Source organism: Hyposmocoma kahamanoa, unplaced genomic scaffold, assembly GCF_003589595.1.
Source record: "Hyposmocoma kahamanoa isolate Upper Pololo Valley unplaced genomic scaffold, ASM358959v1 263, whole genome shotgun sequence".
In the NCBI taxonomy this organism is placed as follows: Eukaryota; Metazoa; Arthropoda; class Insecta; order Lepidoptera; family Cosmopterigidae; genus Hyposmocoma; species Hyposmocoma kahamanoa.
The window spans coordinates 714,537-786,625 of record NW_020653766.1 but is presented as its reverse complement, the minus strand read 5'-3'; the positions used below and the strand labels follow the sequence as shown (position 1 = coordinate 786,625).

The 72,089-nt window shown below is 37.0% G+C and overlaps 3 protein-coding genes across 3 annotated transcripts in view; all 3 read right to left on the bottom strand.

The window, feature by feature from the left end:
* LOC113228978 (WSCD family member AAEL009094-like) overlaps positions 1–3,399 on the bottom strand; it is a 6,117-nt gene extending 2,718 nt beyond the window's left edge. Inside the window, exons 1-3 of the mRNA XM_026462442.1 lie at positions 3,175–3,399; positions 1,600–1,781; positions 182–303 (exon numbers count right to left, since the gene is read on the bottom strand). Coding sequence (XP_026318227.1) covers positions 182–303; positions 1,600–1,781; positions 3,175–3,373 — 503 coding nt within the window. The 5' untranslated portion in view covers positions 3,374–3,399. The remainder of the gene's footprint in view (positions 1–181; positions 304–1,599; positions 1,782–3,174) is intronic.
* Positions 3,400–12,327: 8,928 nt separating this feature from the next.
* On the bottom strand, positions 12,328–22,732 carry LOC113228943 (WSCD family member CG9164-like). Its single transcript, XM_026462386.1, has 5 exons — positions 22,504–22,732; positions 16,231–16,412; positions 14,756–14,865; positions 12,867–13,047; positions 12,328–12,477 (listed from the first exon to the last, which is right to left on the bottom strand). The coding sequence occupies exons 2-5, from the start codon at positions 16,369–16,371 to the stop codon at positions 12,328–12,330; spliced, it is 582 nt and encodes a 193-aa protein (XP_026318171.1). The 5' UTR covers positions 16,372–16,412; positions 22,504–22,732.
* A 14,365-nt stretch (positions 22,733–37,097) lies between these two features.
* LOC113228988 (WSCD family member CG9164-like) lies at positions 37,098–39,881 on the bottom strand. Its single transcript, XM_026462454.1, has 5 exons — positions 39,815–39,881; positions 39,357–39,538; positions 38,563–38,675; positions 37,625–37,805; positions 37,098–37,407 (listed from the first exon to the last, which is right to left on the bottom strand). The coding sequence occupies exons 2-5, from the start codon at positions 39,519–39,521 to the stop codon at positions 37,258–37,260; spliced, it is 609 nt and encodes a 202-aa protein (XP_026318239.1). The 5' UTR covers positions 39,522–39,538; positions 39,815–39,881; the 3' UTR covers positions 37,098–37,257.
* Positions 39,882–72,089: the final 32,208 nt, after the last annotated feature.

Sequence of the window (72,089 nt, the reverse complement as noted above, 5' to 3'; positions counted from 1 at the left end):
GGAGCAAATAAAGGACAAGATCAAAGTGAGCAGCCATAAAGAGGTCAATGAACTGGCTATGAACCGTGAGGAATGGAGGAGGCTACACAGACATGAGCCTGGATAGGATGATTAAAATAATATGGTTTTAATGTTGTGATTTCATTATCGTATCATAAAATATAATACGTATAGTACTTACTCTCCGAAGATTGAAGGTGGCGCAACAATATCATGAATATTATGCATATTATGGAATATTACGTCTTCAGTTACATTTTCTTTTAATTTTAAATGTAATCCATACATTACATTAAAGGCAGCCTGCGGTAAATAATAAAGTTTTAGACATAGGAGCGCTTTTTTTGTTTAAAGCGTGGAACTAATTTATATATGAGGAGTGAATTGGAAATTACGTGGAATTTTTGATTTTCTAAAAATAATTTTTATTTTACTTATTGCAATGTTGCCCCCTTTAAAGTGTTTTCCCTCAGATACAATTAATATATTTGTGTGAACGCTATATCCAATCCTGGAAGTATTTCTCGATAACCGTCTTTGTCTCATCAATATTAAAAAAGCGTCATCCTTTTATTGTTTTTCCAGTTTTGAAAATAGGAAGCAACTACAGGGAGGTATGTGTGGTGAAAGTAGCAGCAGAGGCTTCATAACAGTATCGTTTCTGATCTGGAAAAAATTTGGGACAATGGTTGTTTTTGTTGTTTTTTCAAACCCAAAATATCCGTAAAAATTGTTTCGCTAGAGCTAAATGGCATTCCAAGCTCATCAGGTCTCCTCTAACCTTTCTAATAGTGATTGCCCCTAACTATTTTCTTTACATTTTTGGTGTTATAATCGGTTGTTCATGTGCTAGGACATCCAGGAAGACGAGCCTTCTGTCATTGTCTTAACTACCCTGTTTAAAATGTTTGTACCATTTCTAAATTTATTCACTGAACATTCCCCCAATGCAACATTTAACATTTTTAATGTGATGCTGTACTTTAATTCATTTCTAAGGCAGAATTTTAGGCCAATTCTTTATTCCATTGTTATTACAAATATAAAACGATGACTGGTTAATCACATGTAACCATTTCGATTGCCAGCAACAAAGTAAATTAATATATGTGCTCTTGCCATCGTATGTTAGGGACATGTGCACAAATACAATATAGCAAAAAAATTGTGACGAATGTATTTATACAGTTCAAGATCAAAAAATCCGCTTATTTTTTTATTACGCCTCGAGTCTACCCGTTTATTACTTACCCGACTTGCTATAAAACTTTCATAGGTTGTTTTGCCTACGCCTGCTAAAGTTTCAAAATCAGAACCATTTTAAAATATAAGGTGCCAGTTGCTTTAAAAAAATGTGTCTACAGTCGATAAGCTGGTTCTTCTGCAGACGCACTTTCAAAAAATAGTTTTTGGAAAATCTTTCAGTAGCATTGCAAAGCATTCAGAGTTTAGCTAGCTGACTGTCTTCATGCGTATCCATGCCTCTAAGGTGTAGAAGACCTTTTAAAGGAAACCTGTATGTTGAAGAAAGGGGGCTTTAGAGACTGCTGTCATGTTTGATGGACTATATCCTAAACTTCATAAACCAAGCAGTGATACCAGTATAGAATCTTTTGGATTCCGAATGAGCAGTACGACGGAGTCGAATTGGACCAAGTTTGAGGTGAAATCCATAGGCCCATGGCTCTTCACAAGCAGCACGGAACCATCTTTGCGGGATTCACCCGGGAACCCTTGCATTAGTAGAGATTCATCCTTGTACACTGACCCTGTTATTATACCTGGAGAATGGTTATATTAGTTAGATCTTTTTTATGATGACCAAACAGCTGAAATAAAATTTAAACATTTTTATGACATTTCTAAATGTTTAGCATATTTTTTTTAAAGTCACGGAACAAAATTATGCTAATAATATAATCCTGCTAGGTTATTAGGATTGTATGTACAAATAACCCGGTACATTTGTATACTGTGACGTTTTCTAAAATGTATAAAAATAAGAAAAATAATAGACAAATTTAAGCTGACTTGATCTGTAACTCAGTGAGAGAGGTAGATCCCGAACGATCATGTACAGCTTTGTGCGTAGATATTTAAATGCATCGTCAATTAGACGTCGTTGTAGTTAAACTATATGAGCTAACCTGGTAGGGTGATTGATGACTGCTAGAACTTAACGAGTATTATATTGCCACTTTAGACATTGCAACAACGGCAAATTAACACCAAGATACAGCAGCAGGTTAAATTAAAATGGCTTTATTGCCTGTACTGAAGGGTGTATGAAGGTCGCTATCTACTTTGTCTACCTCAAATACGCAGTAGTACTTGCAAGTGATTCTTAGTGAAATAAGGTTTCGTGAATCACTCTTTCGCAGTTCATTAACGTTGTTGCCACGGCTGTATAACTTAAGCAAAAATATTGCATTTGCTTTTTCATAAAATTGCTGATACAGGGTATGTGAACAGTGAGTATAGAGTACAATGTACAGTTATACATAGTTTCTTTGTGTTATTTGATCTTTGTATCAATAATAATTATAAACGGGTAGAGTATTTTCACAAAAAATATACGAATATCTTGTTAGTAAAAACTATTATGATATTCAATCATTAAAATATTTCCTGAGTCGTATATAGTATTTAGTTTGATAGATGGATCGATGGATGATGGTATCTTGGACAGCTTTTGTGAAAAAAATGGAAATATATTTTACGCATTGCTTGTATTGTATCATGTATATGGTATAGAAATAACAGGTTCCTTCACGATCACGTAGAAAAACGCAATATTTTACGTATTGCCTGTGCTGAACCTCAGATCACCTAATAGTTACTACGTAATACATACACTCTTATACAAAATCGAAAATATCTACGCTATAATAGCCTACTAAATCTGACTAATGTAAATAACATTGCCCGCGGTGTGCATTCAAGCGGAACCGAATGTTCATAAATGAGTCTTGTATGAGCGCTTGCGTCGACGTCGGCGCACTCAGTGGTAGGCACTTATCGTGTAACCTTGAGCGAGTGACGGAGCCCTGGCTAGACTACGTAGGTATATGGAATTAGTTTTGATGTATTCGGTGGTTTTCACGAATGGTTTAAAGACACCGCTATAGTTTAATAGTAGAATAATAAACTCGAATAAATGCACTTTGTGTTTACCAGTAGCTTGTTGCAAAAGGTATCGAAGCCAAGTGTTGCCACTTCCAGGCCCCGAGATCAAACACACTGGATTACGAGGTTCTGATATGTTTCTTAGCTCCTTACACCATTCGACTGTTGGAATATCTTGCAGTGGCAACCTGAAGTACCTTTCATCTAGACTTGTAATAAAAACGTATGATGTGAATAACATAGACATGAGCAATACAGATGCGATGATTTGACGGGGTTTTGTCCTTTGCTTTGATATTACAAAATGTTTAATTGAACTGATTATAAAAGGAAGCAACATTTTATTGAATTGCCTTAATTATATTTAAAAATTGTAAGTTATATGACTAGTAACTGATAATAAAAATTAGAAAAATACAGTAGAAAATGAAGATGTAAACAAACATCAAAACAAATCTTTTTTTTTCGAGTTTTCACCCATTTATTTAGGTAGGCAAAAGTTTTACCGTACAGCCTCTTCATGAAATGCCAAGTATTTGGAAAAAACATTATGTTAAGAAGACTGCATGCTTTGTCGTTTATGTATCCTAGCAACTACATATTTTCCTAACATCTCTGTCAATTGTGTACCTTTCGTAATAAATACTTTAAAAAATATCGTTTGCAATATAGATTCACGTTATTACGTTAATATGGTAGCAAAGCGTTAAAGACCCTTATAAAGAAAGGAATGTCGGGAGTTCACCCTTGATAATTAAGTAGCAAAAATGGACAAATCGTTTTTGAAGTGACCGAAATGCAAGTTGGTCTGCTCGACGATAGGAATTGGACGACATGGACGTACAAATTAATTATAGCTCAGAGAGGATTAGGGGACTAGATATTGTGGAAGGTAATGTTAGCAGACCTATATTAGCATCGAATGCTACCTCAAATGAGAGAGCTGATTACGAGAAGCAACTGCAGACCTATCAAAAGGGAGACTGTATAGCGTTGCTAGTAATAACTACAAATCTGTCAGATGGTAACCTTCAGGAAGCTATGCGATATTCTAATTCTAGAGAGGTATGGTTAGAACTGCACCGCTTGTATGATGGAATGTCAGAAGATCGAGCTTATGACCTCTGCTTGGAATTCTTTGGCTATAAGAAATTAACTTAAGGTGACATAGTTAACCACTTGTCAAAAATAAAGAATATGTGGTTTTCGCTAACGCAAGAATTACTAAAGTCAAAACAAGGTGATTTATCAGAAACGTTCCTCATTTGTAAAATTTTGGACACACTGCCTGAAGAACTGCCAGTTCGCATTTAAATCCAGCTGGTTGTTAATGTCATAGTCTAATCGAACAATAGATAACAAGCCAACTGCTCACGAGAAAGCACTATCTTCTAAGAATGAAGACAATATGGAAGCTCTTTACGTGTAAGGAACAAAGTCTAAACTAAAGAAGAATAAGAAACCATGTAATAAAAGAGATAAAGAAAAATGTCAGTATTGCGGTGAGATCGACCCTAGAGTCAAAGGATGCTCTAAGTGGATTACCGATAGACGTCCGCCCAAACAGAAACCATCAAGTTCTAAGGGTGATCCACGCACGAACGTAAACATGAGTCATGGCTTTTGACAACAAAAGTTCAAACGTAGATTATGATAATTGGTTTGTTGACAACGGAGCTACGAGCCATGTTACTTATAGGCGTGATCTTTTTGAAACATTTGAAGATTTTGAAGGTACATACGCGGTAACAACTGCGAATGAGAGACAGTTCAAGCAATTGGTAAAGGCAAATTGTCGGTACTGACCGACGTTGCAAACAACAAGCAAGTAATTACCCTAAATGATATCGAGTTCTTAGGTTTTCGCGATTATTACACATAGGAAATGACACTATTTTTCCGGATTTAAATCGCGTATATTTGTTTTTTCAAACAAACCGACGTTTCGGGCCCTTTACAGGTCCCATGGTCACGGTTGACTGAGGTGGTACAGTCTTCAACCAGTTATGTCTAATATTGATGCAAACCCTATTTTTTCACTATAGTTACAATGGTTATTAATTATATACCTAATTTTTAATTTTACAAAGTACGTAGAATGCTAAGGGAACATAATGTATCCATTGAATATGCAGAATAATTAGAACACTGCCTAACATCAGGCTATCTATTGTGGAATAATGAATTCTACCTACAAATTGACGGTATAGCGATGGGCTCCCCGGTGTCTACCGTTGTTGCCGATATTTTCATGGAAGACTTCGAGGAGCGAGTTTTACCCGTGGCCCCAGCTAGGCCGAAGATTTTCAAACGGTACGTTGAGGATACTTTCACAATATTACCTAAAGATAGCATACTTTCTTTCTTGGACCATCTTAATTCTTTTAGTAAAGAAAGTTTTGGAAAGAGAGTTAGGAATAAAGTTGAAGCAGGACAGTGCGTTATGTGAAGGTTGTATATATGGAAAGTCACACAAAATGAAATTTGGAACTAGAAGAAAAGCTACTGAAGTCGGAGAGCTCATACATGCAGATGTTTGTGGCCCCTTCAGATTTTAGATTTCCGAATTTAGGTATTTTGTTCTCTTTAAGGATATATTTTCGAAATTTCGTTATGTGCACCTGATGAGACAAAAATCAGAAGTAAGCCAGAAGTTGAAACTGATGTTAGCTGAAATAAAAGCAACAGGACACAAAGTACAGGAGTTACTGTCTGATAACAGTGGAGAGTTTGATAATCAGACCATAAAGAAAATACTGGAAGACAATGGTATTCGTCAAAGAATGACAATATATACGCCGCAATAAAACGGTTCTGTATAAAGAGAAAACAGAATCATTGTCGAAGCTGCGAGAGCTATGATGCATGCGAAAGACTTGCCCCAAGGGCTTTGGACAGAGTTAGTCAACGCTGCAATTTATATTCTTAACAGGACGGGTTCAACAATAATGGATAAAAGTCCATATCGTCGCCTTACTTTCTCAAACTCATATCTTAAAGCACAAAGTTACTGAAACGCAAAACATGGATTGCATATACAAATTTTGCAGGCTGATTTCACATCACATTTCCTTCATATTCACACACTGGCTTTTACCTATTCTTAAATTAATGCATCCAAATTGACCCCCTTGATAAGAAATTTAAAATACTCAGAAAGTTTTACCACCTCCAGAATAATCGGGCCGCCTCCTGGAAGGAATTAGAGTTGTCCTGAGTATACCTACAAACTTGAAATAGTAAAAATAATAATAATAAAATAATAAAAACCTCGAAGTGAATTATTTTAATAAAAGAATATCGATAATATTATGTACGCTTTCAAGAACAACACTATCCCAAAATAAGCGTTAACAACAATCATCAAAATATACAAACAAACAGGCAATCTGAAGAAACCAAAGCAAAATTTGGCAAAATTTATGAATAAACTACATAAATATGTCTAATTACATGAGATATTTCGGCTTTTCTGTGATTTATAGTCAGAAAAATAACACGTGACTGTATAATGTTACATTCGGTCGATCTTCGCTTTTTCAAATGCCACATCCCGTAATGCTGCAGCAACGAATTCTCATTAATACTTAATTGTTGTCACTGTCAATACTTTTGTCCATTTTATTACAATAGATGCGAATAATTCAATAAAATACTTGGAAAAACATTTGTTTTCACATTTGATGTACTTCCCTTTGACAACCGTAACATGTACCTCATGTACTGCGAAATGGACATAGTTGGCATTTAAGATGACGTTACGTATTTTCGATTCCCGTGTTTGACACAGACCAATGTAATGCTATCTCTTTTGGCTTAAGACGGCACGCAATAGTTAAACAAAGACAATAACATGTTTTTTTTTCCGATATCGAAATGCATCATGTACATATAACGTCTGATTTATATATCTCAACATAAGATTTCCTTTAGTTTCCATAGTCTAAGACCTTTTGTAATAAATACTTTATAACACATCATTTGCAATATTTTATACACGTTATTAAGTTAATAACTATAACCCTTTTTTTTCCATCCTCTAAGACTATAACCATGAACTTTAAAACCATAGACGATTTTGAGGAGCTTCTAATTGTTGTTTATCTGTCTAGATTTCAGTGTTAACCATAGAGGATAGAAAAAAATATAGGAAGTGACAAGTTACAAGTAAAGGAAATCTACTTTACATTAGGATTATTAGTACCTACATTGCTTATAGGATGGAAAAACATTGCATACTAAATCTATGCGTATTACGGACGGTAAATAAGATATCACTAAGGAGGGCCTATTAAAAGCCCGAAGCCTAAGGCTGAGGACTATAAAAAACTCGAGTTTTGTTTCTTTTATCGTCTGTTTTCATCGTTTATTACTTGTACATGAATACTCAACTCAATATTTGCAAACGGCGGTTCTTTTTTCATCAACAGATGGTCAGCTAGCTATTGTTCTATAGATATTACAACTCGAACAAAAATGGTGCTTAGCCATGATAGATTGTAAAAAAATTGCTAAATTTTGTACAGGAAACAATTAAAATCAATTCTTACTATTAAATATATAGGTAGTATGTGGCTGACTTGCAATTAAATTTCTGTTTAGATAACATTTTAAACGAATGTTTAAATTTTGAACCTAAGTAACCTCCTTGCCTGAACCTGACCTATGTAAGGAAGAATGTCGTGCTACAAATTAAAAGAAAAGTCATTACCGCTCATGGCTGTGATGGCAAAAAAATCCCGAGGGATTTATTTGGGGCACTAAAGTGATGAGAAACAAAATAAAGGCTTCATGCTTTAACATCCGCCCCTGTGTTTGATGCCCGCAAGTTACAGTGACGTTTTGACAAAACCGCAACCATTTTTTGTTGTCAGACTATGATGTTTTTCTGAGTGAATGCTATAGCGATGAGCTGAAATGCATTAATAAACTCATTCTCATTTGCAAGTATTGTTAGCGCCCTGTTACACGAGATAAAGTTATGTACATTAACGGCGAATATGCGTTTGTTTATGTCAGTATGCGTGCGTTTTGTGTGATTTAGAGCGTTAAGATTCTGTGGTTTGTGTTTGTAAAGTTCTGAAATTTTCTGATATTAGAAATGTTTGCAGTCACGTGTTTTGTTTGAAGTCTTCAACAGCGAGAAAATTCTACATAACAGCAAACAAATTTTTACGGAAAAGAGAAAAGTCATTTTGCTGACAAACTTTAGCTGAGTAAGTATTTTGAAAAGTAGTACTATTTGTAGGTAGTTAAAATTGTCTGGTGCAATACAATAAAATGTTGGTTTTTCGGTTACCGCCACTGCAATGTTTGTAAACATTATTACTTTGAAAATTCTATTTGCACGAAATTAGAATTCAATTTTCCACCGCACTGAAACATGTTCAACGGTTTTCTCTTTCGGTCACTGCAATACAATTCCATTTCTTCTAGATATTTTCTTTACCTTTCCGGGCAAAGCACAAGCTGGTGTAGTATAAGCCTCTGGCAAGGATTGAACCTGTGATTTTGTTTTGGAATGGCAAGTGCCGTGTTTAAGTCACGTTACACACGGCGATGTTCAGCATGCGGTCGCTAATCGCAAGTGTAGCGGTGCAAACATGCGTTTGTATTGATGCAGTCGCGCGCTCGCATCTCGTTTGCATCGATGCTAAAAGTCGCCTCGTGTAACGTGACATTTTAAGACCAAATTAGGACAAAATGGCGGGCTTTTGAAGTTCCGAGTACAGTTTTTACAAAGATTAATTTTATTTTATTCCTTATTTTAAACCAAAATCCTGAAAATTCCATTAATTACGAATTCAAAGTTTTTGTTCAAAGTGATAGAAGATAGGATATACCCAAGACTTCTCCTAGAGCGCCTCCAAAGTCACTTGTGCTAAATTCGCTTTTCTGCGTACCTCTGGCCTCTTCGATTTTTTGGCGGAATTCATATCTCGTACGTGCGAGTAATAGCTTCCATAAATTGTCCAAGATTGACCTTTTTAACACTAGTGTTGCAACGGTGAAGCGTCTTATTAGTAGTTTTTTGGCGAGTAGGTAATTAGTAAATGTCGCGAAAATGTATATAGTATAGTTAGTAGTTATATAGTTATAATTGAATGCTCGTCCATTTAATGTGTGTCTGTAGGTGAAGACCCAAAATTGGCTCTCGATTATTATTTCAGTTTTTACTCTGTAAGATTGGTCTTCCAATAAGTTAAAATAAAATAATGTGATTTAAGTGAAAGTTTTTCACTTTCACACTTTTATAATTATTAACTCCCGCCGCTTAAGACTATTTAACAAACCCAAATAAGTGAACTAAGTTTACTATTTAAGAGAAAGTGAAAACATAATGTATTAGAATCGCAATGGAAAATATTACTGAGGATTCCGATAATTAAACAAAGACATGGCTCAAAGGACTTGTATCCAAGCCAAAACTTAATAAAAAACAGACCAAGATATGTAATAAGTAAGTCCGACTTAAGCATAAAAAAGTCTCAAGCGCGACTTAAGTCAATAATTGGTATTTAAGAATGATTTTTATGTCTAAGCTCAACCTTAACTCGGTCTCAGGTTCGAGTTAAGTAGCACTTGTATAAAATCGATCTTTAGCTGTTTTAAGTCTGACTTGGAAATATTTTAACATTTTTATCACTGGTTATTTGCGTTTTCTCTTGAGTTGCTCCGACATTTTTTATTTTACGTGTTTACCTACTTTTTTGTTTTGGTTTATAAATTTGAATTAAAATACTTTTAAAATGAACGACTTTGATGCCTTCATGCATTGACCTACCAATAAATGGACGTCGGGTTCGCACTAAAAAGTGTACGCACCTGTAAGGCGTTAAAATTGCATACAGAGCGTCAATCGCGCAATAGTCTTCGTTTGTTCGAGTGACAGCGCGGTTGTCAATCATGCAGTACTAATATATGCAGTACAAATAATAACTTGTAAAAATTACTGCAATAAAGTGTGAAAACAGGATTTTGTATCATATTTTCACTAAACACATATATATTGTGTTATCATAGTTGTCATTTAAAAGTGTTATTTTGTACAGTTTCATAGATATAATTTATATATAACTGAATCGTAAATATAAATTACAAAAGCACACGAAATAATGAAATAGCTAACTGTCCTTTTTCTACTCATTACATGCGCAGAAGATGGAAAGAGACCCATGACGCCAGTTTCAAGAAGCTTATATAAACTTGGTCATTTTCAATTGTTCGAACCACAAGCGATTTAAATACTTAGAACAAAGAAACTGTAGAGTTGTTTTGATTTTAATCCTATTTTTAAAATGATTTTTTTATTAAACGTTAGCAATAACTAACAAAATATTGTTGTACTCGTTTTACGGCTTGGGATTACCTATCACAAGTCAGAAAATACATTTGCCCGAAATAACATTAGCTCGAATTTTCATAATGTGTTTTTACGAAGATTACAAAACAAAAGCTAATTTTGTCTATGTAAAAAGCATCAAAATTACTCGAAATAGTAACGGTTTTGTTATAAATCGGAATTACGGATATTTGAGTTTACGTTTAGTTAGAGTATCGGTACATTTCTTATAGTACACGCATATTTTCATATTTGTAGTAATAATTGTATGCATGTATCTGCCCAACTCTTTATTATACCTTTGAGTGAATTTGTACAAAATTCGACATATATATAAAAAAAAATATTAATATTTACGAGAAAGGCTATTCCATTACTCTTGTGTTCAAGTAATTTTCAGTCGAAGCTGAATATGGTGTTTTTGGGGCCCCTGAATTGTTGTAAGCAAATTTAAGCAGTACTGCAATGACGTTACAATTTAAATTAAATGTTTTAGTTTTTTATATTTCGTTACATGTAACTACGCTTGTATGAGTTAACTTCGGACTTTTTTTTTCGTGGTTTTTGTATTAGACCCGATGTCCATTTGTTGGTAGGTCAATGCCTTCATGGCTAATTATATGGAGAACGAAGATGATTACCGTGGTGTAAGAGCACCTTTAAGATATCTGAGAGATCCTGGCAATATCTTAGATGTACTGGATGACGAACAGTTTTTCAGCCGATACAGGAATGAAAATGTGATGTGTACCTATTCTTCTCATTAAGTAGGAAAGTAATATAAAGTACGAACTATATGATATTTATGAATATTATAAAAGATTCAAGTACCACTATGGCGTAAACTGCACCACGGGGCCAATCCTCTTGGTACTGTTTCTAAATAGTTGACAATGTCAAAATACTTATAAATCATTGTATCAATAACGAAAAAATAAATATTAAAGTTATAGGTTTATAAGAACCCATTATGTACCTAGATACAAAGGAACATCTCCAGTAAGAGAAACACCAGTTTTGTTTACTGCTATCGACTTGTTTTGGTTTCTCATTTCACATGGAACATACCTATTCTGTTCCTGAATTTACTAGGTGTGTACCCAAGAAGTTTCACACTTCAGTTATTTCAACAAACAGTTCAACACATTGTAATATATAGAAATAATTCATATCCCTACAGCGAGTGATACAATAAAACAGAGAGAGATAACTCTAATCTTCATTGGTTTTCATGTTCATGTTCCAGATTTTCCAAAAAAATAATTGTGAACACCATTTTGCCGCCAGTGCAAGTTCAGTCATAATAATTAATTAATATATGTTAAAATGGAATATAAAAAATCAATATTAATTTATATTGATAATAGTTTGATTAATTTTTTATATTCTTTCCGCTGAAGAAAAGGCAAAGGTAATTGTTTGCTAACTGCCAGAAACAAAAGTCCACAGACTACAAAACAGTTTTCAAAAATACCAGCTTTTAATTTTTGAAAAAACAAAGTGAATGGCTTCAAAGTAAAACTTGAGACTGACCTTGGATAAGACCGAGCGAAAAAATGTTCATAAATGTCAAACAACACCAAGTCGCACTTTAAAATCGATCTTATTGAAGAATTTTCTTAAGTGCAACTTGTTTTGTTCATAAATATGGGTGTTAGACTTCAAATAAACACGTTCTATTTTTGAAATCCATTACAATTCTGTGCACAGAACTACAATGATTTTCAAAATTTTTCAGTTGCGAGTACAATAGACTAGTATCTTGGTTCAGAACGAAAAAGAGCGCCTTTGTGATAAGGTTCATAAAATAATAATTGACAGATTAAACCACAGGAGACGAAAAAATACATTATTGTTTACTATTTGATAAGGTCATAGACTCTATTTTGGGCCAACTCCAATTTCTTATACATGTCTTTTGTGATAGGATTGAAATATTTATATTTCTTAACATGTCGGAACAGGTTATCCAAGTCATTCTTTCTGTCGATTGCACAAGTGATGTCCCACTGCAAAAAAAGTACAGAACATAATTATAAGCCACATAGTAGTCCAAATCTAATTATCTCTCCATGGTACATATGTATAAGATTGATCATGCTGACCGGATGATACAATCGCTATTTGATCGTGATAAAAGCACGTCAAGGTTAAAGTGGCGGCTGACCAATAATCTTATTATCGTAACGTAACATTCGCGGCGAGCATGTTAGGTTACGGCATTAGCAGACTAACGCAAGGTTTTGTTCTAGGGAAAGTAACATGAACGTAACCATGGCTTGTAGCCATAGTGACCGCCCACTTCACACTTCTACTAGTTGTTTATTCCGGGCAGTGAGCATAAGTATAATACCATTGATTCCGGGCCTTATGTCTTAAAATTATGTTCAAAGTATACCAATGAAACAGTGACATTCAAAAAGTCGAGTATCGCTTGCAGCTCGTTTCTAGTATCTTCGATCAAATTCTCATAGAACACGACGTGCATTGGGCGGTGGTATTTGGTAAGCCAGTCCGTGTACAATTTTGTCCATTCTTTTAGAAGTAAGGTAACTAGGTGTGACCAATCGTCGCCGAATCTGAAAATTTCGGTGGAAATAACTAAAATTTTCTTTCTTCCTAAACCCCTTTCAAATTTGATAGCTTCTCAATCCATTTTATTTGTTCTATTTGCTTCACCAGATTTCAAATGGTTCCAATCTCTCCCTGTCTTTCTTAGTGATTAGTCGTGTCTCGTAATTGTACAGAGCGGTACTTCAGATATAGGTTTTGACGAATCTTTTGAATACAATAGACAATGGAATGGAAAAATGTTTGGACGTTCGTTACGTAATGACGGATTTGTGAGAATGATAATTGAGGGGAAGATAGAAGGGAAAAGAAAGAGAGGAAGACTAAAATGGCGTATAATGAACAAATAAAAAAGAAGATAACCGATACAAACAAAAAATTACTGAATTTCAGTGATTTTTTTTGTGTATTGCAAGGATAAAGAGTTTCAATGTTGTATTTTTTCCAAATTCACATTTATTTATAATTTCTATTTTATACATGGCAACTCATGTGCTATGTTGAGAGGATTGTACTTTGCTTTTTTTGTTTATTTTTGTTCCTTACTTGTTAGTCTGATGTCATAATTAAGAATGCTGCGTTTCCCTGTTAATGGGACATATACATTAACATAGATATTAAATATTGTATTGAATATTGTATATATTCTGTTGGGCAACCAAATAAATAAAGATCAAAGCGAACAGCTATAAGGAGGTCAAGGACCTGGCTATAAACCGTAAGGAATGAAGGAGGTTACACAAACATGAGTCTGGTTCTTAACCGCTCACGCGATGCGCTCATCCTACCGCAAAATGGCGGCTATTTGGTTTCGCAAATTAGAAAAGGATTTAGTTTAAATACAAGTTTTTAAAAATAAAAATTAATATTCTGCATTACTAAATAAATACCCTCCGTACTACAACAAAAACATCTCAAATAAAATGCAGCAATACATCGCAAATCCTGCACTTAAAAAGCACTAATGAAATTTTTGGTGTACTTGGGTAAATATGATAATATTCCGTTTGAGTGGTTCTAATGTTTACCATGAAATTACTCCTTAAAGTATAGTTTATAAACATTTATATTCAGGGTTAACTTAAAAAACGCAACTTACGGTATGTTTTCAATAAATAAACACCGACATCACCAGCCCAAACAATAACACACACGATTGTCGTGACGTATTTTTGAAGTTGTTTATTTTTTAAATGACACACCCAGACATTAAAAACTTTATGGTTTGCTAGAGTAGTTAACGAAATAGCAATTAGTATTAGTTCTTTTACCTGTTATAACTTCGATATCCGATAAATCGGTATAAAATCATTACCGGCACCTCCAGGTGTGGTATGCTTCCAGAGACGCATGAATCGCGTGAGCGGTTAAATATGATTAAAATAATAATTTTTAATGTTGCGCTTTCTTGACGTAAAGTTTTAACAAGTCATGCGCCTGATGGTAAGCCACACACCTGTCCATAACAGTTGCAGTGCCACTCAGCTCTTTAAATTGCAAAGAGCTGAGGCGTACTGTCACTGCACCCGTCACCCTGAGACATAAGTTGACAAGTCCCATGTGCCTGTAATTTCACCAGCACCCTTACCCTTCAAACCTGGAGTACAGTAATGCTGACATTGCTGCTTGGCGGCAGAAATAGGTAAGGTGGCAGTACTTCCCTGGACGAACCTTTCACAAGGAGCTATACTGATGCGATAATAATATAGTACTTACTCTTCGAACATTGAAGGTGGCGCAACAGCATCATGAATATTATTGAAAACTTCTTCACTTACATTTCTTTCTGATTCTAAGTTTAACGCATATATAATGTTAACGGTAGCCTGCGATAAAAAACAGGTTTTAAAAATAGAGTAAGAGAGCTTTTTTATCGTGTGAGGAGTAATTTATAAAAGACGTGTGAATAAAACATACGCGGAATTTTTTACTTTCTAAAAACAATTTTTATTCTATTCATTGATTGCAATGTTGACTCCTGCAAAGTATTCTCCCTCAGATATAATACATTTGTGCCAGCGCTTTTTCCAATCCCCGAAGAATTTCTGGTTTACAAGTTTTCGTTATGGTGCATGGTGTTAAGTTGTTTCGGCGATTATATCTTTACGCTCCTCAACATTGCCAAAGCGTCGTTCTGTAATGCATTTTTTTTCCAGAAACAGTACAGTTCGTAACGGAATCATGTTTGGCCAAAACTCACGAGCAAGCCGTGGCGCGTGAAGATTTTTGGGACAACTTTTGCTGTTAACTATTTCACATCCAAACTATACGTGAAAAATATTTTGACATGAGTCAAATGATATTCTAAGTTCATTAGCAATCTTGCCATTGCAAATAATCTGTGTACTGCGATTGCCTATTACCCTGTTCTTCACCTTTCTGATGTTGTCATCGGTTGTCGATATGCTAGGACATCCAGAAAGCTTGTCTTCTTCAGTGTCATAGCCATCCTCTTTAAAATGTGTGTGCTACTTGTAAATTTAAATTTAAATTGTTTTATTCACTGAATATTCGTCCAAAGCGACATCTATATTATTATATTTTCAATGTGATGTAGCACTTTAATTCAATTCTAACGCCAAATTTTAGGGAAATACTTTATATTATATTAGTGATTGGCCAAGTAACGCTTATATTTTAACCAATCAGGGGGCAACAGAGCGTTTGAGCAGCGACATATTTTATATTGTTTTTAAATAGTCTTTTTTACCACATAGACACGCCTTTATACCTGTTATGTGACATTTTGAGATATTGTTCATAAATTAATTGGAATTTTAAAAATTTCACAAATATGGTGACGTTATTCTGTACAAGAACGCATTAACGCATTTAAGGAGACTCTTTTAATTAGCAAAAGTATGATGTTTCTTCCTAAACCTCATTATAGTTCAATGTACACAACTGTAATGAAATTGGTTCAGAACTAAAAAGAGCGCCTTTGTGATATGGGTTATGAAATTATAATTGATAGATAGATAAAATACAGGAGTAGAAAAATTAGTCTTTTATGCCAGTGGCATTGCAAAGCATTCCGAGTTTAGCTAGCTGGCTGTCTTCGTGCATTTTCATGCTTTTAAGGTGTAGAAAAACTTTGAAAGGAAAACTGTATATTGGAGAATGGGTTTGACCCTTCTTTAAACCAAATTGTGCCCAATTGTGTGTGTGTACTCAAACTAAGCAGTGGATACCAGTATAGAATCTCTTGGGTTCCGAATGAGCAGTACGACGGAGTCGAATTGGACAAAGTTTGAGGTCAACTCCATAAGCAAGTGGCTCTTCACAAGCAACACGGAACCATCTTTGCGAAATTCACCAGGGAATCCTTGCATTTGTAGATATGTATCGTTGTACACTGACCCTGTTATTATACCTGGAGAATAGTTATATAGTTAGATCATTTTTAATTGAAAGAACTGAAATAAAATCTAAACCTTTTTATGTCGTTTCTAAATGTGTGGCATTTCAGTACTCGTATAATTGTCTAAAATAAATAGACTGAAATGTTTCGAATAAATATAGACGAAATCTGCATACTGGAGAAGGAGACGTGTAAAGTTTTTGTGGTGAACAAGAACTAAGCACTGGCACGTATTATTGTTGATACAAAGTCTTCAATTCATTTTAAGGGGCAAGCTTCTATAGTAAGGTTCAGTTTGATATTTAAAATTTGTCATTTACGAGTATTAAAAGTATAGTGATACAAAGGTTATTTATTAAACAGCTTCTGCGTACTTGATGACAAAAATCCGTGGTCTAAGATGTTTCTAGAGTACTCGCGCGGGCTACATATGTAGCCCAGAGTGCTTTGATTGCTATTATTTCGTGAACTTTTAACCGTATTATTGCTATCTCATGTATTCCTCACTCAATTGTCTGCGCTCCTGTCAGTAGCCTGATCCCGGTGGCACACGGACGCCTGATCCCGGTGGCACACGGACGCCTGAGCAAATTGACTGTGAAATTATTATAATATAATAATAATAATAATACATTTATTTCAGATTTACATCCATATGTGTTAGTAACAATGACCTTATGTGCTATGTTAGTGATTTCACATGTTTAATTCAGAAAATAAAATTAAATTACAATTAATATACAAAAATAAAAATAAAATAAAAATTCACATGAGAAATGGGGGAAAATTACCAGATTCTCCCTCACTTCTCACACCTAATCTGCGACTCATGCGACTTCGTCCAATGACTGAGTATAGGGCTGTCATTTGTATTGGCCACCGCGCTCAGAAGGCTGTTGGCGCTGCCGCGCACGCGCATCATCAGGGACGCGACTCGCTTGCGCATGACGGCATGAAAGTCATCCGTGTGCGCCTCCGCAAACATCCCTGACGCACTACAGTAACGCGGCAGCCCCATCAACATCCTGAACGCATTGTTGTATAGGACACGTAGTGCGCTATAAGCTTTCTTAGTACAATTGATCCACAGGCTGCAGGTGTAGAAAGTTTGACAATAAGCTCTGAACAAGGTAGTTTTAACACTTGTTGTGCATTTTGCAAACCTGCGGACCAACATATTACTTCTTACCGATAACGCTCTACGCTCCCGCTCCACGTCTAGGTCGTCAGACTGCGACGCGGAGACCCAGTGCCCCAGATACTTAAATTTGGAAACAATTTTCAAAGTGACACCTCCTAACTCGACTGGTGGTATTATATTATATGTTTTTGTGCCGGCTCTAAATAACAAAAGTTCACTTTTACTAGCGTTATATCTGAGGCCATGAGTCTCCGCGTACATTTCACACGTGTCTAACAGCTTCCTAAGGGCACATACCGATGGGCTCAGCAAAACCATATCGTCAGCGTAGCTAATGTTATTAAAACACTGGCCTCCGACTGAGCATCCTGCTCGGGTGTTACTTAGCTCATCGATCAGCTGATTCATATAAAGACAGAAAAGCCTTGGTGATGTCAACCCTCCCTGTCTCACTCCGCACTGCAGCCTGAACGGGCCAGACATCGAGCCAGCCCACCTAATTCTGTTAGTCTGGTTGCCATACCAATATTTGAACATCTCAATCAGTGCACCGGGTACTGACAGGTCATATAGCTTTTTCCATAACAGATCGTAGGACACCAGATCGAACGCCCTGGACAGGTCCAGAAAGCATGCATATAAGCATGCATATTGGGCTGTGCGAGCATTTTTTCGGTACTTTATTTTTAGCAAAAACAGTTCATTGTTTGAGGTAAATACAAGTTATTTATAGTTTTTTACAGAGTAAAATATATTTTATCTGTTTTTGATGGATTTGTAGATTAAGGGTATTTTTTCTAGATAATTGTCAAACTACCTTAATTTTTTTAGATTAGCTTGGCGTCAAACGCTGATGAATTACGTATTCAAAGTGTGTGTGCCCAGAATGCGTGGATTCAATTTAGAGAACTAGTGTTTTGATATTTTTATTTATATAACCAATTTTAAAATGTTACAAAAACTTAATTAGCTCATAGATTTCACTTGCCAAATAAAAGATAAGAATAATTGATCTCATGCCGTCCAAATTTAAGTCAAATAGTTGAACTTTAAGATTACGTGTATATTAAAGAATATAAAGACTATTTGTTGTTATTTTGCTATGTAAATGTAAGAAAAATAAATGTTATTGCTAATTACAAACAGTGTTTTATTAATGTTTCATAATTTTAAGTCAAAGTCAAAGATCATTTGAACAGACACTTGAAAGCGTCACATTTAATCAATAGTATGGTTTCAAAATAGGCTTTATAATTACCCCGCGCGAGCATTGCTGGAATATTTTGGGCGCGTAGGTACTCTAGTGTTAAATTTAATATTGTAGTGATAAGTATATATTCAAATGTATATTTACAAATAGAATCCCCTAGAGTTTCTTAATCATTCTTCTCAGGCGAATCTGCCTTACGCATAAGCAGTAGAGTTTAAATCAGTATGATGACATAAAACAAAGATTTTTTCACTTTGGAAGATCGAAAACACACGAAGTATAATTCCTTCGATTTGACTGGACTCGTTCGTAACCCAATGCAATGATCTGTAACAATAGCATGTAGAGAAATTCGCTTAAAAAAATTACAATACCGTCTTTAAGGTAGTTTATTGCTTAATGCCAAGAAGACAAAATGTGTTAAATTTGGATTACCTAACGTAAAACCGACTAGTCCAAGCACAGAAATAAACGCAGACTTAGACCTTGTTGATAAAGCAGTTTTCTTGGGAGTGACCTTAGATAGTAAACTTCAATGGTTTCCACATATATCTTCCCTGGCCCGCAGATTAAGCTCCGCTGCATACGCAGTTCGCAGAATACGTGAGCTTACCGATGTTAGTTCTGCTAGACTAGTTTACTTTAGTTACTTCTATAGTGTAATATCCTACGGGATTCTCATGTGGGGTAAAGAGGCAGATATTCAAACCATATTTGTGTTTAAAAAACGAGCGATTCGTAATGTGGCTAGTATCATGACTGTGGCATCACAGTACATTTACTCAAATATTTTATATTTCTGTAAAAATATACATAATTTCAATAAGAAAGAAGATATCCATAATATTAACCTCAGAGCTACGTCCAAACTCATGGTACCACGATTTCGTTTAACCAAGGTAAACAACCCTTTTACGGGGAACTGTATACGTTTTTAAAATAAGATTAAAAACTACATTAAAAATATTTTGATCGAAAAGTCATTATACAAAATTGAAGACTACGTGCTAGATAAAGATGTATGTAAAGACGACATGGCTCCAGAATCCACACAAATTTGATTCAAAGTGTATTCCATAGCATTTAAGTTTATTTGAAAAGAGCAATCCCTAGAGTTTCTTGCTCGTTCTTCTCAGGGCTACGATGATTGCCCTGAGAAGCTGAGTGAACGAGCAGTAGCTTAAATGTGACGTTTTCAAGTGTAAATTTATTTTAACTATGGAATAAATGATCTTTGACTTTGACTTCGCCACCTGCCGATTCAGTCTGTAGCGCAGTTAGTTCGAGTCCAGTTAGATTGAAGGTATTGTTCTTTGTTATTTATTTATTTATTTAATCAATATTGCGAGTGGGCTCACAGAGCGTATCCAAAACACTCACAAGCTTAGGCAACATTACAAATTATTGATAAAGAATTGCGATACAATTAAAATAAAATAAAATTATAGATACAATTTAGCTTACAAATGTCAAAACCTTAACCTACTTAGTATCTAATTTCCTACACGTAAAAAGTCATTATTTAAAAATATGTTCGCGTTCCTAAGAATTTGTCCAAAGGAATCAGCAAATAAGTCCATGTCATAGTGGTCAGCGAGCATATCTCCGATGAGCGTGAGTGCCCGCGCGGAGGGCGCATGCGCAGCGCGAACGGTGCGCACTGCCGGCCGCTGCAGCAAGCGCAGCCGCCGACGTGGCGTCACTATCCCAGCCTCATCCCAACTAATGCGAGAGGGCACCTGAATGCTAAATTTCTCGAGAATATCTGGACTATCGATTTTATTATGAATGATTGATAGGTAGTGTAGTACTAGCATCCATTTTCGCCTAAATGCAAGTGTTTCTAAATCGACCATAGCAGTTACAAATAAGGAGGGGTAGAGAAACGGATAGTACCCATAAGTTCTCTTATATAACCATCGAGCAAATTTACGTTGAAGCCTTTCCACCATAAGGTTATATTTATTTTCATGAGGATCCCAAATGATAGCGCCGTATTCGAGTTTACTGCGTACATACGCATTATACAAAACCTTTGCTACTGTACTGTTCTGGAATTGTGAAGCAATTCTGATAATAAAACCCAAGGTTTTGCTAGCTTTCTTGCACATTTCAGGCACGTGAGTATGAAAATCCAGTTTGTCATCTAATATTAAACCTAGGTCGCGAATGTTATTAACTCTATCCATAGGAGCGTCATTTAAACTATATCTAGTAAACAGGGGTGATCGTTTACGCGTAAAAGTTACCACTTTGCACTTATTTTCATTTAGTGGCAATCTATTGACTCGACTCCATTCGGATACGGCGTCAATATCACATTGGAGTGCCTCAGCATCTGTCGCCTTACTAACCCTCGTGAAGAGCTTTAAATCGTCCGCGAATAGAAGACATTTGGCGGATCGGACATAGTGTGGTAGTTCATTAATCATGAGTAAAAATAGCGTTGGCCCCAGGGTACTTCCTTATTATTCCTCCTCCTATTTCCATCCTACTTATTCGATCTTTGTATCAATAATAATTACGAACTAGTGAATAGTCCAGTATTTTCACAAAAATAAACGAACATCATGTTAGTAAAAATATTATGATGTTCATTAAATAAAATACTGCCTGGGATGTATGTTTAGGATGATAGATGGATGGATCAATGGATAATCGTCGAGTGATGGCGTCTGGTACAGCTTTTGTGAAAATAATCGCTATAAATATTTGATGCATTGCTTGCATAGTATAATATATATGGTATATATAATGTATATAGTATCGAAATAAATGGTTCCTTCACAATCTTATGGAAAAATGCCATAGACTGCATATACATGGGTGTAGTTTTGATCATGTTTTGATGTATCTTGTGGTTTTCAATGATGGTTTAAAGATGGTTGCCGAATAAGGCTCAATTTACATAGTCGTGGAACGGAATTGAACGGAAACGTCAATTTCGCCTCGATTCAATTTTTTTTTTGTAGTATATCGTCGACTTTTAACGTCACACTGCGCCTGCCAGTGCCTACACGCCACTTCCTGCGGATTCGTCAGGCGTCTCCGGATGACACGCGACTCGTTATTTGCCTCGCATCTAGTTTGTATATTAAATAATTGACGTAATGCAAATTTTGTAAACTACAATTTTGTTATAAAAATTCGCTTCCATTCCGCCGTAACGCAAATTGAGTCTCAGGGCGCGTTCTAATTAGACGCTGCATTCGCGTGGCTGTTGCGCTGCAGAAGTGCAACCAAATCTTTAGTGATGATTTATTTTTCGAATCAGTTACGCGATGGATTCTGACGAAGGAACATTACTTTTACTTATTTTGTTAAAACTGAAGAAGAATAAATGAAAAAGAATACCATTAGAGTATTAGAATCCGTTTGTTACCTTTATTTTGTCAAAATAATTTTGACCTAAATTTTCCCCATGCCTTTTTTTTAACCGGTCGACTGGAATAATTGGCGCTGCTTTCCCATATTGCTGGGTGTTGTTTCTGCTTTCCCATATTGCTGGGTGTTGTTTTACATTCTCAATAATTTCTCCAATTCGATTTTCGTCCACCGTGGTTAATTTGAAAAATTAATGTGTCTGCATCCGAGGGTGATTGCAGCACGATTGTCGCGCGGCCGCTGCGCAGTTGCAGCGCTTTTAGAAATTGTATAAAAAGTGGTGGAACAGCGGCTAATTTGAACGTACCCTAAGAGTGAGCCAAAAAGTACATGGGATGTTCAACCTGAATAAATGCACTCTGTTTTACCAGTAGCTTGTTGCAAAAGGTATCGAAGCCAAGTGTTACCGCATCCAGAGGCCGAGATCAAACCCACTGGATTACGAGGTTCTGATATGTTTCTTAGCCCCTTGCACCATTCAAATGTTGGGATATCTTGAAGTGGCAACCTGAAGTAGCTTTCGTCGTCAACACTTGTTATAAATACGTATGATGTGAACACCACAGAAATGAACAACACAGATGCGATGATTTGACGGGGTTTTTTCCTTTGTTTTAATGTTACAAAATGTTTTATTGAAGTAATTGTAAACGGAACTAACATTTTATTTATTGTAGTGTGTAATACTAAGTAATGACAATCACAAATTAAAAAGATTAGGAGAATATGAAGATGTAAACAAACATTAAATAAAGTCAAGAGTATATTTTTTTTAAATAAACCTTGTGAAAAACAAAAGGGTAGGCAAAGATTCTACCTACCATACAGCCTCTTTATGAAATGAGCTACTGAAAAAAAAAGTTTGCCTACTGTAACGTAATAATTAATAAGTATAATCATAGCTCTAACCTTAGAGGGTAACCAAGAACCATAAAAACCAAGACGTTTCTGAGTACCTATGTTGTTTGCCAGTGTCTTTTTTTTTTCATCCTCTAAGGCCAGTATCAATCCGACTAGACATGGCAATATCGGCTGTTTGTCAATAGTGAATTACACTGTTAAGTGATTTTTCAATAACTGTTATTGTAAACTGTAGTCAAATGAGGAAAAACCTGTTATTCCTCTATTATCTAGTTTTACATACAACTTTTCTGCAATGAAATCAAATTTACTTGGAATAAACGAAATCTACTATTGTTAAAAAGCTATTTATGTAGTTGACTATAACCATTAACCAATAAACCAAAACAAAATGGTTGTTTTCGGCACCAGTTCTATTTAAATTGATTGATATTAACAACCTGTCGATATGAAATATTAAAATCGACAATGAAAAGATAAAAAACTATCAAAGGATGCAATGGACGTAAAATTTTATCTTCGTGTAGTCTCAGGATAAGTGACAAACGGGCTTGACGAAAGTCTTCCATTTAAAATGGGATGCACTCAGTATCGTCTTCGCCTTTCTCTTTAACGTTTCATTGTTCAAAACACACTTATTACTACTATTATTCCTGTTTTTTTTTCTCAATCTACTGGCTGGTTTCAACTACATTTACCTTTTTTCACCGAAATGCTATGTAGTGGTGTACTATGTTGTTTTATAATAGCGGGTGCCATGGACACACGCATAGACAACTGCAAATTACACCCAAACTCACGAGAGAAATAAATGTAGATCATACAAATATTTCCCCCGGCCCGGGAATCGAACCCGGGATCTCTACGAGTTATTATTATTAATAATATCCACAAACAAATTGCTCCTCCACGTCTATTCTCAATTAATGTTGATGACTATTGACGGCCGCGCATTTATAATATGAACTTAGCTTGAAGAGCCATAACGGGATCCGATAGATGTCCATAAGATCAACAGCATCAGATTTTAGATATACTACTACATATGCCTTAATATTTTATGAAATGCTTTATATTTCGCCAAAGATTTTTGGGATTTCCTTTGCTATCTAGAAGCTGTTTACGATGTCATTCGATTTTGAGCCTATTTTACAATTCAGGTAGGAAAATACTCTACCTTCCGTAAATCTGTAGGCTAATTGGGTCCGTGGGATTTCTTTTAGAAACGAAATGTATAATTTACCACGAGTTTTTTGGAGTGTCAATAATCTGGCAGTAACCTAAGAGTGCGGCCACACGACGAATTTTTGCTATTCATATGCGATTGCATCGACACCAACGTGCGACTGCATCGATACAAACGTGCGACTGCGTCGATACAAACGCGCGTTTGTATCGATGCAGTCGCGCGTTTGCATCGCTGCTTTAAATAGTGTGCGCGTTCTCAAAATAGCTGTTGTTGTACACTATTGAAGAGTTTCTCTGGTCTGTCTGCCATTTCCAACACCAGATCAGCTCCAGGTCATCATAAAATTTTATTTTCATTGGAATTACATGTATTTGCCAAGTTTTATTAAAATCGGTTAACGGAAAGCGGGTGAGATTTAATAAACCGTAAAAACATTAGGTGGAATGTTTTTTTCAAATTTGAATGGGACCCACTAATAGCATAACATACACACAAAAGAAAAAAAAATAAGGACGAATTGAGAACGTGCTCCTTTTTTGAAGTGGGTTAAAAAGACAGTACATGCAGGAGAACGAAATAGGTTCTTATCACAATATGCCGCCTTTAACGTACATCAATAGTTTGCATTTACTTAGTATCGGTGCGAAAAAAACAACGCCATTAAGATCTGAAAAAATTGTTTGATCTTCAAAGATGTCAGTCACCTTTAACACTCAACATAATATTTTTTTTAAGTGTGCATTGGAGCTCCATCTCACCTGATTGAAAGTGACAATAAGGTGGACGGTGGAGCATGTGCACCTAAATAATGCCTATTCACTCTCGCCTTGAAAAGACCCAAGATAAAGCGTTTAGGAAATAAGTCTGTAGGCTCTGAATTCCACTCCATAGCCATTCACCTTAAAAATGAGGAAGCGTAACGCTTCATGTGAATCCTTGGAATATCCATAATTGTGCCAAAATACCTAGTTATCTCTTCCTGATTATGTTTTCGTCGCGTGTCCCATACGACCAGTCCCAGCCCATACAAATAAACAAATACAATTTAAATTGACTTGTGTCTACAGTCCCAAAAGCTTTTCAGAGATATTATAACTTGAAAAGGAACTAACGCTGCCACGTTGAAAATCGTGACATAGGTTTTCTTGTAGATTATTATAAGGCTGCAAGTGAACTCATCAGAATAGTGTGAGTTTTTGTGTAAGTACACCACGTGACGTGTATCAGATGTTACTGGTCACTGTTTCACGAGACCATACACCATATTTTTTTTTGTGGTTTGAGAAAGGATCAAAATATTTGTATTTCTGAACACATCGGTAGATGTTATCCATATCATTCTGTGTTTCAATGGCACATGAGATGTCCGACTGCAAATAAAATATGAAATATAACTGAAAAGGTAAATAATACCCCAAAACTCACTAAAATAATTTTTGTTTTTTTTTATTAGCCGCAGTAAAATTGCCAAGAGGTTTCTATTTAAATTGGGCGGTATAATGAAACCTATTTTCTCCAAAGAACCCGCAATGAGACGTCGTGGCGGTTTGAGACCTAAACCCAAGTCTTAAATGAGACCTGCGACCTGATTTCGAATATATATATAAATTGATGATGACGACGTACAGGTCGATGCTTACAATTATTGAGATGTCTATTGTAGGTTGAGTTATGAATTTTTGAGTCATGAAGTCGCCCTTATTTGGTCTGCAAGACGTGAAATAGGAACCGCTTATATCTTATCTGAACCGTAAGCGTAGGTGGCAGATTACACTAGTGTGGTGCCACACATATAAGGTTATGACTGGTTGAAATAATTTCCTGCCCTGGTGCACATGGTAATCAAAGTTTACCTCTGAAACAGCGACGTTTAAAAACTTTAGAATTGCTTGTGACTCATTTCTGGTGTTATTGACCAAACTTTCATAGAGCACAACGTGGATTGTGCCGCGGTAATTGGTGAGCCAGTCTATGTAGAATCTTGTCCATTCATTTAGGAAGTTGGTAAATAATAGTGACCATTCATTGTCAAATCTAAAATGTTAATAAAATACAGTTTAATTAAATATTTGTATAAGGTATCAAGCGATGGGTTGAACAATTCGTGCGCATGGTGGTAGTCATTCCTGTACACAACAGTTACCGTGTCACTCAGAGCTTTAAACAGCAAAGACCTGAGAAATACTGCCTGTGATTTTAGCAACACCCTTGCCCTTCAACAACCACGGCAGAAATCGGTAACGTGGCAGTACTTCCCTGGACGAACTTTTTCACAAGGAGCTCTACTGCTAGCCAAAAAAAAATCTGGACAATTTTCGATATACAGGAAAACTAAAGCAGTTAAAGTAATATAAGAAGTAATTCTGAATAGTGTAGGGAATATTTCTCCTTCGTGTCCGTGAACGACCTGGTTAATTCACCTGTGTGGACAACTTGATGTTTTTCGTAACACAAAAATTGGCATTCGATCGGAGAAATTTAATTTCCGAAGTGGTATTTTAAATCAGGTTCCTATTTAGTATTCTTGAATATCAATGACGAAAAAACGATCAAGGTTGTCCATAAGGTCAATGGTTGTCCCTCAATAAACCTGAAAGTGGTCATCGTTCGGGAGCTGTTTAATACAGGGTTGTGACGTATCCGCCAGACTGGCCGATTTAATTTCAATGTTGAACGATAACTAAACCCATAGCATAACACCAGTGCGGTGCGGTGCACGGTTGGATTCGGACATGCTCCACTACACAGTAAGAATTATAATAATTCGCGAGTCCAGCGGCAATAGCCGCTGCGCGTAAATGACTATGGGTTCCCAGCAGCTCATAGCCAATGAAGTGCTGGCGTTCATCCAACACGCCGTCGACACTATGGACGAGATCAGCATCGTGCAGGTGTGCAAATCAAATTTTAAGGAAGAAGAGATTGCAGTGGCAAGGCGCTGCTTTTCCGTATGATTGACAAAGCTGAGCAGATGCCACTTTGCCGGAGGGAAGGAGGAGCGACGAGTCTCCTGGACATCATCTCGTTGTTAAAGGAGACCGACCCAGAAAACGTGCCTGCTTGCCTACTTTCGTGGCGAAGGAGCTGCACAAGCTACCCCCTGTCACGTTCGACCACGTCGACGTCACCAGGCTGCTGAAGGACATCACGTCCCTAAAAGCGAGCCTTGCTGAAGTTGACTGTAAATTGGAGGCCTCAGACGGCCATTAGTGAGTTGCATACCCAAGTTGCGTTACTGAGTAGTGCGGCTTTGGTAAGTAAGTCACTCGAGGCCTGTAACGTGAATACTTGTCGAGGGGCGCAAAACGCATCTATCGGCAATTTTGAGTCGGCCCATGCGTCGCCGACCGCTCTCACCACGTACGTTTCCCCGCTCCCCGCACCTTGTTCTTCCGCCCCGGCGGAAAGGTCACGCGTAAGCATGTTGACCCCTCAACGTGACTACGCTGCTGTTGCCGCTGCTAACCGATCCAATATTCCACAACCACAGCTCAGGCAGTTACCAACAAAGAGGAAGAAAATGTAACGGATACTCATCTCTGGAGATGTATCACCAGTACCACCGAGAAGAGTTGAACAGTGCGACGAGAATGGTTTCAAAAAGATGGAAAGGAAGAAGTACACCAGCTGTAACCATAGTGGCACCGCCCCGTCCGGCCCTAATCATTTACGGCGTCCAGCGATGCCGATGACGTTGTAATATGTGTCACGGCTTCATTACTCCACAAAGTCACAAAGATATTGTGGAGTATATACGGGTGAAAGCCAATAGCCACCTTGAGAGTCGAGCAGTTGGTGACCCGCCACTATGTAAATTTTAATTCATTTGTGGTGAGAGTACCAACTCAACATCTGTCGACCTTCATGAAAGATGAGTTTTGACCGAAAGGGGTCATGTTTTTTTTTTTTTAATATATAATAGACACACGCTTGGCCACAATCTCATCTGATGTTAAGCGACGATGTGACCGACGATGGGACGCGTTTGCCTAAAAAATGCCTATTCACTCTATGTACCGATGTTTCCGAGGCCGGACGGCCACATGACGGACCAACGACCGAAGAAACGAACGAACGAACGAACGAACGATTTTTAAATACTGAAGATGGGGCAACAACATTATGAACGTTCTCAATGTCAGCCACTGTGGTTTTGCCTTTGTATATTGTAGATTTCAATATAGAGTTAGCATATTGCATATTATACATGGTCTGTAGTAAATAAAAATTAATAACTTATGGAAAAAGCTTATTCATAATCACGGTGACTTTAAGGCGGAGGAAAATTTTGGAAGGAAACTTGTACCTACATATATCGATACCTTTCGAAGATATGTCACAACCGATGCGAAAGCGATGCTAGACCTACGGATTTATAAGTAGTTCCACGAAATTTTGGAAATGCAGAAATGGCAAATCCACGGAATTTCGTTCCATTCCTTCAACTCCTCCTTCCTGATGGCCTCCGTGGTCGAGTGGCTTGCACACCGGTTTTTATGGTGTCGCCGTCTCTGAGGTCCCGGGTTCGACCCCCACCCGGTCAGTGTAGAAAACAAATTTTTCTATATTCTCATGGGTCTAGGTGTTTGTGGTACCGTCGTTGTTTCTGAGTTCCATAATACAAGCGCTTTAGTTACTTACTTTGGGATCAGAGCAATGTATGTGATGTTGTCTAATATTTATGTATTTTTTATTTAACTAAATGAATAAAGAAAATTGGAATTAAAAACTGTGTCAGTAGATCTAAGGATTTTTCTAGAAAGCAATATACGAAATACGCATATTTCAGCGTCGCCCTACGGATTTCAAAAATTGGATCTAGCAACAATGTTAACATCTCCAAGCTAAATTGAGCAAATGTTATATTATGTGAATTGGGAACTAGATGACAAAGTCTCCTCACAGGGATGCCATACTCAATAGTTGTTCACACAAGAGTCGATACCAGTATGGTGTCCTTTGGATTCCGCATGAGCAATACGGCTGAGTCGAACTTGACCTTAGTTAAGGCTCTCTTGACAAAGTAGTGAGTCGTCACAACCAGGACTGATCCGTCTGTCGTGTACTCTCCGGGGAATCCGTTCACGCATAAATATAGATTGCTATAAATTGACCCTGTTAGAATACCTGCAGAATTATAATAAAATTATGTATTTACGTAGGGAAGTAATAACTGAAGCGAAGGTGAAAATTTTGTAAAGAAACCTGCATATCGAGGCTTTAACCAGCGAGGTGGTCAATGGCCTAACCCGTCTCTCAAGATGGCATAGACCCTCTAGAATCGGTCTGCGATGCTAAGAACTGGGATGTTGGGTTTCGTTACGCGTGATAGACGTGCCTCCCACGTTACTTACTGCTCAGAGCTGTAAATCGAAAAGATTTGAGGGGCATAGCACTGCGCTTGTCGCCCCCAGATGTATGCGTTCCGGTTTTAAAGGGTAAGGATGCTGGTAAAATCACTGGCTCTTGGAACTTGTCATAGGATACAGTGGCAGTACCCCTCATATCTTTGCGATTTAAAGCTCTGAGTGGCACTGCAACTGTTATGAATAAGCGTGTAGCTTATCATCAGGAGCACGACTTGTACGTCCCGTCATTTGATATTGTATAAAAAAGGACCAATCCGGAAATGAATGCTTCTAAATTGGTTCCGTTCGGGCTCTTTTGGGTAGTACCTTTGAGTGAATTTCGTTGTTCCGGTACACATCGTACAGGGACTTCTATAGTTTGGGATCAGATAATTAAAACCAGAAAGTACATGAAATTTTACCAGTAGCTTGTTGCAAAAGGTGTCGGAGCCTAATTGTATCACATCCAGGGGCAGCGACCAAAGCGACGGGCTTGCGAAGTCCTAATATGTTTGTCAGATTCTTACACGGTCCTTTTGTAGGAACAACTTGCAATGGCAATCTGTAGTAGCTTTTATTAACCCTCATTAAAAAAATGTACGAAACAAATAATACGGACATGAGAAACAGATATGCTACAAAAATCCTGTGTTTTAACAATTGCTGCAACATGATTGAATAATCAGTTAGACAATTTTTGTAAATGGTAAGCCCAGTAAGTGCTAGGTTGTAGTAATGATAACGTAAATAAACATGTATACTTCACTTCACTTTTTATTTTTATGGCTCCATCAATATGAGAACTGATGATTTTGCCAATGTCACAGTTGAAAGAAAAAAAACGAAACAAAAAAAAAATTTTCGCTAAGCTCTAATAGGACATTAACCGGTGTTGGTAAGTTGGACTACGGGAGTACTCAGTTGAGAATGTAAAACGAAACAGCAAAACAATATTTATAAATATATGTTATTTAAGTGGATAAATTTACATAGAGTAACAATATGGGGGGAGAACACTAAAGTTAAGAGGTTGTTTATGTTAATGGGGCGGGGGAATTTTGGAGAAAGTAAGTTATAAAGTGGAACAGCAATATTAGGACAATTGAAAAAAATGTGTTCCAAGGTACCGTCTTCTAGGCCGCACTCGCACAGAGAGTGATCTCGAACTCTGATTTTACGCAAAAATACAGGTGTGCAAACATGGCCTAAGCGCAAACGAATAATAGTGGAAGTGATGTTTTTAGGCAAATCGCGACGTTTAAAAAACCAGGGTTTAGTGGGTAGATTTGGTTGGAGATTACCATAGTGTCTACCAACAGTTTGTCGTGATTCCTGCCAAAGGACCGACCAGGAGGCTAGCATTTGGGGTTTGGTCATGGCGAGCAGATCTCTGGGAAAGCACTTACAGTATTTGCATACGCCAATTCTTGTCGCATCCTTTGCAAAGGCGTCTACTGCTTCGTTGCCACTAATTCCACTGTGACCGGGAATCCAGGCCAGAGTTACCTCAATTCCCGCACAATGACATCGGTACAGAGCTTCCTTAATTTGGAGGGTGATGGAGAAATTGTCTTTGGAATGAAACGGTAGCTTAATAATGTCTTGGAGGCAACTTAGTGAGTCTGAGAAAACCAAACATTTATTAATTTTATGGGACTCAATATATAAAATGGCTTCGAGTATTGCAATTGCCTCTCCCGAAAAGACCGAATTCAGATAGGGGGATTTAAAACTGAGTACGACATTGAACTTGGGGAACCAAACCGCGGCTCCCAAGTCGCCATGTTCGTGTAATTTTGAAGCGTCGGTAAAAACAGTAGTCCAGTCATGCCATTCTCTCTCAACTATATCGTTGAAGACTTGGTTTGCTCCAGGGGTATCTTTCATGATGCCAAAACTAAGATAGACTGTTGGGCGAAACGTTAAACATTTAAAATCAGTTTCAAACAACGGGTTCATATAATTTTGGTAAATAGGGAATGGGAGATTGGAAATTTTGTTAAAACTGTTGATAAGAAGGGGGGGTTTCTTGTGTGACCAATAATTGGAGGAAGGGATAATCTCCGACAAGGATTGCAATACGGGAAGCAAAGGGTGAGAAGAATATTGAAAGATCTTGAAGAGGAATCTATTAGCAAGGAATTGTCTACGTAGATGTAGAGGGGGCTCCAGACATTCGACTTGAAGAGCGTTTGTTGGTGAGGATTTCATGGTACCTGTGATTATTCTCAGGCATCTTGCCTGGATTCTGTCCATCTTAGCCAAGGCTATTTTGTTGCATGGTTCCAGAAGGAAGCCGCCATAATCAAAATGACTTCTAATGATTGCGTTGTACAGGAGCTTTTGGTTATACGGATGTGATCCCCAACGAACACCAGAAAGTGCACGTAGGACATTTATGCTTTTTTCAGCTTTTTGACAAATATAGTTGAGGTGATGGATGCCAGATAATTTTGAGTCCAAAATAATGCCTAAAAATTTTACTTTTTCCCTCAGTTCTATGATTTCCCCATTAACATGTATTTCAGTTTCAGGGAGGCGTCTCTTGCGGGAAAAAACGACAGCTGTGCTTTTGTTAGCTGAAAGAGAGAGGCCGTGATCGGTAAGCCAAGAGTCTAGGTAAAAAAGGGCTGAGTTGAGGCGTCTTTCAGTATCTGAAAAAGATTTGGAACAAGCGTACAGGGCGATATCGTCTGCATATTGCAAGATTTTGCAGAAGCAATTGACTGAAGTGCCGAGGTCAGACGTGTACAAGCTGAAAAGGAGAGGGCTAAGAACGGAACCTTGAGGCAAGCCGTTCCAGACCATACGGGAGGGGGTTGTGGAACCGTTAACACGCACTACGATAGAGCGACCCATAAACATGTTGTAAATGACATTGATCATCTTCAGAGGAATACACAGATTGAGCATCTTCTGCCAGAGTAGTGGAAGATTCACGTTATCATAAGCTGATGTTATGTCTAAGAACACACCTATGACGTGTTTTCCCTCGGAGAGGGCTAGTCGAACATCTGATGAAAAAATGCTTAGGCTGTCCATAGTGCCCATGCCTTTTCGGAAGCCAAACTGGCTTCTGGGTAACAATCCCTTGCTCTCTACTATCCATTCCAGACGGTTTTTTATTAGGTGTTCCATGATTTTAGCTAAAACAGATGATAGGGCGATAGGTCGATACGAGTTTGCATTAGATGGGTCTTTCCCAGGTTTTATGATTGGAATGATAATTTGGGTTTTCCATGAAATAGGGACTATGCCAGATTCAAAAATTGTGTTTATAATATTAAAAAAAAAAATTTTGGTAGGATTAGAGGACCTGGTAATAGCATTTTAAATGACAGTTGGAAAAAAACTAGGAGTTTTTTTTAATATCCGGCTTTTCCTTCGCATTTAGCCAATGAAAGGGTTAAGGCAGAATTACAGATTATCGACGAGGTACGGAATTTGGATGAAAAAGGATTGGGAAGGTGGGTAGCTGTTATATCTCATACATATTAAAGCTTGATATTATTATTTTCAATAAATAAGGCCAGAATATTGTAAACATCTTTGTTGTATAAATATAATAAACTTACTATGGAGGTGGGGAGTGGGACACTGATGGCTAGGAATTCGTATATGAAAGTAGCGTGGTCAATTGAGGGGTAGGAGAAGAAGATATGATTTAGATCGCCATAGGCCCCGCATGAGCATCCAGGGTCAGGAACAATGTTGAGTTTGAACAGGTGGACAGGAGTTGTCACGTGATTAAGTCGTAGTCTACAAATAATGGAGTTGATTCTTTATTTTTTCCATCCTTTAAGCTCTTTACCCAAGGTATACGCAAAAAGCAGTCCGTAGATTATTTTTGGAGCATAACCTCGCAATATGCTCATTTTATCGGTAACGGTAAAATTGTTTGATCAAATGGTTTAGGTATCTACTATTAAAAAGAACGGTACTCCACAAATATACAGTACATCTAAGAATATCGTCTAAAGAATGTGCTAAAGTGTTACACGATAGATCGTATAAAATCCTGAAAACAGGCTGAAACAAAAATCTAAACCGAAATATTTAAGAATAAAATGTAACTTTGTCTTAGAATATAGAAACCAACTTTGTACAGAATTTTTATACCGAGATATTTATATCTCTTTATGTGAATTTAGGTTTTCCATTGGAGCCCTATTAGTTATTAAATTCACATTTATTCCAAAATTTGCAAATTGCAGCGCCGTCCGCTCGCCCATCAGTCGCCACCAAATTTTCCACCAAATTTTATTCATATTAATTTGTATTGTTTAGTGTTGAAGTCTCTATTTTATGACCGCACAGCACTCTCTAGCATGAATAACCAATGACAAAATGCCCCATTTATGCTTAGACTATGGAAAATTCCATCCTTTAGACTATGGAAACTAAACTAATTCTTTTATTTTTTTCCATCCTCTAAGATTTGTTGTTGTTTTTTCTTTTCTTTCCGTTACGAAAAAGGCAAAGGTTACCATACAGCCATACAGGTAAACCGTACAACCAAGTCAAGTCTATGAATTTTTCTTTTGTTAGCTTTAGGTAAATAGGCCAACATCAATCATTCAGTCCATTAAATATGGATCGGAGTGGAGAGTACTTTCAGGGTGTATAATTCCAATTCTGGGTAAAGTTTCAATTCCGCGAATACGTCTACTCCATTGCTCGTTAATTTCGAGTATTTTGTCAATTCCGATATATTTCAAATCCATTGTAAAGATTTTTTTACTGTAAAAAACAAATGAAATTATACTTAAATACTTAGAATAATGACGCATAGAAACCTAGTCCGCACACGCTAAGTGAGGCAAATTGAAGCGCGCCCTAATGGGCCTACACGAGCGGGCGGGTCTTCAGTGCTCAAGGTCAACTTGCACTGCGAACAGATCAAGAATTTTAGCTAAAAATGACGAAATGTGCGGTAAATGAGTGTAAAAATACGTCAGACAAACATAAAATAGATACTAACATCACATTCCACAAAGAAGTAACGCGTTTCAACTTGTATTTTTATATAAATATTCACTAAAACCGAAAATTAACCTACTACTAAAACTAGCCTACATAAATTTGATATTTGCCTCACTTGTGAAAGTTCGTTTGATATGAAACTATCATTCTATACATGTTCTATAGTTAATATTAATATAATTCTAAGCTTAAATATGAATGTAACTTTCAATGTCCTTGAGAAGCTCTTGAGTACTGCGCAGGATCGGACAGGTATACAGTAAATATAGCTAGCAACATTTGGGCCAAAAATAGATAACCCTTCTTAATGCCATTGTTAGAAAGTTACAAAAACAAAATTACAATCGTAATCAGAAATTTCTCGTGGCTTATTAGATAAACTATTGACTAAGAAATTAATAAGTATAATATTCAGTTTTATTTAACATCGTTGATTTTATTATATATCTACATTACGATGTTTCATTTTGTTAGGCAAAAAATAAAATGTAAATTTTTTGCAGACTTTGCTTACGCCCTGAGCCTCAGTGATGTAAAACACATATATGCCAAATTTCAAGAAGACTGAATTACATTTAGAGGTTGCACACTTTGATCACTTTTGAAAAAAGGCAGCAGTTTTGTAGGCAAAAATACTATTTTTCTATGTTAATTATTTTTATTGAGAAAAGTACAAATCACGAACTTAAAATTATATTGAAACAAGACGCTAAGATTAATACGCAAAAGATGTGCTATATAATATATTAATCAACTTTTTTTTAAAAGAAAACAAATGACGGGATTAACACGTCGTGCGCCTGATGGTAAGGGACACCAGAGTAATAATTGCAATGCCACTCAGATCTTTAAATCACAAAGGTCCACCGCGCCCACCACAAGACAGCACCTTAAGACATAAGTTAACAAACCCCATGTATCTGTAATTTCACTTTGAACGATACAATCCCTTTTAATGTTCATTCTGTGACGACTTTTCTGTGATATACTACTAACCTGAAGAAGAATTTTGTTTTTGTTGTTCGTCAATGACCGATTCATTAAATTTTTTTATTAGAGCAGTTTCTCTCTATGTCTCAAGCTCTTTCTGTCGTACTACTGACCACCTTAATACCGGTCACATGGTTTCTTAGAGATTCACGCAAGTATTCCGTCACGTCGAGGAACCCAAACAATTTAAACAGTCTTTGTTTTCTTGTTGGCTTAAGTTTTTTCCTTCAAAATCGGATTTTTACCCTCTAATCTTTTCATTTCCTTTTTATTTGTTCGTTTGGTTTCTAAATTTTTAACTATATTTTCCAGCCTAAAACAACCAATCTTACGTTTGTTTCTGTCAGCAGAAAGTGTCTCCTAGCAATTGTTTTTTGAAGTGCTCAGAAGTTGTATGTACAAAACATTCTTTGGTGCCAAAATTGAACGTATATGAGACTGACAAAATGTGCAATTAATTTCATTCTTTTCAATTCTTTTCAATTTTAAGTGCATAATATTGCCATTGTCATCCATATTGCTCGATGCAGACTCCCTGAAATTTTGTAACTGAAGTAGTTCCTAGACCAACCTCCTGGGTACTCGAGTACGACTTGTAATAACTCTTTGTACTCTTCTCTTGGATGGTTACCGACGTTCAGAACGTTTTGGATTGACGACCTCCGTGATCATGTGGCTTGCACACCGGTTTTCATGGTGTCGCCGTATCTGAGATACCGGGTATGATCCGCGGCCGGATAATGTAGAAAAACCGACTTGATCTGACTGATAAACTGAAGAAATTGACAATATAGAATGTCTCGGATCTGGGTGTTTGTGACAGCGTCATTGTTTCCGAATTTCATAACATAAGTGCTTTAGTTACTTACTTTGAGACAAGTGCGACGTATGTGATGTTGTCTAATGTTGCCCAATCTTATTCCTTTGAATACTCCGAGATCCTAAAAACTTGCTACTAAGTAGGTAAGTAGGTATTCTAGTAGCCAAATTCCTGTTATGGTTCCCACTTTAAAGTACAATTAACTACAAAAAAAGTAAAGAAATACCTGAAAATTCCATATTCGAAATTTCACAAGTATAAAATAAAAGTGACCAAAGTGTGCAACCCCTAAATATTATCCAATCTTTTTGAAATTCAGCATATATATCTTATACAACACTGAGGCTCGGGGCGTAAGCAAAATCACATAAAAATCACATCTTTGGAATAATTAAACACCCTAATATACATTGTGTCAAAATGGCTTGTTTCTTTTCTGGTTCCTTTTAATTTTACCGCGTGTACCGTACAACCACTATCAATTCATGTACACAAACAAGTTAAATCTAAACTTCCTTTCTTCTTTCTACACCAACAACTTTTCAGAGTTGAAAAATGTGAAATGAATTTTAATGTATACTGGCAATGCCACTGAAAACATGTAAAACCAGTATAACTATATATACATATATTACGGAAACTTTTGCGAGCATGCGCACAACAACTCACGAAAGTTTATCGTAATCGGATGAATAATAATGAAATGCATAAGGGACAAACAAACAAACATTTATAATTAGATGATTATTATCTACAGATATTAGTTTCGCAACAAGTCCAATTATTTCCTATTTAATTTGTCGTAGTTGATCTCCATGACGACAGTTCTAAAAAGATGATACCAATATTACGCGGCTGATATCCTCTTAAGGGGAGAGCGAGTTCTGTTAGTGCATGAAATGATGTTGCGTGGGCCATTCGTAACTGTTCATTATTTGACAAGGCTATAGACTCTATTTTTGGCCAGCTCCATTTTCTTATACATGTCTTTAGTGAAAGGATCGAAGTATTTAAACTTCTTAAGACGGCGGAAGATGTTATCCAAATCATTTTGCCTATCAATCGCACACATGATGTCCCACTGCAAAAAAAATATAGAACATATTTCGATAAAACCGCACTTGAGTATTGTACCAGCATAGAATGTATATAGATTGATGATAGTTATGATTGGATGTAATGTAATGTTTAATTCTCGTAACAAATCTCGTAAAAATCCAGATACAAACAGTGAACATCAAATAGTCACCATCCAGCCAACTATTAATATAGAGGAGTTGATGATGGTAAAAATGTACCTCTGAAACAGTGACGTTTAAAAAGTCTAGTATACTTTTTAGCTCATTTCTGGTGTCGTTGATCAAGTTTTCGTAGAACACGACGAGAATTGGGCCTTGGTAGTTAGTAAGCCAGTCAGTGTACAGTTTTGTCCATTCTTGTAAATGAAAGGTGACCCTAGATGACCACTTGTCGGGTGATCTAAAAAGGTAATTAAAGTTTATATTATAATGCATTCCAATTTCATTACGATGAATTAGCTACAGCTATCTCACCAATGGGGTTCTGCCTGATTCCGTTGTACGTCTTTAAAGTTGTTGCAGTTTCTATGCATATATGTACGAGCTGTGCTTGGAGTTTCTTTGAAGGGCAAGGTACGGAACGGGGTTATCCGACAGAGAACTAAGGTCTCGACGTAGCTGGTAGAACAAGCAAGCTGAAGTGGCAGTGGGAAGCGAGTTCTTGAGTGGAGACTACGGCTCGGAAAACGTAGTGTAGGACGCCCTATGGCCAGATGGATGCAACGAGCTGGGGCCTAAGTCCAGCGGTGGATATATTGTTGTTGATGATGATGAGTTTCTATGCATCTCCATTCTTATTTGAGAGGACCACACTATATCAAAGCTATCGAGGTTGTCACACGGTCAATTCCGTTGTGAATAGCCATGTGGATATCGTTTAGCACAGCTTGAGCTGGTCAGATATAGTTTTACGTCCGTGCCATAAGAGTGAAAAGGGTGTTTCGATGACGGATGACGCTACTCGACCCTTGGGGAACACACAATATCGTTTTCGCTCTTACTGCATAGAAGTAATGCTTTTTTTAATGCTTCAAGACGATTTCGCGTAAGTGACTTTGTGTAAATATTTATAATGCCTGTTGTTGATTATAGCTCGTTTGTTTAGTTACCCAGTCCAGAAGAAGTTTAAGTTACGAAAATAATTATTAATGACTCACTTTCTAAACACAGATGGTGGCGCGACAAAAACATGAAAATTTATTAATACTATTGTTTCATTATCACTTTGTTCATATTCAATTTTTTTTGCGTATTCCATGTTATATGTAGCCTGCAATAAATTATAGTTATTAAGCCTGGGGTCTTAACTGAAGCAATTTCTCAGCAGAGAAGCAGAGACAGAGTAGCAGTTTTCTGGTAGCCGTAATGGTATCTGGCTTCGTGTAGAAACTTTCAATAGATGGCGCTATGGGAAAAAGCCGTTTAAACCTAACATAAAGATCGCAAGATTATGAGATTCGCAAGATTGCTATTTCGATCAGTTGACAGAATGGCCGAAGGAATTTTTCTTTGTGATTGTTCGATGTTTGTATCAATAATATCAGATACAAGTAGCAGATTTAATTTATGGAATGCTTACTAATGATCATCGCACCTTTCAGGTGAAGGAACACATCGAAAGGAAACCTCAACGTTGGAAGAATAAACCCTTCAAAAGTATTATATATTGTCTATAAATCGGTTTGATCCAGAGTGGCTGTATTTCAAAATCTGCAAGATGTGGAATGGTCTCCTGAAGTATTGCCTTTGCGCTATGATATGATATGAGGTTCTTCAAAAAGCGTGTCAGCTGGATTCTCAAAGACTGGCAATGCATAGGCAACTCATCCGATGTTGCAGATGTCCATGGGCGACGATGACTAATAACTCCTATCATGTGCCTCGTCTGCTCGTTCGCCTTCTACATTACATAGAAAAGAACTCCACGTAAATGTATCAAGTACTTAGTTACCAATATAGAGTCTCTCGGATTCCGAATGAGCAGTATGATTGAGTCAAATTGGGCTGATTTTATGGTCCTGTTAACATCGTAGTGGTTCTTCACCACTAGCACTGAACCATCGTTGCAGTACTCTCCAGGGAATCCTACTCCGTGTAGTAATGTATCGTTGTACATTGATCCCGTTAGTACGCCTGGAGAATTACTATAAAATTATGATTTATGCCTGGGGAATTTAACAATCCAAATTAAATTTTAAACCTGATCAAGTAGATGGTAAGTAAAGTAGTGGTCAATGGCCTCAATCTTCTCGTTAGAACAGACTCTAGCAAAACTGCTGAAACGAGCACGTGTAGTAACTAAGCACGCAATACGCATTTTCATTGGTGGTTACCCTCGAGTAAAAACACTGCTACAGCCTAACAAAAGTAAGCGAAAAATTACATAAAATATTAGATTTGGAAAAGTACCAGTAGCTTGTTGCAAAAGGAATCGAAGCCAAGTGTTACCACATCCAGGGGCCGAGACCAAACCTACTGGATTACGAGGTTGTGATATTTTCCTTAGTTTTTTACACCATCTAATTGTTACGAGATCTTGCAACGGCAATCTAAAGTAGCTTTCGTCATTTGATATCAAAAAAACGCAAACAAAAAATACAAAGGATACAGATATTAACAACACATAAGTGATAATACTCTTGGGTATGATCATTCTTTTTAACATTTCAAAATGTTTATTTGGAGAAATTGTAAATAGGCTTAAGGTTTTATTTAATGCACGTTAATACTATTTAAACGTAAACAGATACTAAAACAAACAAATGTTTGTAGTAATATAAATGACAATTATAAAAGAAATCTAGAAGTTTTACTCTCTACCCAAGGACCGCTGAAATCATAGACTTAAAATCTACCAGCGTAGCAATACGCTGCCATAAGCAACCGAGTATTTTAAGTTCCCTCTAATGTCGCTAGATGGCATTGATCAATTTTACGCCATCTATATTTTACGCAATTACTGGATCGTGAAGCCCTTAGAAACAGAAAATAAATGTGGGATTAGGAACGTCTGAATGTAGTTTGTATCATGATAATATTAAATGTATCCGAACGAGGTGTGCGAGATAGAAGATCTGTGCGAGTGAGAGAGGAGAACGGTTGAGCTTTGAATGAGGTGAAGACGAAAAGACGTTAAGACGATTGCTCTGTACCAATTTACGAATTAAAAGTCCAAACAAGTTTCTGCGAATTTTTATCAACATTCTGGTTTTCTTTTATCCCTACATAAATTTATTATTAAAGAATTTTAAGCATTATAAAAGCAATTCATGCATACAAGAGAAGAAGTGGAAGGTCTGAAAATGGACTCCTACAGAATAAAAATTTTAATGTACACAATTTCTTTTTTGTGTCCTATAGTGGAATGTTCATTAGCTGAAATATTCAGACATCATAAATTATTATCATCATTAATATTGTTTTAGTGTCAAACCTTACTTTTTGTTTCTCTCTCATATACACAAACACAATTCATACAGAATCATAAAAAGTAGACGAGGATCATATAGATCTATTCTGATCAATGTCTAGTACGTCTTTTCTGACTATATCGATATTACCCACTACAAATTTAAATTTTGTCTAAGTGCGATCAGATTCTGGTAGACCTACATAAAGTAGGCATCTACAGGATCTTGCTGGAATATCTACACGGAACCTTTTTTTTATAAAATATAAGTGCGCATTTGACCTCCATCTCACCTGATCGAAAGTGATGATGAGGTCGACGATGTAGCATGCATGATGGAAAGAGGAAGCCGAAATCAAAATCAAGAAATCAAATTATGCAATTCCATCGCACACTCTGCGTGTATACCTTGTAGAATACCGATAAGCTGGCAAGTCTACGGCCTCTTAGCACGTTTGTCGATTGAATCCAAGGTGGCCAGTTGGTATTTAAGCAGAGCCATCCCATAAGTGTTCTCCATACACGACCGAACTTGTGATTGGTACAGCTGAAGCAACTGACCTATTGAATAATAAATTTTAAGCCTTGGTATCATTAATAGTTACTTCTTTTTTAGTCTATTAAGGCGTAAACAGTTATACTTAGGCAGAAAAAACACATTCAAAATGACTTTTTTCAGTTCTCAAAATATTATTTTAGAATAGAATAGAATAGAATTATTTATTTCGGACCATGATCCATAATAATGTTAGTAATACAGTAAATTTTTCTTACATGCTATGGTTAGTACAATACAAAATTACTTAATTTTAGTGAAAAGAAGTGAAAGTCTAGACCACTACCATACGCACATGTAGTTGCACCCAATGTAGTTGGTAGGGGCAGTCCAGCCTATTGGCAACAACGGCTAGGATGCTATTAGCGCTGCCGCGCATACGCATCGTAAGTGAGGCAGCCTTCTTGCGCATAATGGCATGAAAGCAATGTGTGTGCGCCTTCGTGAACATGCCGGATGCACTACAGTATCGCGGCAGCCCCATCAGCATCCCAAAAGCGTTGTTATGTTGCACCCTTAATGTATCCAGGGTTCTCTGCGTATACTTCACCCACAGGCTGCTTGTGTAAAAGTTTTGGCAATATGCTTTAAATAATGAAATTTTTACATCTTTGGTGCAACGAGCAAACCTGCGGGCGAGCATATTACATCTAACAGACAGGGCCTTTCTCTCCCTCTCCATGTCGGCACTATCATGCAAGTTATCGGTTACCCAGTGACCCAGGTACTAAAATTGAGAGACACGACTTATCTCACTACCATAGAGAAACACCGGCGGCACAGTTCCAACAGAACCTGCTTTCTGCTTAAAAACTAGGAGCTCGGTCTTTTTCATGTTATACCTGAGTCCATGGGCTTCCGCATATGTCTCCAATGTGTTCCGCATATCCTGAGCAGCTTACCAAGTGCACTGATCGCAGGAGTCAACAGCACCATATCGTCAGCGTAACTTATATTATTAATGAAAGTACCATCAATAGAGCAACCCAATTTGGCGCTGCTGAGTTCCACGATCAATGCATTAATATACAGGTTGAAAAGCTTCGGCAATGTAACCCCCTCTTGTTTCACCCCACATTTCAACCTGTAATCTTTTGAATACACTTCCGCCCATCTAACACTGTTAGTCTGATTTTCGTACCAGTAGCGGAACAACCCAGTGACTTCATCCGGGAGATCCGCCTCACAGGGCAGCTTCTGCTATAGCACGTCATATGAGACAAGGTCGAAAGCCTTTGAGAGGTCGAGGAAACACGCATACACGAGTGTCCTTCTTTTTGTGTAATACTGAACTGTATGCTTGAGGCATAATACCGCGCTGTCTGTGGATAGTCCGGGACTGAACCCGAACTGTGCGTCATGCAAGTCTAGGTGTTTCGTTAAAATGCGATCAAGCAAGCAGTCCAGTATTTTAGCTGTTATGGTAGCTAACGATATTAGCCTATAGTTACCTAAATCAGACACATCCCCCGTTTTATTTTTCACAAGTGGAACCAACACTGTACGCATAAGATTTACAGGCAGATACGTATGTATGTCTCATACACATACCAAACAAAAGTGCCAGTACCCTTGACAAATGGGCTCCCGCATGCTGGAAGTGCTCAATACTCAGACCGTCGTGTCCCGGGGACTTACCTCTTGACATACCTTTAATAACAGCTGCGACATCTGTCGCCGTTATGTCCACCATCGGTGTAATGACATGACGGCCACCAGCATCGAGCACCCCACCGCCGACAGTCGCACCGGAGGCTCAACTTTAAAATGTTCCATAAACAAGTCCGCGATTTTATTGGGTTCGGCTACCCCGTTCACACTCACAGGAAGACCCGACCGAGGACTGAGCTTGTTAGTCTCTTTCCAGAATTGGTGGAAATTCTTATTATTGTGATGTGATGCAATTATGTCCATCTTGATCTGTTCCTGATTCCCTTGGCACCATTTAAGTCGAGCTTTGAATGTCTTTTTAGTTGCACACATGTACTCATAAACGGGGACCCGGGAAGGTTTGCCATGCATGACCCAATTCTGGAAACTCAGCCGGGCCTCCCCATGTAAGTGCTTCACGTGCTTATTCCAACCAACAACTTTACAAAACAAAAAATACTTAAGATTTCGCGATTGTTGCACATAGGAAATGAAACTATTTTTCAGATCTATTCGCGTATATTTCTTTTTTCAAACAAGCCAATGTGTGCCACAGCTGACTGGACTCAAATACGCAATTTAGATTCCAAAAAATAGTATCATTTCTAAAACAAACATCAGTTAATAGATAATGAAATAAAACAAACATATATTATGCAGCACTACTCGTATCCCAAGCTACAATAATGTACCCACAGGTAACACGCTGCACTCGGAAGCGGTCGGGTTACATAGAGAAATACAGACTGTTTTTAATATTTTGTTGCATTGTGCTAAAAAAAGAAGTTCTTCAATATCTCGTACTCCTGGAAAAAAACGTGTACGCCTTCATCTGGCATCTTAATTTAGCTGGATTCAGTAACGTCATCGAACCGCTCCACGCTTTGAAATTTCTTATTAGAAACAGGCACAACGAACGTGTTGTTGCTTATCTCTTCATGCTATTGTATCATGATGACAAAAGGACTAATGTCATTAGTCGCCCATTTAGAACTGTACACCTTCGCCCGCGCACCCCGCTTCACTCTCTGCTCTCCTCGAGCAACAGGTGATTGTTTCATACATTAATTGTATTATCTTTTCCTCTTTTATCTATTATAGTACATCGTTTAACCTATAATTCAACATCTATTTATAACGAAACTGATTACTCAATTTTACCGATACTAGGTTTTCTATTCGCGCAAAGCCCATTTGGACATGAACCATCAGGTCAATTATATTTACTACAAGAAGCACTGCTGTTCTACATACGTAGTGGACGATGGTAATGAATCACGAACGACAAAGCACTGCCATAGTATACAAGGTGCCAAAAGTCGCGAATTAAACGTTTAGCTTTCCATACAAATTGTTACATTATCAGAATGACACAAAGCATAATTTGTTATCTCAGAGCATCGAGTATATAACCTGAAATAGAGACGAAATGTCATTTAATTTGTTTGAAAACTATTCTACCATATCATTGTGACAACTGCGCTCCGATAGGCCTATTTCTTTTCCATCCTTTAAGGATAGGCCAACCCTAATTTGAAATATACTTTAGAGATGGGCAAGCCAATATTATATTATCGAAATCGATAATATATATCGACGCCTTACTTAACTCTCAAACTCTTATAAAGAGTGATTATTCAGGAGATGACAAGAATTTCTATTTATATTAAATTTCTTATCAAGGATTTTAATTTGGATGTATTACTTTAACAATAGGTAACAGTCAGTCAATGTGTGAATGTGAAGGAAATTTGATGTAAAATCGTCCTGCAAATGTATGTACATACAATGCATTTTTTGCATTTCAGTTACTTTGTTTTTTAAGATACGAGTTTGAGAAAGGCTACGATATGGCATTATAAATAACCATTTCCTGTTTTTTACTGATTTCGATTTGTGTAGTATTGTTAGAATCCAGTCATTCCGAGTGAGCAAGTCCTGAATGTATTTCTTACATATTTGTACGCTTTTGTAAAAATAAAAATTCAACGTACGAGCGAAACTCCTCAATTCTGGGGAATATGTCTTTTTTGCAATTTTCCTTGTTCTGTATTTTAGATATTGACGTTCTACGATTTCTTCATTATGCACACCAATTTTCTTTAAGGTGTCTTTCCTTTTTATAATTTTTTTTACCTCTAATACCTTACCTTTTATTATGAATTTTAAAGATACCATCCTCTTATTATAGTAACGTACTTTCTCTTGCACTGCCTTAATTGTCTTATTTTTATGGTTAACCTGACTTGTCAACTCTAAAACACGTCTGCAACGACGTTTTCTTGGTCCCAGAAATAAACTGTGTAGGAGTTTCAGGATCGGTAGCTTTTCTTTTAGTTGCCCTAGGTGTAGTTGGTAAAAGTTCATTTTGAGATGATGATGGTATCGGATTTGCATTTTCCGGAGCGTGTTCAGAACTTACGTTACTCTGAAAGGGAACAAGTCGAGTCTTTAAATAATATAAGTTTAATAAAGTTAAATTAGACAGATTACGTATATCACTTACTACTACAGGCATATGCAGTGTAGGAATTGCGGTATCAAATAAGCGGCGACGAATGTTCTTTGTATAAAAACAGTCTTCTGTGAAATATCGAGAGCAAACGATGCTGTAATAGCTCGGAAACCAGTTTTCCCTTTTCGTGGAAGCAATCCATTTTTCCTAAAGGCCGGATCCTTAGGAAATTTTCAAAAACAATACAAAAATACTAAGTTTTTTTCGGTGCTCACGTATTTTAAACAAAACAACTGACAATACACAACACTAACTGCCCATGGGTCTCCCCAAAACCCATATACATTCTGGACTCCTCGGGGACTTGGCACAATCACCACACTTGCAAGGTGAATAGGTGATCGCAGTATGTTAGTTGAGAAGATATCCATGAAAAGATATGGGGTGGTATTATACTAGGCCAAGACCATACGGCCACAAGAAGTTAAATATGTAAATATACTCTCAAACAAAAACAATTTTCCTGAGCAACAAAAACGAACGACAATCTATCACGTAATACTTAGTGTGTCTTTTGGATAATCTGACATACTTATAAAATCGATACATTATACTCATGCTCAATTCTTAATAACGACGACGTTAGATGTAGATTTTTTTTACTTTACCGATTGTTTGAATAAATCATTATACAGTAATAATTATACTTGCAAATATCGATACATAATATGATTTTTTCAGTGCAACACTAGCAACGCGTGCCCAATGAATATAATGAGATGACGTAATGGGAGTTTCATTAGGTGGAAGCAAGACGCATAAATGATTTGAAACAATTGATGGGTGTTGTCAATTGTTTCACTGCAAAAAGACCAGTTTAACTTGAGCTATGCTATAATGGACGGTAATTGAAAAATTAAAGAAAGAAAGTTTATTCATTAAATTGAGTCACTATACGCACTTAAATCTAATACTTAACACTAAAACAACAAATGACTGCGTGTTTTTAAATTAGTAAGTGTGTATAGTGGCGCAAAAGAAGAAAAGGATACCACTCAGTAATATGTCTATCTCGGGCGAGACAGACGCTGATTTTCAGTCGTTCCTGTTTCAGCGTCGGCTGAGACCTAAGGAAATGGTACATTCTCTGTGTATCATCTGCTTTATGCCACACTACAAATTTATAATACACGTGTGATACATGTATACATACAAATCTACAAGTAAATATACATAAATATAAATAAGTTAGAAGACAAGAATTACGTACTTAATATTTAATTACCGGTGAAATGTGATTTCGTTTGTTTTGTAATTAGATGTTTTGCTGTTTTTCCCACAACGCCGAATAGAATAGCACGGCATTGTTAGAGATATTATCTAAATTATAATAATAATAAATACAGAATATTTTTTGGAATATACGGAGACTTACACACAGGTCAGTAGTTGGCCTGTCTATATTTCAGTGCAAACGAGAGTTGATATTTATAAGAGCTGTATCGCTAATGTATTACCAGGAATATATGGCCCTTATTTCGTCTCTATTTCTGGTTATATACTCGATGTCTCAGAGAAAAGTTTAAGGAGACTGGTATGATGTATGTAGCATGAGAGTACATTTGCTCAAATATTTTGTATGCCCGTAAAAATATACATAATTTCATTATGAAAGAAGATGTCCATAATATTAACTCTCGAATACTTAAACAATTCTCTAATGGGTAATTTTATACGTTTTTACAATTAGATTACGGAATATTTATGTATAACGCACACACTTAGAGCCCCGCATTAGGAAAACCCTGTGTCGGGGGTACCATGGACACATACCTACAAATTACACCCAAATACACGGGATAAATAAATGTACGCCATACAAATACCCTTCACCGACATGGAGTTTATTAATATACTCTTCAGCGTGGCAAATCAGCATGGTAACCGTTCGGCCGCGGAGACAGTTTATTATTATATTAAGATTATCATTTCCTAAATTTAAAACCCATATTAAAAATATTTGAATTGACGTCATACTACAAAATAGTACTAGAGACTACGTATTAGATGAAGACGTATGGAAAGACGACATGACTCTAGATTCCACACAAATTTTTTGGAAGTTTGTATTCCAAAGCATTTAAGTTCATTTGAAAAGATCAATCCCTAGAGTTTCTTGCTAGTTTTTCTCACGGAAGTCAGCACAGTAAACGATCAGAAGTTTAAAAAAGAAAGACGTTTTCAGGAGTAAATTTATTTTACCTACAATAGAAATGATTATTTCACTTTGTTGTTGTGGGTAGGCGTCAACTTAAGAAATTTGAAACATAAATGGTAGACATTTATTTGAGTCACCTGTCCTTAGCAGCTTTCTGGAAACTTTACCAGCTACTATGCTAGCCGAACCGGACCATGACGCGCAGGCCAAGTCTGCCACTTCCTTAATACCGGGAACAGGATCGTCCTACACACAGCTATACCGATATTGAGTTGAAAAAGTAAATGAAAGCACTCACGGTAGTGAAAGATACAAATATGGCGTTTGAGGATGTCTGAATATTTGATTCGCTGTTTGATAGAAAACGAACAGCCTTCCCACTAGACATACATGGTGAAATCACGGCACATTTGACTTGTACTTATGTCTCAGATTGACGGGTGCCGTGATTAGTTCTTTGCAGTTTAAAGTTATGATATAAATCGTAAATATACTGCAGTGAAAACATATACAAGCGCACCTAGATTTTTAGTCCATTTTTAATCGACTTCGAAGCCAGTCAGCCGTGACCATAAGACTTGTACAGTGCCCGAAATGTTGGTTTGTTTGAAAAACAAATATATGTAATTTAGACCCGAACAAAATAATTTAGATGGATAGATAGATAGATAACACGTTTATTCAGCACAAATACAAACAGAAACAAAACATTTACAATCACTTCACAGAGTATAACATAAAAGCACATAGAACATTCATTATTAATTTTATACACAACACATATTGCGAGAAAAACAAATACTGTGAGAAAAACAAACAAATACTATAACAACTGATAACATTTTAATGTACTTATGACTACAGTTTGTGCTGAAATGGCCCTGACTCAGCATAAATACTGTAGACCGAGAGAAGTCAAACAGTGCTGGTTTTCTGCCAATACCATATGGTGAGCGATCGCAGCCCAGTAAGCCATGCCACCAAAGTACATCACACGCAAATATATATACCTAACTCTAAATACTATACATATATATATATCAATCAAAAGTGTAAGATGTAAAGCAAACAATGTAAATAGTGTAAGTAATATAAATAATAATGTAAGTTTACAAACAAAAAAAAAAGTTAAAACAATAGCCACCAAATACGAGTATGTATAGATAAGGAAATTTAGGTTTACAGGTATCAAACGCATTGATTAGGGAAATATCTATGCAGCGAGACACATCTCCTCTGACAATAGATGTTTTTTGTATTCACGCTTAAATCATTTTTTATTTCATTTCCAATGTGCTAATATTATAGACAAAATGGTGGTACGTTTATTTTTTTTATAATATCAACTGACGGAACGAAGAAGTCCTGCGCCGCAGCGACACGCCTGTCCGTACTAGTTGCTGTGCCACTTAAAGCTTTAAATCGCAAAGATTTGAATATAATAGAATAGAATTATTTATTTCCGACTACGATCCATAGTAATGTTAGTAATACAGTAAATTTTTCTTACGTGTTTATGGTTAGTACAATACAAAATTACTTAATTCTAGAGAAATGCCGCGTCTAGTCCACTATCCTACGCACATGTAGTTGCATCCGATGTAGTTGGTAGGGGCAGTCCAGCCTGTTCGCAACAACGGCTAGGACGCCATTAGCGCTGCCGCGCACACGCATTACGCGTCGGATACACTACAGTGTCGCGGCAGCCCCATTAGCATCCTAAAAGCGTTGTTATATCACCCATAGGCTGCTCGTGTAAAAGTTTTGGCAATATGCTTTAAATAATGATATCTTTACATCTTTGGTGCAACGAGCAAACCTGCGGGCGAGCATATTACATCTAACAGACAGGGCCCTTCTCTCCCCCTCCATGTCGGCACTACCATACAAGTTATCGGTTACCGAGTGACCCAGGTACTTAAATTGAGAGACACGACTTATCTCACTAGCGTAGAGAAACACTGGCAGCACAGTTCCAACAGAACCTGATTTGGGCTTAAAAATTAGGAGCTCGGTCTTTTTCGTGTTACACCTGAGTCCATGGGCTTCCACATATGTCTCACATATTCTTGATTTGAGGGGCACTGTTTCCACGTCCGTCACCCTGAGACGTAACTTGATAAGTCACATGTGCCTCCAATTTCACTAGTACCGTTATCCTTAAAAAATTGGAACGCAGTAATGCTCATACTACCGCTTGGCGGCAGAATTAGGTAAGGTATCAGTGCTTCCTTAGACGAACTCTTTATCAAGGAGCTCTACTGCTACTACAAAAGCATCTTTGAGAGTCTATCATTGTCAGTTACTAAATCACCTTATGACATCATCTATTACAATATCGCTGTACATGTGGCACTGTTAATACAATAGTGTATTAACTCAAAAAGTGTATTTGTTCAGAATCGATGAAAAACGGATTACACTTCCCGTGAAAGGTAATTAAAATTTATGTATAGGTTAAAGTTTATTACCAACATCTAAACAATTTCCTATTTGCCAAATTTAAAAATAAAATGGAGAGAATAATTACATATTTTTTAGTAAGGAAAGGACTGGTTTGGCCAGGAGTAACTCAAAGTTTGTCTCATTTTGAGTTAAGTATATAATAATATATCATTTAGTTATTTCTTACAATATTTTAACGACATTTTACATTTTATACTTTTTTTCTGGTGGCCATGGTGGCGGTGATTTGTTGATTACATTTATTGTGTCCAGTGAAAAGTCTACTTTTATTTGCGGAAAATATTCTTTTATGATAACTGAGACTTCGGGATGCTTATACCCAGCAGTGGGTGAAATCAGGCTGTGGATGATGATGATGAGCTGAAGCGAACCCAGAACACCATCGTCGGCGCCAGGGACCACCTCGAGAGTACCAGAGCATCGAGAGGACCACCGAAATCGGTGGTAAATCTATAAAATTTGAGGATTTTTCTCGATTTCCATTCCGATTTCCAGTGCAACCTTTCAAACAAAAAAATAATTTGCAAAATAAATAATAATACTATATAGTAACGCACACACGCAACGTAGCCCCGTACTAAGGAAACCCTGTGTAGCGGGTGCCAAGGACACACACATAGCCAATCACAAATTACACCCAAAGTCACGATATAAATAAATGTAGGCATACAAATATTTCCTAGGGAATCGAACCTAGGACCGACGTGGTAACTATTCGGCCACAGAGGCACTTGAAATCAGTTCATAATTGACGGTGAAATCGGAAATATACATACTGTCGAACGTATAACCTACTTTTAGCCTCTTTTTTTGAAACGTCGGTTAATTAAAACAAAATTCGAATAAAAATTCATTAGCAGTCGTTAAAAAGTGATTGACACCTAGATTAGTTATCTCATAACGAGAAGTTATCTCGGAGCACTGCGGTTTTTATTATGTATTCTATAATTTATTGGCCCATATATAAAGTCCATATTTGAGAAATGATTTACAATTGAGTTTTGGAGATACCATGCGGTTACTGGTAAGTTGTTTATTTAATTTTGGGTTTTAAATTCGTATTAACATGTATATAACGTGGTCGACTAGTTTGCACACCGGTCTTCATGGTGTCGTCATCTCCGAGGTCCCGGCTTCGATCCCCGTCCGGGTCAATGTAGAAACGAACTCTTTATTGTCTCTATCTGTAATGTCTCGGGTCTGAGTGTTTGTGGTACTGTCGGCGTTTTCTATTCTCATAACATAAACGCTTTGGCTACCTAATTTGGGATTAGTGCAACGTTTGTTATGTTTTCTAATATTTATTTATATTCAAGTGCAAGTACAGTAAATACACAAATGTAAAAAGCTCGTGTATTCTTGTAGGGATGTCTGTCACATAAAAAATGTATGTAACCTTTGATGCTATAGATCTGTCAGATATATGTGGCCATATAGACAGGTGTCTCCCTCGGAAGTCATAATCATCGAGAAGCGATAATGGAACACTGTTGTCAGTTAAGACGTTGTCAATGACTTCGAATTGAAAGTTAATAAGGTGACATTCTATATAGCAGGACTACAATTTATTTGTCTCATAACTACAGGATACAAACATACAACCGAGAAGTTCTTAGAATAAGAAGCATTCCTTTAGAATTAGAGCTCCTTGTGAAAGAGTTCTTCCAGGGAAGTACTGCCACCTTACCTATTTCTGCTGCCAAGCACTAATGTGAGCATTACAGCGTTCTTGTGTTAAGACCTTTAGGTGCTGGTGAAATTACAGGCACATGGGACTGTTAATTTATATCTCAGGGTGACAGGCGCAAGTGGCAGCGTCTCTAAAATCTTTGCGATTTAAAGCTCTGAGTGGCACTGCAACTGTTATTGACAGTGTAGCTTCGACTTATTCCTTCCGTCACTTGATATTAAAAAAACTTGTATACAGCTCTACTGCTACTAAATTTTTATCTTATACCTCATTCTATATAGGTACATATCGCACCCTTAGTAATATAAGGGCACAATCCAAAAAAAGTAGATTTTTGGGAAATCGCGTATTAAGATTCTGGATTCCTACATTACACCTATTTTTTCAAATAATATGCTTATTATTTAAGTTATAAATATGAAATTTGGCAGATTTGTTCTTTGATAAATGTATTATAAATAGCAATAAAAAAAAATAATATAAATAAATTCCATAAGTTTCAAGCAAGTTAAAAAAACACTTTCAAGTTAGACCCATATAGTACAAAAAATATAACAGAAATATGGAGCTATATAAGTTTGACCCCATTTATTATTTAAGTCCCTATCAATTCCCAAATTTCCCAAAAATCTACTTTTTTTGGATTGTGCCCTTATATTACTAAGGGTGCGATATAAACTTTATAATGTCTGTTTCAGATACTGATATTACTCTCGGGCTTGGCGCTCGCATCGCCGTTGAACGAGCGGGACGAGGAAGAGAGGCCGATCGTGCTAGATGAGGAAGAGAGGCCGATTCACCACGAACCGGAAAGGCCTAACATAGAGCACGTGCTTATTAAGTATCCTCACATTCCACACGGAGACGGTAACAGTCATAATAATCATGGAATCACAACACGGTTGTCGTATCACTGAGAAGAAAGACATGACTTGGGTTAAGTGGAAAAACAGCTGATTAACGCGCGAGTCATAATTTTTTAACAGAGTTCAAAAAAGGAGGAGGTTCACCAAAAGGTTTTATCACCAGGGTACCTCTCGTTCACACGGTATTGCACTGCATGCGTCTTTGCAGTATACATCTGAACCGAATAAACATTATAATAGAACCGTTTACACGTCGTTTGTACTGCATAAACGCACACACATACAAACGCAAATCGAACACTGCAAAAAAATGTGGAGTGCAATGCGAGTGAATGCAAATATCAATGTACATATTAGTGACTATTGTGACGCATTCCTTGTTTATTCCTTTTTAAAATTAGTGACACTCTTATAATACGTTTTGCTTGGCATGGACAAAATGATGGAAGAAAAAAGCAAAATGTTTAAAAATGAGCTTTCAATTTCTTTACTAACAAATATTTCCTATTTACATTTCCTACGTAATGTCATATTGAAAAACAAAGGTAACCATGACGTCTTTTATTTCATATAATATAACGCTAGTACATTATATAGATCTCGTTGTAGATTGTTTGTACATAGGTAGATTACTTTTCGGCCGCGCCACTCGCAGTTCTATGTATATACTTAATTCATTAGAAAATATGATTATTATTAGGTACGGTTAATTTCAGGAAAGGATGACGACGTATTAAGAAACTTGATTAAAATCATCCAATACCTCGAGGCCAGTATAAATGTCTTGCGGGCAGTCCTCCGTGGCGACAACTTCGACTCCCGCGAGCTACGAGCTGCAGCACCTTCTTGGCCTGCAGAGCCCCAACGCGCTGTGTAAAGGGCTACCTTTATTTCGTCAATTAAATGTTTTCTGCTTATAATGGTTTTAGTTTATTGTTTTACTCCAAATTGTCGTCATAACAAGTAGGGAAACCCTGTATTGCGGGTGCCATGGACACACACATAGACAACCACAAATACACCCAAACACACTAGAGAAATAAATATAGGCCATACAAATATTTCTCCCGGCCCGGGAATCGTACCTGGGACAACTGCGTGGCAGTCTGGCATGGTAACCGTAATAACTGCTTTAATGAATTGTTTTTGTTTTGTTTTTATGATCCTAGTGACGGGATGAACAAGTCGTGCGCCTGATGGTAAGCGACACGCCTGTCCATAACAGTTGCAGTGCCGCTCAAAGGGCACTGCCACAGCGCCCGTCACCCTAAGACATAAGTTAAAAAGTCTTATGTATCTGTTAATTCACAAACACCCTTACCGTTTAAACCCGGAACGCAAAATGCTCGCTTGGCGGCAGAAATAGGTGCTACCCTGGACGAACTCTTTCACAAGGAGTTGTACTTCTACAATTTTGTATCCTATTGCAACTTATTTATGAACTATTTTAAGTTACCTAACGACTTGAACAACGATATCGAAAGTCCATACTAGTGTGGAACTCCGGTGTAAAAGAATTTGTAACCATAACTTACACGGTGCGTATACTTCGTCATAATGGTTTACATGCGAGGTGGATGGACAAGAACCGCCAATACCTTTTGAAGATATTTTATAAATGCCAACCAAAGAATAAAGTAGGGTGCGATCGTGATATATTCGTTCATTTATGACAAACGAAGATGGATGGCGGATACACTGAAACGCCAGGCGGCTTTGTGCCGGCCCATGGACGGTATCATGCACAATCATCTCTTTAAGGCTTTTTGGGTGGCAGGTGGCCTTTGGACGGGTGCGTGCCGAACACGTACATAAAGAAACGGGTAAATCAGTCGTAAATTTCGTTAACAGTTGGCGTCTCAGACAGTTATAGAAAGAGACAACAATATTCTACTGTTATCATCTGTTTAATAATAAAATTTTCCAAATAGGTGTACCTATGACCGTAGGTATTTCCTGTATTTCATGAGTCACTTGTAGAGAACTGTAAAGAAAATTTGACATCGTTAATGTTTTGTCATAGGCCCGTACATAATGGTTAATTTACGTAATGATAATAACAGTGTATTAAAGAAGAAATTACTAACGAAGGCTATTATTAGAAGCCAGAATCCGTAGACTGACGACTTTAACAAGTCGAGTTTTGTATTTTTTTAACGTTCGCTATGCATACAATGTCATCATATTTGCGAGGAAATAAATACAATGTTTATTTCTTGTATGAATACTCTAAATATGATTCACTACACAACAATTGTATATTTGGAAATGGCGGGTCTTTTTTAGTTTCTTTTTATCGACTGACGGCCAGCCAGCTGTTCTTCCTTATGTAATACAATTCGAACGAATATGTTGTAAAAAGCAAAAACGCACACATGATGGATTGTAAAAAAAAATTGCTAAATAAATTTCTGTATAGCTATCATGTTAAGCGAAGAATGTTTTAATTTTGAACTTAAGTAAGGTCAAGTTCAAGCAAGGAGGGCTTGAACATGACTTGAACTTGACCTATATAAGGAAGAAAGTCGTGCTACAAATAAAAAAATAAAAAACTCCTTATAGACTATGGCTGCAATGGGAAGAAAAAAATGCCCGCGGGTTTTATTTGGGGCATTAGAGTCAAGTTAGCCACTTGATTGTTGATTCTTTTACACATATAGTTTTTTTTAAGTCTATACAAAACGTTATATTGTTATTGCTAATACAAAGTCAAAGAAACACATTGAAAAATTCCTTCGATCCGATTATACTCGAAACAGTGTCTGGCGCCCTACCCTCGAAGCACGATATCCGTAATTACGACCGTTGTCCCACTATGGACAGCCTATAGACTTGAGTTTCGACCGGGGCTAAAACTAAGAATATTATGACAACGCCATATGATAGTTTCGAACAGGCCCGTCTTTTCGTTGATAGACTTCCGAGACTAATTCCGTAGGTCGTTCAATGGCCGTAACTACGGATTTTGTACTTCGAGAGTAGGGTTTTGTCTGGTGGCTACATACAGGCAAAGCAGATATTGACTCGAGTGCAGTCGGATAGAAGGAATTTTTCTTTGTGTTTTTTTTTTCGATCTTTGTATTAGTAATAATAACAAAATCGTGGAGTATTCTCTCTCTGCCTCCGTGGCCGAACGGTTACCATGCCGGACTGCCACGCAGAGGTCCCAGGTTCGAGAAATATTTATATGGCCTACATTTATTTCTCTCGTGAGTTTGGGTGTAATTTGTGATTGTATATGTGTGTGTCCATGGCACCCGCGACTCAGGGTTTCCCTAGAAGGGGGTAATTTTAAGTGTGTGCGCTATTTATTCTCACAAAAAATAAATGAATGCCATGGTAATAATAACATCATGATATTCAAAAAACAAAGATTTTTATATTGTACTTGGGTTAAAAAATATCAAACATTAGGTAATTTAATTTTTTCAAACATGATCCAAAATGTTTACATTACTTTCAAAAAACGAGGACGGGAAGTTTGTCATTTATGGACAGTGCGACTTCTTTTCGGCCAAGGCCTGCAAAATTAATACGAAAATCCGTTAATGTCCGCTGCGCTAAATTTTTAACTAATAACATTGAATTATGTAAAAAGGCAAAAGAAAAACCTGTACCGTTTAATATTAAAATTAGTGAGAAGAGCGATTATAAAAAGAAATTAAAAACGAGAGTGTGTTAGAAGTCCGATACCGAAGTCTGAGGGCTTTATTGACACAGATGCATGCAGCCACAGTTTATTATATATAAAATAAATAATTTCCGAATTCTAAAAATACTGCAGAATTTGAATTCACAAAATAAATTTACTAAAATATAGTTAAATAGCAAATGTTTACTTTATCTTATAATTCAAGTTTATGCGAAATCAGATTTTTGAGCATAAAAACTTTTAGCTTAATCTTGCCGTAAAAAATCCATAAGGCGATAATGTAATGAAAAAGCAAGTGTGCCGAACAAGTTGTACGCCTGGTGGTAGACGACACGCCAGTCCATAACAGTTGCAGTGCCACTCAGAGCTTTAAACCGCAAAGATCTTAGAGGCACTGCCATTGCGCTCGTCTCCCTGAGTCATAAGTTGACAAGGTGCCTGTAATTTCACCAGCACCTAAAGGTTTTAACACAAGAACGCTGTAATGCTCACATTAGTGCTTGGCAGCAGAAATAGGTAAGGTGGCAGTACTTCCCTGGAAGAACTCTTTCACAAGGAGCTCTAATTCTAAAGTAATGCTTCTTATTCTAAGAACTTCTCGGTTGTATGTTTGTATCCTGTAGTTATGAGACAATAAATTGTAGTCCTGCTATATAGAATGTCACCTTATTAACTTTCAATTCGAAGTCATTGACAACGTCTTAACTGACAACAGTGTTCCATTATCGCTTCTCCATGATTATGACTTCCGAGGGAGACACCTGTCTATATGTAATTTCACCAGCACCTTTATCCTTCCAAACCGGAACGCAGTAATGCTCGCAGTAACTCTTTCACAAAATGCTCTATTGCAGAGTTCACGTCACTAAACAAATAAAAATGAAAATTGTAATATTAGGTACACATTAAAATCATTCTGTAATTGTGGTTTCTATATTTGAAAAAAGACATTTAAAATTCAATTCAAGAACGCCCCTTTTTTCGAAAAAAATCAATTTTTTTTTTGAGCCAGTGTATTTTGAAACTTTTATTGTTATTGTATAATAAATACCGTAGTTCTTTATATTCTATAAATATGCGTAGTAGACGAATTTACTCGTATTTATGTGAAACTTGTTTTTGTACGTAATGACATTGTTACGTAAGACTCATTGTTAGTTAAATATCGTTTAAAAGTCATTTATATGTCACAATAACTTCGACAGTAGATATCGCAAGGCACTGTGGTTTCTTTAATGAAGTTTAGAATTTAATTACCAGTATATAATATTGAAGTTTGTAGAATTGTTCATATTTGACTTTTGGAGACGCCATGCGGTTGTTGGTAAGTCGTGTTCTTTTTAACTTCCCTTAGGTAAATTTCAATATATTATGCGTTCATAAAAAAATCTGAAACTCGTTTTAACTGGCATATCTGTATAGAAATGTAAAAAAGACCTTTATAAAAATGCATGTGCTTTATTGTTGTGCGCGATACGTAAGTAAGGAAGATGTTCTTGCATGGACCAAATGTAGAAATAACTGTCTGTTTTTCAGATTGTTTAGTAAGATAGACTAGACTACATTGATAGGTAGCTCCAACGGACATTTGTTGAATAATCCACTTATCTAATTTTGTGTAAAATAATACAGATATACGATTTTTAAAAAATTTATTTAATACCAACGCCATCTAGTAGCTTTATATTGTACTAGTTGAAAACGTCAAGCTGTGCTCGCTTTGAGGCAGTGTGGCGGACTATAACTTAAACCCTTGCCTGAGAGAAGACCCCTGCCCAGCAGTGAGAAGTATAAATGGGTTGATGAAGAACTAGAGTTTATATTTTGTAATGCCCATTATTTCCAAGAAATGTTGGGCAATTGGTAGATAAATTGAAAATGATTGTTTTTAGCAAGTTTCTTGTAAATATAGTGTTCAATTTTAATTAGAAAACTATCGAGAGACGCAGACATATTAAATAAACTAACGGATAATGCAGTATTTAAACTTTTAACCGACTTCAAAAAAGGAGTAGGTTCTCAATTCAATTCTATGTTTTTTTTTGTATGTATGTTACACGATAACTCCGGTATTTGTGCACCGATTTTCATGACACTTTTCTTGTTGGAAAGAGTGTACCTCCATAGTGGTCCCATTTAACTTTGAAGAAAATCATCCGCCTTTAGGAGTGGCTGTTCACGCATGAAAATTCATTTTTATAACTAGCGCCTAAATTTTATTATAAGGAGCAATTATGTTAATGGTTGATTGTGCTATTCTCTAATTCAAGGCGTTTCTCTCTCGATATACCTTGAGTAGTAAGAACCGATTTTTATTATCTCCTGTGTCAAGTTCCGTATAGTGGCGAACTAGGGGACGAATCCGGGTTTGCGCACTTTACGGTAACCGATTTCAAAAAAACTTGGCAAATAGATGTAATTCCACGTACTTTTGAGGTCGGTTTCTTTAGTACTCTTTTTTTTTTTTTTTTTTTTTTTTTTCAGTACTCTGTACTGAAATTATTATGTCCCACTTACATTTTTATAGATTTATCTAGTTCAAATGCACACTCTTCAGTTACTTCCATTTTTAAAAAAGGGCGCTTGCTCAAAATTGGACGTCGATCTTGATACACTGTTTTTTTTATGCACATAGTCATAGCACCGCTTTAGGGAAACCCTAGGAAAACCACCCAAACTCACGATATAAATAAATGTAGGCCATACAAACGTGATCTGCGTGGTAGACCAGAATGGCAACCGTTCGGCAACGGAGGCAGTTTACTATAAAAGATACATGTTTTTTTCAGATATTGCTGTTGCTCGTGGGTTTGGCCCTCGCCGTGCCGCTCACCGAGAAAGATGACGTCGAGGTGCCGATTCACCGAGAACCAGAACGGTCAAACGTAGATCACAAACTGATTGACGAGGCTCAGATCCCAAGTGGAAATGGTAAATAAAATTAAATGCTCCTGTTAATGTAGTTCATTCACGTCATGGAATCACGCCATGAGTGTTATATCACTGAAGAAAGTCATACGGAAAAATGACATCAAATCATTAAAAAGGGACGTGTGTGGCACGACGACGAGTAGCTTGCACATCGGTTTTCATGGTGTCGCCATCTCTGACGTCCCGGGTGCGATCCCCGGCTTAATGTAGAAAAACTAACTTTTTTACATTGTCTCGTGTCTGGGTGTTTGTGGTACCATCGTTGGTTCCAATTTCCATGACACAAGTGCTTTAGCTACTTACTTTGGGATCAGAACACCGTATGCGATGTTGTCTAATATTTATTCATACATTTGATTTCAGAAATGCAAATTGGTGAAGCGTCCAATTCCGCAAAGGAGTTTGATGTGATAATGGAGGCCATGTTAGATGCCATGCTGGCAGTCTTCGCTGACTCAGAGGACGGTGATCCCGCCCACGTGATGCCGGTTGATGTCCCTGCACCCTCTTCGCCTGCAGAGCTCCAACGCGCTGACTGATTTCCTTTTATTTGTACGATTAAATATTCAATGCTTGTCATGGTTTTCCTTGATTACTTTACCCCAAATTTGGACATCGTCATTTAAAACGGATTAGAGATTACCGTTGAGGCCCATTATAGTAAATTGTTTTTGTGTTCTATTGTAGGTAATAGGTCTAATCTATATGGCAGAATTTTAAAGAAAACTTTTTAATAACATTAACGATCCGAACAATGATGTCGAAAATCGATACTAGCGTCAACGTTCCGTCTCAAAGAACTTGTGTTCTTAGCACTAGTGCCTATAAATATTTTTATAAATGCCAACCGAAGAATAAGAAGGGCTCATTTATCAGAAACGAAGATGGATGGGGGATAGAATAAATCGCCAGACAACTTCGTGCTGGTCCCTGGATGGTGTCATGCACAACGATCTGTTTAAGGCTTTTCGGATGAATCGATACAAGATAATCTATATAACTAAATGGCTAAATATATCCCTAGTTACAATAGTCTATTGAGCAGGGCTATGATGATTTATAAACATTACACCAAATAATTAAGTCTAAATAACAAAAGACCCCACATTGACAGTCCTGGTTTGAAACCAAATTTATAGCATGGTCATGTGGAAACCGTTATGAATATAGTTAATGACATAGACTGGCAATATAAATGATAAAACCTAAATGAGTTTGTTTACAGAATAGCCTATGATTTAATGATTAAAGGCATTTTTATCAGGGTTAATTATCAGGATCGGTCGTAATTACCACGCTATACAGATGAAAAACAATAACAAAACATCCAAGGTCTTAATCAAATCTGTTTAATTTACAAGGAACATTGTACTACAACCAAATCTAGAAATTGATTGACAATATTAATCACATCTTGACCAGAGCGTGCGGTTAGGTATTAATGTGGTGGTAGTGCTTGTCTGTCAATATAGAGTGTCGTGTTGTATGCTGCAAATACCAACCGCCTACTGTGCATGAAATTACGGTAAAGTTAAGATAAAATATAAACTACCCTATTAAACCTAACGGTGAGACTTCAAGGGTTGTTCCATTGAATTTATCTAATTATGTAGCCCTACAACCTGACGGTGTGTAGCCCAACTTAACCATAAATATATAGACGGAGAAATATATATGCAAGATATGAACGGGAAGTCTATCACCAGGAGACCTAAGGTGACGAACTTAAGGTTGGAAGGAGGCAAGGAAGTACACGTCGTGCAATGTGTACTGGAATGGTATTCTCACTGCCGGTCAAGCAGACTCACAAGACCGATCTGACGGCTAAGGGTGTCTTGGCCACAGTGAGAGGAGTAGCGGGTAGTACCAAGCAGGATGATGAGTTTGACGAGTTAAAATCAGATGGCAGTGGATAATTGAGTGTATTACAATTCTTATTACTATTTTTATGACTAATACATTATGATAGATTTTTCTTAGTGTGCTATGTGTGTTGATTGCCGAGGAAGCTCTTTCTGTTAAGTAGTTAATTATGTTACTATGTTGCCTGATGATGAGGCCATTTTCTGTGACAGTTTAAATGTACATATGTTACGATCTTGCGTTTTATTGTTAAATACATGACGTTCAAAGTTGAACAATAATTATCTGATAATTATCCATGTTGATACATAGTTTAACGTTGAACATAACTTTGTTTTTTCTAGTGATCTTCCGCGATTCATCGAATACGTGGCGCGCCAGCCGTTTACATGGCGACACTGATCATCGACATGATGCTTCGTTACAATGACGGCTGTCAGACTAGTTCGAATGTGCTGACAGAGATGGTGCTCAACGATGGCCGTCATGTTTATTAGGAGCCCAAAGACACGATACAGTTATTACTTTCGGTTACAAGGATTTATATTTATTGCTAATAGAATACTTTACTGTCCATATTCATTACATTTATTCCTTCTAAGTTTGTGTGTGCAAACATGAACAGGAACTACTTGAGGATTGACACCTCTCTTGTTATGTCTTATTTATTGCGCATATACTAGTTTTATTTATATTCTATATTATTCATTTTTCACAATATACTGATCCTATCGCATTATTATTTACCTAAACATCATAAACATTTGTTCAAAACCAGTCTCTATAACGCCCAGTTATTGAACATGTGGTGACGACTTCATTGCGGCTGTTCTATGGTTTGAACCTGAGATTCTCGTTATAAATGAGTCATGGTTGTTACGGTAATTACTAAACCTTTGCCAAAATTTTTGTCAATCGTAGTCGCTCTTGTCTATGTAAGATATAAAAATAGGTTTTCTAGTGAATAAACTAATAATTCTAAACTATAACTCTTATTTGTTTTTAAAATTAATCTTAACATGGTAGCAGTGTGGTTGCTCAGTAAATATAATCAAATAGTGGCGAATAAGGGATGTTATTTTCGCTGTATTCACAAAACGAAAAACTTTAAGTACAATTTGGTACAGTCAAGAGCACATCAAGCTTGACACTTTGTAATTTGGTCCGTTCTTATCGTAAGCGGCATAGAGTTGGATTTAAATCTTAAGTGTAAGCTTAACGTGCTCTTGACCCTTGTACGTGTGTAATAATACCAGAGTTTTACAAACCATGCAGTTGCGAAACGATTGTACTTGCACAGAGCAACGGAGGGGTACTCGAGGGGCTCCGGGCTGCTCCGACCGCTGTGAGCCTAATATTTTTGAATACGTCGTCGATATATAATAGTGCACAACAGTTCCGTGTATGGTTGTAATTCGACAATGAAATACAACAGGGTTTTAAAATTTCCTAGATTTTCCTGTGACGCGTAAGTACATACACGAGCGGCGGTATCGCACGAACTTTAAGGGCGTTGCACTACTGTAGGGAAGATATTGTAATACTGTGATAATACTCCTCAGAGTTTGCCTTTGTCGGTCAGACCCGTTGCACCGGGTATGTGTTTCCTCATTCCAATATCCAGTTATACAAAATGACATTCTCATAAAGACTCATTAGCAATCGACAAAATGTTATTTATAATTATACGCTTACTTTGAAACTATACGATATCGATAAGCGCTGCGGTTTTTATTATGATTTTTTAAATATATTTGCCTGTACCTATATATAATATCGAAGTTTGAAGAATTATTCACATTTAAGTTTTGGAGACGCCATGCGGTTACTGGTAAGTTTTGTTCTTTCTAATTTTACTTTTTAAACTATATGCATTCATCAAAATTGCCTAAAGTACTTTTCCCGTGTGAACCCCCGCCGGCCCGGGCGGCACTAGCTCGTCGCGGCCCGTGGTACCACGGGACGTAGGAAGCCGCCTTTACTGATCTATTATAAGTATTTAAGAGAGCGCTAAAAAAAGGTTTCAATATGATTATCAATATTCATTATGAACTACTGGCCACATTATACCAGATCGATTTTTTTGAAAGAAAATTATATTAACCGTTTTTTCATTTCGATTATTCGGAAAACCAGCTTAAGCTAGATGAGACTGAGACGAGCGTGAACATTGCAAAATTGCGAAAAAAAACGTTTTCAAATAGCAGGATTATGTTTATATCACTGAAATCGACAGTTTGTTGTTTGGTGATCTGTGGGTGTGTATTTATGTTCCAAGTCACACACAAGTCCCATGCGCCTGTAATTTCACCAGCGCCCTTACCCTTTAAAACCGGAACACAGTAATGCTGACATTACTGCTTGGCGGCAGAAATAGTTAAGGTACTTCCCTGGACGAACTCAATCACAATGTAAATTTTATGCGAATTAGACCTTTGTTTCTAATTAGTTTGGTCTTAATAGGTTGAAATTATAAATACAAAGATCGAACACGAAGAAAAATTCCTGGATTCGCCGAGACACTCTTCTACCTGAGCTACGGCAGACCTTACGAGTTTTTCTATAATGTGCTTGTTGCAGACCTTTGTTTTTGGTTTTTAATGACTTTTTCTGCCATCTGTCATAAAATTTTCACAACTATATAATAAAAACAATACGCATTTGCTATATTCCTTGTGCATCGGCTCAATTGCAAAATAAATAAGTGCACATGTTCAAAATTTAAAGCTATGAAGGAATTGAAACTATTTTTAGGGCGTATTTTTATTTTTCAAACAAACCAACGTTTTGGACCTTTTAAAGGTCACGTCGTCCTGACTCATATACGATTTAGCCGAGAAACAGGTTTATTTCCTGAGACAGAACAGCTTTAAACTTTGACCATACGCTCGACGTTTAACTATTCTTATCTAAAAGAGGCCTGATTAGAACGGTTTCTATTGTAACTTTGACAAACTTTATCATTTTTATAAGAGACATAGTAATAAAAAAAGTTCCATTTCTCTTTCAGATATTGCTGATAATCGTGGGTTTGGCGCTTGCGGCACCGCTCGCCGAGGAAGAGGGGCCGATTGTGCACGAGCCGGAAAAGCCTGATGTAGAGCATAAAGTGATTGATGAGCCTCAGATCCCAGATGAAAATGGTAAATAAATATAATGCAGCACTCATAACACAGTTTATTCAGGTCATAGAATCAAGAGACGATTGTGATTGCTTAGGTTGACAATGAAACGGCATAACATCGATTTCAAATTACAGTATTCCCATTTAAAAATATGTACTTAATTGAACAAAAAGATGAATACGGGTACTTTTCATTTCAGACAAATTAATAGATGAATCAAGCAAGTGTCCAAACGAGTTTGCTGTCATGGAAGCCGTATTCAATGCTATAATGGAAGTCTTCTCACCAAAAGTCACTTCCGCCCCCGAAGTGCTGGCTGATGCATCAGTACCCCCTCCGACTGCGTAGGGCCAACGCGTTTAGTGAATAATTTCCTTTTATTTCTTCTATTATATATGCAGTGCCTTTAAAATTTTTTGGTTCTTTCTCCTTCTTTTAACCCAAATTTAGCAACTACGTTCCATGCAGATGAAAAATAACCGTTGAAAGCTATTATAACAAATTATTTTTAACCAACTTTAAAAAAGTAGGAAGTTCTCAAGCCGATGTATTTTTTTTTGTATGTATGTAACGCTGTTACTCGTTTGTTACTATTATTTGTGAATCGATTTTGATGATTTTTTTTTGTTGGAAAGAGGGTTACCTCAGTACTGATCCAATTTAAATTTGAAGAAAATATTGCACCTCTAAGGGTTGCATTCCGATGTCCAGTAGTCAATTTCAATAAGACTTGAAAATACTTGTGCACTGACTATACTTTGCCACAATGTTTTATTCATTTTATGTTTTACACGTAACACATTTTATGTGTTACGGTAAAGAATCATCAGTACCTTTGAAAGTTTGTATAAATGCCAACCAAAAATTAAAGATGGTTGTGATCGTAACGCATTCATTTATTACCAACAGAGATGGATGGAGGTTACAAAGGGTCATCAGGTTTTGTGCTAGCCCTTACATGGTGTCATTCACAACGATCTTTTTAGGCGCTGCGCAAACGTGTGTCTTATGTTGGATACAAGCAACCGGCAATTAGAAGCGAATTAATATTTTTCTATAATTGCGGTTGCTGCAACCGGTGACTGCACAGAACAATAAATACATCAGAAGCGGTTAGTTAGCGTCCAACGCGTGCCAATTATAGGTCTCGAAAGACCTGTCCGAGCTGGTTGTGTCATTATTTCGTGCAAATTGTGTAAAATTCTAGCAAAATGCCTTATTGTGCTGTTTTGGTATGCAGAATGATAGCCACACCAAAAACATCACCCTTGTCACATAGTCGTAACATTTTTATTTATATAAGCACTAGTAAAGTACATTATAAATGCATTACAATCTAGTCAAATACAAGACTAATAAGTAATTTACATTTCACTTAAACTAATAAATAAACAAATTATACTAAGAATTCACCCACTGCTAATTTTCTTATTATCTATAAAGGCGAAGACACTTTTATCATGTGTTCTTTTATTCAGTGTCACTGGCACTATTTAGTTTAATCATACACTAACACTACACTAGTTCTAATGGTTTTGTCCATTTTAAACATCTTATAATATCTGTGTGGTCAAGGAGTTGAATGGCCTCGACGTTCACGTGATGGTGAAGCCTGCGTTGGTGGGCTTCGGCGTACTTCTGAGCTATCTTGTCTACGAATTCCATTTCCAAGTCTCGATGGAGGTCTTCGTTTCGTACGTATCAGGTGCATTTACAATGTTCCTAAGTACTTTGTTCTGATAACGTTGGATAATATTTATATTGGTCTTTGCGGTGCAGCCCCAGAGCTGTATACCATAGGTCAAGACTGGCATTAGGACCTGCCTGTACAATAGTAGTTTATTGCTTAAAGATAGCGTAGAATGTCTGCCAAGCCAATACATATTTCTGTAACGAATGTCTAGTTCTTCTCATTTTTTCTTGACGTGGGCTTTCCAGTGAAGCTTGACGTCAAGTGTCATGCCAAGATATTTAGCAGTATTCTCATATGGCATTTGTTTGTTGTTGATAAATACCGGGTGATATATAGGTTTCTTATAGCTAAAGTCTATATGCGCTGATTTTGATTCGTTAAGCTTAATGCGCCATATTTTAGTTCATTCGTAGAATACGTTCAAAGATTAGATGAGATTAACCATTAGGTGGCAGGGCTTTGATTGAAATTTCAATATAACATCAAAACGTCGCAACAAATAATAGGTATTAATAGCATTGCACTTTCAACGACATTGCCAACAGGCTAAAGTTTAAATTATATTAACAAACCAGAATTTGTTATTTCCTTTTAATTTGAAACTTCGACCAATCAACATCAAGATTTTGTAGTGTTTCGAATTAGGAATGTTAGTTTTGGCGACATCGGTTTTGATAGTAATCGAGGCATAAGGCTTCCATTGTTTTTTTTCTTTCGTAGGTGACTGTGTTCAACTGCCGTAACCAGTGAGACGGTCCGGTTGCCGCAACTGGCGACTGTGTGGATTTCATATCAATTGTATGACGCCATAAAGTTTTCGAGTGACAGATGACCTTCGTAATGCCTTAGAAAGTCACGGTGACAATGCAGTTAGGCGTAACCGATACCTACTACAAAATATTTATTTCACAAATAATAATAAATCAACAGCACAGGATTCTATTACAATAAATATTTGTATTTAAGTAATCGACTGGACGGTAAATTAGTGTAACTAAGGACCCAATTTACCCATATGGTAAGTACCTGAGCTATAATATATGCCAAGTAGCTTACCTTTAATTTTGGAAAAAATAAACACGACTACGAAACTAAGACGGCGGGTATAAAAAATACATTTGTTAAAGTAACAAACGAGATGTCGAAGGGAGTATCGTATAATAATAAATGTAGCATTAGAGACGCGTGCGACATGTGCGCGGCAAATTAGTCGATAAATCCATCGCCATTTGCTATAACGAGGAAAAAGTGTCATAACATAAACAATCGACAAATTAATCAGCTGGGGGCTTTTTACATTTGTACGATAAGTTCGGAATTGATTTTTAAATGTTAGACAATGTGAATCTGCTACTACACTGAATAAAAAAAAGACAATGCAACGTCTACGAACGACGGTTGATCAATGAACAAGATGTGGCCCCGCCACCCAATACAAAATGTTGTAACGATTAACAAAAAACCTTTTTAATGGCGTAATAGCCAATGACAGTGTAAGCCCTTGGACTGCCAGAACCCCGGAGTTTACGCCATATGATTTTTTCTTATGGGGATTAGTTTTTTCTTATGGGGATTACAAAGACAAATTACACAGCCTAGAAGAGCTAAAGCATCGTGTACGATGTGCAATTGCTTTAATTATTCCCAAATAAAAAGTTCACTTGATTGCCTTCGTGGCCGAACGGTTACCACCCTGGACTGTCATGTAGAGGTCCTGGATTAGATTCCCGGGCCGAGATAAACATAATTATGACCTACATTTATTTCTCTCGTTATTTATTTAGAAATTGCGAATATCCGAAATACTTCAACCAAAAATAAGATTGGACTTAGAACCTTTTGGACTTAGTGAGTTTTAAATGGGATTTTATCACTTATTTCCTGTACTTAGGGTCATGTAGGGACATGCTCTAAAGTCATTAGCCACGATTATTGGCGAGAAATTTTATGAGTAAACTAGTTTTATGTCTATCTTCGAGATACAAAAGAAAGACTTGAGTCTTGGTTAGTCTTAATTCTACACAAATAAATCCTAACGTTAGGTTGCATAAACTAAGAACGAAAAAAAAGATGGACTTAGGGATTTCTTGGGCTTAGGTTGATCTTGGAGTCGATTAATTGGATTTGGGAGTTTTTATAAATCATAGACAATGTTGAGTTTTTCCTAATATGGTCACAATAGTGCATTAATTCTTCAAATGTGAACAACTGCATTCATGTAAAGAACAACCCGTACTATAATTTCTAACTAGTTATCACTTCTCAGAGGACTCTGCCTTACGTATGAGTTGTAGTGTTTAATCAATTTCGGTCTTAATTTGTTTACCTATGGAATAAACATATTTTCAATTGATTATACTACACATTGTTATAGTCGCTGACAACGGCTATCTTGCACAGCGGTTCCACGCAAACATAATAAGTGGACGCGGGATCAGTGGTGGTAACTCGATAAGTGTTCGCAATTAGCGGTGGCTAGGGGCGCGGGTGCGGCGCGGCGGGGGGAGGCACAAAGCCGAGATTCAGTTTCACAATTAAAAGTTACCAGCGGTCTATTATCAGCGCTGAGTTCCGCAGTTATTCATCGTGAAGCTGAAAAAACTTTTCAAGTGATTAAAATTAAATTTTGTTTTAAATTATGATTATGAGGTTTTCCACGCCGCTGGCGGCCGTTGCCATGGTGACGCGAGATTTCTAATGCAGTGTTGACGTTCTGTATCGGATAGTGCTTCGTTAATGTTGTTCGGAGTGTTATCCAAATTACGACCTCGGTGGCCTACCGGTTTCATTGTGGGCGCTGGATGCCATGGTCCCGGGTCCGATTTCCGGTAGGATCAATTTGGAACTTTTCTAAATTGTTTCTGGTCTGGGTATTCTGAGAAGTGGTCAAGAATTCCTTTGCTTTGGTACTTATAGTACAGGGAATTCCCTAGTTTGAGACCAGGCAATGCGTATTCCACGTATTAGCACGTTGTCAGGGTAGTTCTGCCACCTTACCTATTTCTGCCGGCGCGGTTTTCAAGGGTTGGGGTGCTGGTGAACTTACTGGCACATGGGACTTGTCAAGTTATGTCTCAGGGAGACGGGCGCAGTAGCAGTGTCCCTCCGATCTTTGCGATTTAAAGCTCTGAGTGGCACTGCAACAGTTATGGATTGGCGTGTCGATTACCACCAGGAGCACGACGCGTTCGGGACGTTCATTTGGTTTTATAAAAAAAAGGTAAAAGACTTAGAATACATCCTTAAAACTCTATACAAGCTCAAATGGCTTTAGTTGATTCCGCACAACAGTAAAAATGTTGATTCAATAACTTTGGCAAAATATATAGTTAAATTAAGGATAAACACTGATGAGGTTCACACTAAATACGGTGTGGAAACACGATTCCTAAACATTTTCATGATGGAAAAAGAATACGTATAACTTACCTCGAAATATTACAAGAAAACCACTAACTAATTAATAAATTCAGGCGTTACTTTGCGGTAGTCCATGTTAATAAAAATGGAAGAAAATTAACTCGCAACTCCGGTTAAATCGTGCAAAATAGCTGCGCTTGTGTATAGCATTTTTTATTACTTATAAAGTTATAGAGACTGCAAAAAACTTATATCATAAGTACAGAGTACTAAAAAAACCGACCTCAAAAGTATGTGGAATTACATCTATTTGCTAAGTTTCATTGAAATATACCCTAGTTCACCACTATACAGGACTTGATACTGGAGATAATAAAAATAGGTTCTCACTACGACACTACTCAAAGTATATCGAGAGAAAAACGCCTTGAATTGGAGAAATAGCAAAATCAACTAAATAATTGCTAAAAGTAATTGCTCCTAAATTAAAGTCAGGCGCTATTTATAAAAATGAATCTTCATGCGTGAACAGCCACCCTTTGAGGTGGTTGATTTTCTTCAAAATAAAATGGGACCACTATGGAATACCCCCTTTCCAACAAAAAAGAAACATGAAAATCGGTTTACAAATACCGGAGTTATCGCGTAACATACATACAAAAAAAAAAGAATATACAGTCAAATTGAGAACCTCCTCCTTTTTTGAAGTCGGTTAAAAATGGCATCAATCCAAATCGTATGAGAAAACCGAAGATGTACTAGGTAACTTGCTTTGAAAACACCTACAGCCACCTACCGCACGCAACATAAAATAAAAAAAAAAATAAAAAAAATAAAACATTTTATTTATTTTTTTGTTTACTCATTATTTATTCATACAACTACATGGACTGTGTTGGGAGACCGCAGTTACAGCGAGTTATTTCACACATCCTTGTCACTGCAGGGACAGCGTCGTACAAGCAGAGTCGTGCATTTTTCCTGTAACATTATTGGAAATAAAACTTTCTCTCTTCCCTTTGTGTTTTCAAACAAACCTACGTTTCAGACTCTTTTTAGGTACTATGCTCACGGCTGACCAAACAAATAGTTTGAATTCCACTGTAGCAATCGTGAAACCTAAAAATTCGATATTAACTTAAATTTTTATTGTGATATACCTTATGATTTGTAACTCTTTATTTGTGGACACACAAGTAGATGTACAGTCTGGAAGACGCGACTGCTCTTGTCCGAGGTGTGGTCAGGACCGTACTAAGTTGTCCTTGGAGTTGGATATTTATTTTAATAGCCGTAGAGCTCCTTATTCAGTTCGTTCAGCGAAGTACTGCCACCTTACTATTTCTGCTGCCAAGCAGTAATGTGAGCATTATTGCGCTCCGGTTTTAAAGGATAGGTATTCTGGTGACAGGCCATGGGATTTCTCAACTTACGTCTCAGGGTGCAGTGCCCTTCAAATCTTTGCGATTGGAAGCGCCGAGTGGCATTACAACTGCTATGGGCAGGCGTGTCGCTGACCCCCAACTTGTTCGTCCCCTCACATGGTATCATAAAAAAAACAGTTTGTTCAAATATCGCTTCCAGTGCAACGGAACAATATACGTCAATGTGTAGCTCCGTCTTTACTATTTGTCCTGGCTGTCGGGTGGTATGTCAAAGTCCTGTAAACAGCCTTAGAGGATGGAAAAAAATAAATAGTCTAAGATAACAGCGCAATAACGGGTTGTGTAGAAGTTGACAATAATGACAATGCGTACTTGGATGACAAAAATCCGTGGTAGTAACCCGTTTAGCTCATGGTAGTCTCGATCTCTGATGTTTCAGATGAAAAAAAAATATTGTTAATGTTATTTACAAAGAGCAACCCCTGGAGTTTCTTGCTCATTCTTCTCAGGGGAATCTGCCTTACGAATGAGCGGTAGAGTTTAACCACTGTGACGATTTCAAGTGTAATAATGCTTACCTATGAAATAAAGATTATTTTAAATTTGAATTTGAATTTGAATAAATAAAATAAGCAGTTTTAAGGGTCCATCTAAACATTATGCAGAATTAAGAGGGAATAACAGGTTATTAGCTGCTATTTCGTAACATATTAAACAATTATTAAGAATAATTGGCAGACCCCTGCTGATAGAAATTGATACGATAACACACAGGTATAAAAGACTGGAAACTTGAAATGGAAACCCTATTCCTATGCAATCGAGCACATTATAGAGCGTGAGATCGCGATGCTCTTTAGCCGTCAATAACTAGACCAAATTCACACCACTAATCCATTTAAAGTAATTAGTATTATGATGAGATACAAATAAATAGAACGAACATCTGGGCTTGAGCCACAGTTAACGTACCCGCTGTATTCGAACCAAGCAGCTTGTCGCGAACTGAGGGCAAACGCGCGGACGGAATGACACTCATCCCTTGTAGTACGGGCCAGGCACTGGTGTTCGACGCCACGTGTGCAGACGCATTTGCCGCATCCCATGTCCAGCACACCTGGAAGCTCTAAGGAAATAATAAAAAGTAATAAGTACCAGGATCTCGGCTCCGACGCCTTTTTCAACCCTTTGGAGTCGAAAGTCTTGACCCGTGGGGTCCCTAGACTGTCTAGGAAACCCAAGGGCCGGGTGCTACTTCGCTCAACGTATTAGCATAGCAATATAAAGGGGGATCCTTGCCAGCAATTTAATTCTAGTTTTGGTTTCTGGTATTTAAGCTTTTATTGTGTACTGTAACGAGGGTCG

Bases quoted from the DNA above. Each gene is read 5' to 3' on its own strand.
- LOC113228943 (XM_026462386.1), bottom strand. From the start codon at position 16,371: ATGCAAGGATTCCCTGGTGAATTTCGCAAAGATGGTTCCGTGTTGCTT. The intron at 13,048-14,755 runs GTAAGTACTATA...CGAAATTTTCAG, and splicing joins CCACCTTCAATGTTCGAAGA to ATTCGGCGACGATTGGTCAC. The intron at 12,478-12,866 runs GTATACTTTGAA...CTTTTTTTGCAG, and splicing joins TGAATGTCACTGTTTCATTG to TGGGACATCACTTGTGCAAT.
- LOC113228988 (XM_026462454.1), bottom strand. From the start codon at position 39,521: ATGTACAACGATACATTACTACACGGAGTAGGATTCCCTGGAGAGTAC. The intron at 38,676-39,356 runs GTAACTAAGTAC...AATTTATTGCAG, and splicing joins ATCCGAGAGACTCTATATTG to GCTACATATAACATGGAATA. The intron at 37,806-38,562 runs GTGAGTCATTAA...TTACCTTTTTAG, and splicing joins CCACCATCTGTGTTTAGAAA to ATCACCCGACAAGTGGTCAT.